Source organism: Malania oleifera, chromosome 3 (assembly GCF_029873635.1).
Source record: "Malania oleifera isolate guangnan ecotype guangnan chromosome 3, ASM2987363v1, whole genome shotgun sequence".
Lineage (NCBI taxonomy): Eukaryota > Viridiplantae > Streptophyta > Magnoliopsida > Santalales > Ximeniaceae > Malania > Malania oleifera.
The window spans coordinates 96,071,928-96,144,016 of NC_080419.1; the positions used below are offsets into that span (position 1 = coordinate 96,071,928).

At 34.8% G+C, this 72,089-nt stretch overlaps 2 protein-coding genes across 2 annotated transcripts; both read right to left on the reverse strand.

The window, feature by feature from the left end:
- Nucleotides 1-21,142: 21,142 nt before the first annotated feature.
- LOC131152352 (GTP-binding nuclear protein Ran-3-like) lies at nt 21,143-23,696 on the reverse strand. The gene is made up of 8 exons (XM_058104191.1): nt 23,475-23,696; nt 23,247-23,316; nt 22,931-22,987; nt 22,729-22,846; nt 22,204-22,293; nt 21,922-22,101; nt 21,762-21,839; nt 21,143-21,520 (listed from the first exon to the last, which is right to left on the reverse strand). Exons 1-8 carry the CDS (start codon nt 23,475-23,477, stop codon nt 21,451-21,453), a joined length of 666 nt encoding a protein of 221 aa, XP_057960174.1. The 5' UTR covers nt 23,478-23,696; the 3' UTR covers nt 21,143-21,450.
- Nucleotides 23,697-48,842: 25,146 nt separating this feature from the next.
- Nucleotides 48,843-53,578, reverse strand: LOC131152351 (GTP-binding nuclear protein Ran-3). The gene is made up of 8 exons (XM_058104190.1): nt 53,393-53,578; nt 52,929-52,998; nt 52,225-52,281; nt 51,961-52,078; nt 50,416-50,505; nt 50,136-50,315; nt 49,967-50,044; nt 48,843-49,214 (listed from the first exon to the last, which is right to left on the reverse strand). Exons 1-8 carry the CDS (start codon nt 53,393-53,395, stop codon nt 49,145-49,147), a joined length of 666 nt encoding a protein of 221 aa, XP_057960173.1. The 5' UTR covers nt 53,396-53,578; the 3' UTR covers nt 48,843-49,144.
- Nucleotides 53,579-72,089: the final 18,511 nt, after the last annotated feature.

The window sequence follows — 72,089 nt, forward strand, 5'->3', positions numbered from 1 at the left end:
AGACATGCTTGGGTTAAACACATATATAGTGGCACAAAAGTTACCCCTCTACCTCAAGAGTAAACCTGTGAAGTAAAAATTGAGAAGAATGAAGTTGAAGATGTTATTGAAGATCAAGGAAGAAGTTAGAAAACAATTTGAACCTAGATTCTAAAGGTATCCAAATACCTGGAGTGGGTGGCTAACATTGTACGAATACTGAAAAAGTATAGAAAGGTCATAATGTGTATTGATTATAGGGATTTAAACAAAGTGAGCCCAAAAGATAATTTCCCACTACCACATATCGATGTCTCGATTTATAAGATGGCAAGGCACTTTATATTCTCTTTCATGAATGGTTTTTCGGGGTATAACCAGATTAAGTTCGCATCAAGTATAAAGAAAGGACTACATTCATCACTTATGGGGAACCTTTTGTTATAAAGTCATGCCATTTGGTTTAAAGAATGCAGGAGCAACCTACCAAAGAGTCATGGTAACCTTACTTTATAACATAATGCATAAGGAGATTGAGGTGTATGTGGATGATATGATTGCCAAATCTCGAGGTAAAGAAGATTATACTATGAACCTAAGGAAGCTCTTTGATAGATTAAAGAAGTATCAACTCGAGCTTAACCCATCCAAAGGCATATTTGGTGCTTCCTCAGGAAGATTACTAGGATTTATAGTGAGTGAGAATGAATAAAAGCTGAAGGCTATTCAAGAAATGCCCGAACCTCAAACTATGAAGAAGGATAGGAATTTCTTGGGTAAGATAAATTGCATTGCTCATTCCATCTCATAGTTAACAGCTATATGCAAACCCATTTTCAAGATTCTAAGGAAGAATGATCTTGGGAAATGGAATAAGGAGATCCAGCAAGCCTCTGAGAAGATCAAATGATATCTCTTGAGTTTTCCTGCACTAGTTCCTTTAGTACTTGGGCATCCACTCATCTTGTGCTTTACGATTTCAGGCAACTCAATGGGTTATGTGTTGCAGCAACATAATGCTTCTAAATGAAAGGAATAGGCTATTTATTGTTTGAGTAAGAAGTTCACTAATTGCAAGACAAGGTATTCGAACTTGGAAAATACCTATTGTGCTTGGGCTGCTCACAGACTAAGACAATACACTCTGTAGTACACCATCTGGTTAATTTCTAAAATGGATCCAATAAAATACATCTTTAAGAAGCCAATGTTAACTGGGCAGGCGACTAGATGGCAGGTATTGCTTAAAGAGTATGACATTGTGTATGTGACAAGGAAGGCTATAAAAGGTTGTGTCATGGTTGAATATTGGGCGAATAAGGCTATTGGAGATTATAAGCCAATGAAGTTTGATTTTTTCCAATGAAGACATAGATGTTGTAAAAAACAAGCTAACGAAAATCAAGAGGATAAATGGGTCATGCTTTTTGACAGAGCATCAAATGCTTTAGGACATGGAATAGAAGCTATTTTGATATCAGCAGAGGAATATACTATCCAGTCAAAGCAAAGTTTCTATTCCCATGCACCAACAATGTAGTGGAATATAAGGCATGTATCTTGGGATTGAAAGCAACATTGAAGAGAGGGTTGAAAAAGTTAAAAGTCAAAGGAGATTCAGTTTTGATGATATACCAATTAAAAGGGGAATGGGAGACTTGAGATGCCAAGTTGATTCCTTATCAACAGTTTATCCTTAGAATGACAAAAGAGTTTGATGAGATTAAATTCCACCATTAGCTTAGGGAGAAAAACCAAATTCTCAATGCCTTGGTGACCTTAGTTGTGGTGTTCAAAGTAGAACCTAGAATGGAAATTGAGCCAATCCATATAAGGATACAAAGTGAACTAACACATTGTGCCACTACAGAAAAGAAGTTGATAGGAAGCCCTAGTTCTTTGACATAAAGTAATATATTTAGAGACAGGAATACCCTATAGAGGCATCATACAATAACTGAAGAGAAATTAGAAGGTTAGTTATGAGATTCTTTCTGGATGGAGATGTACTTTACAAAAGAAGTCATGGCATCATCTCTTACGTTGTGTTGAGGCAAAGGAGGCACAGAAAATCATGCAAAAAGTACATGAAGGGATTTGCGGTACTCATGCAAGCGAGCACTCAATAGCTTGTAAAATCCTAATATTTGGCTACTATTGGACAACTATAGGAAGAGATTGTATTAGTTATGCAAGAAAATGTCATGAGTGTCAAACCTACGGAGACCAGATTCAAGTCCCATTGTTCCAGCTTCAAGTATTGTTCACACCATGGCCCTTCTTGTAAAGACCCGTAGAATTATGGTAATTAAATAATAAAAGAAAGGAGGAAGTAAAGAAAAATTTTAAGAAGGTCAGTAGGGTCTCGTTGACGAATGTGGAGCATTCGTCGGTGAATGCGCTTATTGGGATCATCGACGTGGACACGTGTCTCATCGACAAGAAGATACCAATAGGATGTTTTTTAGGACCTGAATTTTGTCGACGAGGAGTAAGGGTTCGTCAATGAGGTGATGTGGCTCGTCGATGAGGCCATGTGTCAAGACATCTATAAATATGCAGGAAACGGGTTTTCAACGAGGGAAACTCTCTCTCTCTCTCTCTCTCTCTCTCTCTCTCATTTTCTCTCTCTAAAAATGGGATTCTCTCACTTCTCTCTAAGTTTCCGTCTTCGTTTCTCCTTAGTTCGACAATTAGAAGCTACCACGGTGACCGTGGGGAGATTCTCTACAATATAACTAGAGTGAAATGTCGATTTAAGAAGTTTGGGAATCATCCCAAAACCAGGGTGAGTGAATTATTTGAGCATTTTTAGTATTACCCAGTTCATTTGAGGTCAGATTTAGTATTATATGCGAATATATTGAAGTTTTGTGAAGAAAAATTTGAGTATTATATTTTTAGGAATAGGGAGTTTTGGGACCCTGCAGACATGGGTTGGGGACCCCAGTGAATATTTTCAGGAGTCCAGATAAATTATAATTCAGAAAATTTATGAGTATGTACCCTCGAGGAAATATAGTTGATTTATTGGAAATATGCATATGTGTATTATTTTAGGATTTTGGGGATAGTACGTCGTGAGCGTGAAGATTAAGTTGGAGGCGAGCCTCCTAGCCAGTTAGGTAAGGGAAATATGCTATGTTAGGAAATTCAGAAATATTATTAGAAAAATTATAGCATTTGTTTATTAAGGTATAGAGTATAAAATTATACAGTTTTACAAATTTCATAATATGAGTTGTATTAATTGTGTGGCCTGAGTAGATATTTGCCTGATACAGAATTTATGTAATTTTTCTAGATATATCATGATTTATAGTGTGTATATATATATATATAGACAGATATATTTACCAGAAAAATATTTACCAAACAGATATTATAGATATTTTACAGACCAATATTTTATAGTAATTATGGAATGTCGTGCTTTTCAAAACCATAACACTCAAACATTACAGATAATTCAGTCAGATATTACAGTCAGTTGTACAGTTATAACAGTCAGATACTACATTTATTTTATTAAGATATTATAGTATTTTTAAATCAGATTTATAGTGTTATGGTTATTTTGGAAACATGATGAAAACAGTAGGATAATTATAGAAATAGTATGTACAGTATCAGACCCTGATGAATCAAGTTATGTTCAGCTAGAAGAGCATGATAATGTTGTTATTTTCATATCAGAGTGCAACCATATATCTCAGATAGTATGTGGATTTCGTCAACTGTGCCTATGGAGAGATTGTAGTCTCCCCAGTACTCTAAGTTGAAGAGGCCGGTTTCACGAGGTAGTTACCAATTTCGTGCCTAGGAGAGAATGTAGTTTGGCCGAGCTAACGATTGGTAGAGTACAGTTAACTTACCTGGTAAGCCAACCAAGATTAAGTCCCACTTCCGGGCCGCACAACCCTATTATGTATATGTATACAGATTTACAAAATTTCAGTGATATAGTATGATACTAGAAGTATGAAGGAGTAGAAAACTCAGATATTACAGCTATACTTTAAACTATGATAAATGTGAGTTATACCGTATATTAATTTACCAGCTTATATAGTTTCAGATATTGTCATTATATTATTTATGCAACTTAGTAGCCACACATTAGTAATAGTATATTTCCTCTTACTGGGCGTTGTCTCATCCCAGTGGTTTAACATTTTTCAGGTGATCCAGTTAGGCGAGTAGATCAAGCTCGCAGATAGAGAGATCTTTTGTATTGCCCTGTTATAAGGTAAGTGTATTAAGGGGATTGCATTTTTGAGTAGCTGATACTAGGATGATGTGTAGTATGTATGTATGGTTGGAAATATTGAATTCTGGTATTGTAAATATGGATGTATGACTTTATGTTTTTCGCTGTGTAGGTGTGTCGGTTTATGTACAGGGATACCTCAATGCCATCTGGGCCCTGAGATGATTATAGTAGGTATTATAGGGGTATCAGAGTAAATTATATTTTATATAAAAAAAATGGTGTAAATTTTGGGTCATTACACTTCTCACCATGGTCACCGCTTCATTCTTTTTGTTATTAACTACTTCACAAAGTGGGTGGAGACTGCTTCATATGCAAATGTTTCTCAAGCTATGATTTACCCGTTTATTCGCAAGGAGATCATATGTAGATATGAGTTGCCAGAGAGGATATTTTCATATAATGCCAAAAATATTAACAATAAAACAATGGCGAAGTTATGCACTCAGTTCAAAATCGGGGCATCATAACTCAGCACCCTATCAACTAAAGATTAATGGGGCAATTGAAGCGGCTAACAAGAATATCAAGAAGATTTCGGGTAAAATGACAAATATTTACAAAGATTGGCATAAGAAGTTGCCTTTTTCTCTACTAGCATATTGAACCACAATTCACACCTCCACAGGGGCAACTCCTTACTCTCTAGTATTTAGGATGGAGGCAATCGTCCCGATTGAGGTCAAAATCCTATCTTTGCATGTCCTAAAAGAGGCATAATTAGAGGAGGTAGAATGGCTAAATGCAATATAGGATCAATTAAATTTCATTAAGGAGAAAATATTGGAAGCCCTTGTTCATGGACAATTTTATCAAAGAAGAATGATGAAAGCTTATAATAATAAGGGGCATCCTCAACAATTTAAGGAAGGAGAACTAGTTGTTGACCTTATAGGTCACACTCGGTTTTGATAATAACAAATACTTGTTATATTTGATGGCTTTCAAGTTTGTGTGCAGGTTTATATTAGGAAGTCAATTAATGGCACACGAAGTAAAGCCTAAAGACTTTGAAGATTATTTCTTGTTGTAATTTATATTATATGGGTATGTAATAGTAATTAGGATATCAGTCTATAATAATCTCTGTATGTCATGCATGTAGGTTTGTAAGCTCAGAAATGTCATAGACTGACCATAGAGACCGAATGACCTTAAGGTACCTTTCGGTCGACCGACACCAAGTTTTTGGCATACTCAGTAAGACCTTAGAAAAGACCCCTAGGTCCCAGCACTTGTACAAAATAAAGTCCCCAATATCACTTATAATATCGGGGAAATCAATTGAAGTGAAAATAAACCTAATAGGCATAAAATGAGAGAGGTCGGGCGACCAAACCCCAGGAGTTCAAAACTCCTCGGGTGCCTGAACCGTAGGGAAGTCAGCAGGTTGACTTGGTTTCGGGCGACTGAACCTTTTTGAACGTATCTTCCTCGGGCACCCGAACCAGTGTCAGAATGCTTTTCGCCAACTTGGGCGACCAAACTATACAATTCAAAATGAGCCCCTGGCAACCGAACACAAGAGTTCGGGCGACCAAACCTAGGATCGGGCACCCGAAGTCACGAACAAAGGCTACTGAATTTGTTTCGAGCTGCCAAAGCATGACACGGGCGACCGAACTTATTTAAATAACTTTTAAAGTTGTGTCTGTTCAGGCGATCGAAGCATGGTTCAGCCACTCGAATCTCGGCGGGTTAAAATTGTTTTAACTACTGTAAAATTGGATTAAGTTGGGTTAAATGTGTTTAAACATTTTGAATCTTTTCTAATAATTCCCAACAAGTCCCAAACGGTTATAATTTACCCCTGCCTATAAATATGAGTTCATTTGTGAGGATTAGTGTGAGATTAGCCCAAATAATTAGAAAAAATCCTCTTTGTCTCAAAATCTCATTTTGCCCAAAATACTCTCAAATACTTATTCCCTTGATACATTTTAGCATTGTGAGAGCTTATTGAGTGGGTTAGTGCTTATTAGAGGTTGCTTATACTTTCATTATTTTTCTTGATTGATTGTCATTATTTTTGGGAATTCAAGCAAGAGTATTCCCACATATTTTTATTTGATAAATCTAGTGTTGGAAAAATCTCATTAGCTTAAGGATCTTTGCATTGTCATTGCAAAGATTCCTATAGCTTTACTTTTGTTATGCAAATATTTTTACAAGTTATAATATTTTTCAAACTACTCTTGTACTCATTACATTGAAGGAAAATTTTTTGAGTTCGTTTGAATATTTGATTAGCATCTTTGAAACCCTGATTTGATATTAAGATTTGATACAACTTGTTTCAAAATATAGTTTGATTAAAACACTTTTGAACATTTTAGTGATCATATCTTGTTGAGTGTTGCATGCACAAATATTCACATCACTGAGCTTACATTACCTATATTGTTAATGTGTATGTGATTGCACTTATATTGGGTACATATCTGCTTTACATGAAAACATAATCACTGTACCGGTTACTTTGTGAAAATTACTATTGTATTTCCAGGCGTGGCCTAAGGAGGTTTGATCTAGCCCGGAAGGATCAAGTTGGGGTCAACACTGTGAATTTGGCCTAGGACCTTCTCCGCCCCGTAAGGAGAATTTGTAAAGGTTGACGTCAGTCATGTGCTAATTGACTTGGTTGTATTAGGTGCCGCTCCATCCGTTAAGTGAGCATTAGTGGAATCCCCGGGCTTACGAGCTAGAGGCGGGGACGTAGGCACAGTTGGCCGAACCTCGATAACATATTTGGTGTTGATTTTATTTTACGCAATTTACTTTCTGCACCTGTATGTTTACATTTATCATTTAAATATTTGATTGGGAATGTGAATACGTAGAAAGACCCTAGGTTTGTGAAATACTGTTTGCTAGATTAGTTGAACTTAAGGGATTAATTTTTAAATACCCAATTCACCCCCCTCTTGGGAATACACTAAAGCTAATACTAGTGCTAAAAAAATCTTACCAATTCATAATAAGCCTCATGGGAAATGGATTCCAAATTATAAAGGAACCTATGTTGGAAAGAAAGCATTTTCAAGAGCATTATTGTTAGTAGATATAAATGGAGATGGCCTGCCAAATCCTATCAATTTAGATGTTGTAAAAAAATATCATGCTTGATGTGATGTGTTCCTTTTAATAAGATCAATGAGTCAAGTCTCTTGCCTTCCAATCTCATAATTATGGTCAATGTATTATAGGTGTAAAGATAGTGTACTCATAAAATTATAGGTAGTTATCTTTAGTCAATTAGTGTACCCAAAAGGACCAAATAATGCATTGATTTACCACTTACTAAGCCTTAAATTTCAAACTAAATTTTCTCAAACTCATTTTAATAAAATTCCCCCCTAGGTTTGGGGCCCCTAGTGTTTGGCAATTCATTTAAGGCCCCTAGTATTTGGAAATTCATTTAAGGCAACACTTACTGCCAAAAGGATGGTAGGCTATCTTTTTGCTACCCAAAAAAGGAGATCAAATAAAAATCCCCTGCTAACCCTTTTGAGCCTCTAAAAATTTATTTCTTGAATACACCATCGAAGGATCACCCCCAACACTAGGATAATTTCAAGTAAATTGACATAAAAGCCATAGGAGAGTTCCGAAAAAGGAGAGCCCAAATGAAAAAAAAAAAATGACCAAGATCCCTTCAAAAGGAAAATCAAATTTGGAAAAATATAGAAAAATAAGAAGAAACAAAAAGAAAAATAAGGTGAAAGATCAAGGGCATACCTCATATGGGTGAACCTCTATAAAAGCAATCCTAACAAAATCAATGATCTTAAGCCTTATTGAATCTTTTTCTTCTTGAGCTCGTGTCCCTAGCCTACATTACAGTTCAAAATGAAAGTCCTAACCTGATTGACATATGTCAATTCCTTAAATGAATTTCCAAACACAATAACATCTTGAACTACAACATGACTTGATCTTGAGAAGTTACGTAGGTAGCTTGTTTAGAAAGAACAAGTTCGGTCAACTCTTTGCACCACTAGGGGAAAAGAGGCCATCTTTTGGGAGGGTTTTTGAGCCTTAGTTTTCCTATTCTTCTTAGAACCTATACCTTAGCTTATGTTTCATCCCATGTCTTAAAGTCTACCTTAAGGTTAGAATACTAAACAAAGTACCCGATAAGACACTAATTACACTTAAAGATGGAAAGGCCAAAATAAGCCCCGAGATAGAGGCCAAGGAGGTGCTACTAGAAGCAGGAAAAAAATATCCAATAGAAACCTAACTGTAAAAACCCGAAAGGGTAGTGCCTAAACAGTTCTAACCTTTGATTAAATAAAAAATGGTGTCAAAGGGCTCCTAAAAAAAAAAAAAAAAAAAGTTAAAGTCGCTATTAAAAGTGATCAAGCAAGAGGCTAGGTAAAAAGTGAAGATTCCTAGAACCAAGCTTCTTCCAAAGATGTCATTGATGATCATGAAAATAGTTGGGAAAAATTAGAGGAATCATGGGATAAAGGGAAGAATGTATCTGCAAATCCAACCAACACTTGGAACAATGAAGCTACTGGGAAGAACTAATGGAATTCTTAGGACAACTAGGAATCTAGTCAGAGGAAGAAAGGAGCGTCCAAATGTAGGTGAATTGCGCGACTGAATAATGAATGGAGTTTCGAATGAATGGGAATAGGAAGAGAACTAAGCTCGAGTGTGCAATCAGTGAGTTGGGGCAATTAGGAATCTAGTCAGAATAGTAAAGTAGGTGCAACAAACGGAGCAGCAAGTGAGGGAAGTGAAGGATGGTAGTTTTCGTATGCACTTGCCAGAAGGGTGTCAATGGTGCTAGACAAATTAACTTGGATCTTTAAAAGTAATAGTATAGGTAGTAGTACAATGCTGGTGATAAGCTTTAGAAGCATCCATCATGTGTAGGTTTCTTTTGTGACGATGTTTGATTTTGTTTTGATTCCACTACTAGACATGTTTTGCCATCTACATTAGATATTAACTTGTGGAGGTCTTAATTGATTTGCTTATTGTTTATGTCAATTAGATATTTATTCTTTGAGTTGAGATGGGCAGTGTTGATCCTGTTTTTTCCTACCAAAAAATAAAATAAAATAAAAAAGGAGATCATTTGTGATTTCGGAGTAGGGTAGAATTATAGGTGTCCACCTGTTGACTTGATTCTCTAAGTTGACATTAAGGTTGCGTACTGTCAAGTGCTTGTAAAGCCATCTCCCATTGAGCAAGCATGGAAACCATGCAAATAGGCAGGTTTAAGCATTTCACTCCTATCCCTAATGAGATTTTGTTATCTGATTGCATGTTTGTTCATTTAGCTTCAAAATAATTTAAACATCAAGGATATAGTGCCTAAAATTGGATAGATGTTCAAAAGGAAGCATGGGCTAATCAGTATTTCTAAGACTAGTGGTCAATTTGTAAACTTGAGTAGCTCAGTTCCAAGTGGCACGGAACAGATGTAATACTGAGTTTCAACACACTTGTTGTAACGACTTGCTCATCTTACTATATAATCAACCACATTAAACACCCTAATACCATTAACGTAAAGCATAACAAAGTTAACCTGAATTCGTGGGTAACGGGACACACCTGTCATACACAGCGGACACCTAAGCAGTAGTAAATATAAATTTCATTCACCATACCATAGATACATTTTACCAGATTTAACCAAATTCTACCATATACTATATATACACAATCTTCAAATTACCAAATGATAAATCTAGGATCTTACAACAAAACCCTACTGACCCTAGCTCAAAAACTCACCCTCCTAGCGGGGTAGTAAAAATTGTCTCAACAATGACCTCGGTCCACCTGTCTTTTTGGGTTCCCTAAAATGGTTTAAGTTGGGGTGAGACACCTCTCAGTAAGGGAAATAAACTAAATACAGTTATGTGGTAACATGAATATTTACGTGCTATAATAATTATACAGTATATGTGCTAGAAAACACTGATAATATCATAACGGAGTAAACATACAGTTTCATAATTTTACTAAATCATACTGTGTTTCACGGTTCATAAATTCATTTGATATAACTAGTAGTTCTGAAATTTACCCAGGATGAATAGCTACCTGATGTCATGTATAACCCCTCATGACGAGTCGTGCAGCCTGAAGGCGGGACTCAACAATGGCTGGCCGACCATTGCTGAGTCAAAATTGTCTGTAAGTACAATGGGCCCGCCGCACCTTGGTCCGAACTACCAAATGGATGTCTACAACTCTACACTAAAAGCCATATCGACTATCCATCTCCCAACCCTTCTACTAACAGGGGTAGTTAGCATAAGTCTAAACTGAACTGAACTGTATAGTTATGGTACCGTGCTCCTAAAACTGATATGAACTATCATCCGAGTTCTGATAACATGTAGTACATGATAATATATTATTTGAACATAAATAGATTGATAGCATTTTCTGTAATAACATAAATAATTACGGCCTTGCGCCGATTACATTCATAACTGCGACCTTGCGCCGAGTAACATGCATAACTGCAGCCTTGCGCTGAACATATCATACATCATTCTGAATAAATGTACCGTATATCATATATTCTGAAATCATGGTTTACTGTATTTTCATTTTATTCTTGAAAATAACTGCAAACATGCTTTTTTCTGTAAAATTGACTTAACATAATACAATATGTGTAAAACAATATTCATGCCTCACAAACTGAATAAAATCATAAATTCTATTTTGAAATCACATTTCCTGAGATTTCATACTAAATATATATATTCCTATGTAACAACAGTATTTTCTTAAATATACATTTTCACAAATATGCTCATATATAATACATGTTTCCTGAAAATAAATCTGCTATTAAATAATAAAAATTTTAATGAAAAATTACTGCTTTAGTTTACTCCCTTACCTAACTACTGAGAAGCCCTTAAAAGCACTAGTCCTACACCCGCAGGATTCCCCGTTCAACATTGTTGAAACAACATCTTCCTAAAAAAAACTTTAGTATTTCTTCGAGCACAACATTTTTTACAACTGTAGGAAAGCCAAATACTAAATAAAAAGTCTTACCATGAATTTGGGATGGAGTCCAAGTTAACCCCACCAACGATCCACTCTAGCAGACTTGAAGAGAAACTTCCCAAGAGTGTCGTGGTGGCCTCTGATGGTCGAACCAGCAAGAGACAGGCCCAAAATCTTAGAAAGAAGGGAGAGGGGATGAACAGGAGAGAGAGAGAGAGAGAGAGAGAGAGAGAGAGAGAGAGAGAGAGAGAAAGAGAGAGAGAGAGAGAGAGAGAGGGAGAGAGAGGGTTCTTCGCGTGATTTCTGCAGAGAAAATCGAGTTTAGGCTATTTATACACCTGCACTTGTCAACGAGCCACGTCACTTCGTCGATGAGGCCACGAAGGAAGCTCGTCGACAAATGTTTATTTCTCGTCAACGAAATTTAGAGCTGAAAATAGCCTCTCGGTAACTTCTCGTTGACGAGACACGTGTCCCCGTCGACGATCTCACCAAGCGTGTTCGTCGACGAACGTGCGGCATTCGTCAACGAGACCCCTGTTTGAATCCCAAATTCATTTCCTCCTTTTCTCCCCTCCTCCTATTATTAAATTACGATAATTATTCAGGTCTCTACATTCTCCTCTTCTTATAAAAATTTTGTCCTCAAAATTCACTATCCATATGCTCCACCATCCCTTAAAGATAAACAGTCTACTTATTTTATTACTTATCCTCACTTATGGTGGAGGAATATCATGGTTACATTCAGAGTTCTGAGAGATTACATATGTAAAATAAAATTCTCCCAAAACTAAAATACTACTTACTAACTAAACTATTACATACATTGACTAACTTGCAAAAGAAACATTTCATAACTACTTACACTTCTTGATTACAACTGAACTCCACTGAATAAATGCGGATATTTCTGCCTTATCTGTTCCTCGATTTCTCAAGAAGCTTCTTTTATTGTGTGATTCCTCCACAGAACTTTCACTAAAGGAATCTTCTTATTACGTAACTCATGTTCTTTCCTGTCCAGAATCTGTACCGGTACCTCCTCATAATCTAGTGAATTACTAAGCTCTAATTCACCATAAATGATTACGTAAGAAGGGTCTGGGACGTATTTCCTCAACATGGAGACATGGAATACGTCGTGTATCCTAGACAACACAGGTGGTAAAGATAACCTGTAGGCAACCGGCCTCACTTTCTCTTGAATCTTAAACGAACCAATGAACCTAGGGCTAAGTTTACATTTTCTTCCAAATCTCATAACCCCTTTTAACGGAACTATTTTCAAAAGCACATGATCACCAATATCAAATTCCAATTTCCTGTCGTAGTTATTGACGTAACTCTTTTGTCGTCTCTGAGCTGCACTGGTTCTATCTCTGATGAGCCAAACCTTATCATACGCTTGCTGCACTAATTCTGATCCCACAACTCGCTGTTCACCCATCTTATCCCAATATAGAGGAGAACGACATCTTCTACGATAAAGTTTCTCAAACGGTATCATGCCAATGCTAGTCAGATAACTATTATTATACGCAAATTCCACCAGCGGCATAAACTAGGTCCAATTACCTCCAAAATCCAGCACACATGCTTGAAGCATATCTTCTAATATCTAGGGTTGAGCATGTGCAACAATTAGAAACCAAAAGATTGTTTATGTCAACGATTCCTCGCTCGCTAGCAAGATCATTCAAATATTTGATGCTACTTCACTGACAAATGAGTTTCACCACATATATTCCACATTACTAAAAAAGTATCATGATTTTCACTCTCCAAAGGAGAGTTTCTTTCAGTAGAAGGCATCACAATTACTTGCACACAGAGCTAGTATAAGTGTTAAGTCTACGTACCAATTGTTAAAATGGATTTCACTTTTTTTTGGTTGTGTTGTTTATTTTATGATTTAGATATTTTTTGGGTTTATTTTAGGGCTTTGGTTTTCAGAGAGGACTACAAAGAGTGCTCATTATTATTCTTGGGACAATTTTGATTATTGTTAAGTCCTAATTTTTATTCGCTCCTCTTTTATTTTTCCACTCTCCTTCCATCTCTCTCTCTCTCTCTCTGTTCCTCACTATTATGATATATTAAAATCAAAACAAAGTAAAGATCCATTTTATAAACCTCTAGAAAGCTCTTTAGAAAGTTAATTAAAAAATGTTGCAACCAACAAGGCTCTTTTTTTTTTTTTTTTTAAAGTGGAGAGCGAGGGAAGTATTACAAGAAATTGTTGACTATGTTATAGTCATTGTTGCCAAAAGTTGAACATGATGGAGCAAAATCCTCGTGAGTAGATCAATGACAATAAGTAAAGGAAAATGAAAGAAAGTGGCATGGATAAAGAAGATGAGGATACCCACTTTGCAGAGGGAGGGGTAGAAAGAAGCTTTCACAAACTATTTCTCAATAGGGCCAAAGAGAAATAGTAGTAGAGGGCATGATGTTGCTGCCATTTTAGTGGTGAAAAGAGAAACAATAGAAAATGTTTAGGCATCTTGCCCCATCCATGTGCATCTGAAATGGTCTCTTGATGATTAAAGGACTATAATTTGCAACTATTTTGCCCATTGTGGGATAGTCTCATCCCAAAACACAAGAGGGAAGCCAAACCCACATAACATGGCCAACAATCTAGACAAAATGAAGTAGTAATAGGGAGAATCCTAGCAAACTTTGTTAGAAACTTCCTTAAAGTCATATGTGAAGAATATTTTTTACCTAACTTTTTAAATTTTCAAGATGCCCTTATAATTGCTCTTTTTTGTACTTAAAAATTAAAAAGAAAAAAATCAACAAAGATACAGTACTAAATATAAAAATATAACTTTTTTTCTTTTTTTTTTGGACTAATAAAATAGGGAGCTTGAGATGTGGAGCACACACTCTATATGTTTCCAAGGTGATATTTTGTGCTTTTTTTTTTTTTTGAACCCAAAAATCTAATAATGGATTTTCTAAGGAGATAGTTTTGCTCCATCAAGTTCTGGTTTTGTGACATGCTTTATGCAGTGGGAGATTTTTTTATTTTTTATTTTTATTTTTTGTCATTGAGCTTTGTAGTGGTTGAGTTGAAATAAATGCACTATGATATGTATGTTATGATTATCATGAACCAAAATTGTATGGACCAATATGTAACTCTGATTCCTCTTTGGTAAGCATGCTCTCATTTATAATCAAACTATTCTTTTAACAAAAATGACTTGAAGTTATTTTTGATTTATTAAACAAATCAAACCACCACATTAACAAATGAGATTGAAAACTTATATTGGTGTTATTGTTTTTTGAGTGGGATTTTGAATGTCTTGGATACTAGAGATTGTAAAATGCAAAATCAATTCAATTAATATAACGAAGCTACGTACCTTTTATACTTCGGCCGCGAGAGCCTAAAACTAAAACTAAGGAAATTCATTTTTGCTTCCTGTCTAGTTAAGATAATCATGGCTCCAAATCTCTAACTAGTCTAAAGTATTTAGAAGGCATTGATGGCATTGACACTCATGCTATTATATTCATAGAAAAATAATAAAAAGTGAGAACACAAAAACATTCAAAAAAAAAAAATGTATTGAGAGAATCCTTAGAACCCTCAAATTCAAAATAAATCATAAGTTGGAAAACATAAACCCTAAAAATAGCTGACACAATAATCACTGAGAAGAAAATTAATGCATTAGTACATCCCTACAAAAATGAAAATAAAATTGGGATGAATGGAAGAGGGGACGAACCTATTAAAGGGATACGTCCACATGTTTCATGAAGAGGGACGACTCTAGAATTGAATTGGGTCTTTGCTCTTCAATATGCATAGATCTTTGCTTTTCATTCTAGGACTAGTAGCTATGTAAGAGAGAGGATCCACAAGAATAAAAGTTCATGCACTAGTTCCCTACAAAATTCCTTAAACTAACCTTAAAAAGAAATAAGGATAAGCAGTCTTAAAAACTCACGCATCAATTAATTACTAAATAATTTGTGAAATCCCAAAAAATTAAAATGAAATTGGATAGAATGGAAGAGAAGTTGAGCTATTGGAGAGAGACATCCACACATTTTGTGAAAATGTATGAGGTTAAGAGGCTTACACTCGTGGGGGAGGGGATTTATGGGGGAAAAAATCATGAACTTAAGGGATTAACCATGCGACTGTCTTTTTTGACAAACTCCCAAACCCAAAGTGTTAACATAGGCTTTGTGAGTCACCTCGTCAATGTGTCTAATTAGTGAGCCCCATAAGCTAACTTGACACTCACTCATTTGGTGTGTTGTTTATGGTGTGAGTCTTATACTTTGGAGTTCGTAAACAAAGAAGGAAGAAAAACATGAAGAGGAAAAATAGCAGGGACTCATCGACGAGTGTCTTGTGCTTGTCAACAAGTAGATACCGAGAGTCAGAAAATCTTAGAGCAGAAGACTTGTCAATGAGAGGAACTAGTCGACGAGTGGGCTTCTTTGACTCATCGACGAATCCCCTATTCTCGTCGACGAGTGCGTCTGGGCTACGAGAAGAATTTGAACATTGAGGTGGTTGGGTAATTGGAGGGAAACCTCCGAAGGAAGTCTATTTATCCCTATCTAAGGGTATTGTGAGATATGAGAGAGATATTTGTGAAGTGTATTGTGTATTTTCAAATTTTTTTGTGAAATTTTTATGCCGATTGCTTCCATGGATGTAGATTTTTCCAAACCACGTACTTCTTGTTGTTGTGCTTGTTATTTTATCATTTTTTTTATTGCTTTTTTTTTTTTTTTTTTTTTGCTGTGCATTCTATATCCAATCCATTATTACAACAAATTGGTATCAGGGCAATTGTTGATATGGCTTCAGGATTATCTTCTGCAAGATTTGACTTTGTCAAATTTGATGGAACCAGGAACTTTGGTTTATGGCAGAGGAGAGTGAAGGATATACTTGTGCAACAAGGAATGACTAACTACTTGGTGTTCAATCAGTTGGAATGGATGAGGCAACATGGGGAAAATTGGAAGCAAATGTCATTTCTACAATACACTTATGTTTGGCCGATAAAGTTCTTTATCATGTGATGGAGGAGGATTCTCTAGTGGTTGTATGATGAAATTTAGAAAGTCGGTATATGTCTAAATCTTTGTCGAATAAACTTTTTCTTAAGCAAAGGTTGTATTGGCTTAAGATGGTTAAGGGTTCAGATTTGAACCAACATATCAATACTTTCAATCAAATTGTGAGTGATTGGGCACGTGTTGATGTGAGGTTCAAGGAGGAATACAAAGCATTGATGCAATTAAATTTCCTACCTACATCTCAAACTTATGAGAATTTGGTTACAACTCTTACATAGGGCAAGGATAACCTAAATTTGAAAGAGGTGACAAGTGTATTACTTGGTTTCCATACAATAAAAATGATTAGCGATGAAGCTTCACATGGTGAAGGACTTGTTGTGAAAAGTAATCAAGAATATGGGAGATGTAAATCCCAAAGAAAATCTTGGTTGCACTCCGGGAAGAAGAAGAATGACGTAAAATGTTTTAAGTGCCGTAAAATTGGGCACATAAGACCGGAATGTCCGGAGTTGAAGAAAGGAATTCTGAAAATTAGCAAGGTTCGTCAAAATCTACAAATGTAGTGGAAGAGGACTCAGAGTGCATTAATGGGGATATGCTATGTATTTCTTCAGGTTCGGAGTGCCTCACAGATGATTCTTGGATCCTAGATACCGAATGCTCTTATCACATGACAACAAATAGAAAATGGTTTGACACCTATAGGTAAGTCAATATTGGTTATGTTTTGATGGGAAATAATATTTCATGCAAAATACTTGGTATTGGAAATGTCAAAATCAAAATGCATGATGGTGTTGTAAGAACCATATGTGATGTAAGGCATGTTGAAGGTCTAGGAAAGAATCTTATTTCATTAGATATTTTAGACTATGGATTTTGTTACAAGTCTAAAAGGAGAAATGAAAGTGTGTGAAGGCAACTCGATAGTGATGAAAGGAGAAAAGATAGAGGGAAATTTCTATGTACTGCAGGGTATTATCGTTGTAGGTGGTGCTACAACTATTGAATCTGAATCAGATATTTTGTGGCATATACAGTTGAAGCATATGGATGACTACATGTATTCATATGTTTGGGGACCGATGATGATAGCATCAAAGGATAGACATGTGTTTTTGTGAATGTATCACATAATTTTTTGGTTTATCTCATGTGGCACAAGCCTGATGTTGAGGTATTGTGGTTGAGGTGGAATACCAGACCAAAAGAGAAATCCTCGTGTCAGCCATTGGGACTGAGTACACTAGTTTTGTTCAAGGAATTTTGTGAGCAGGGCAGATCATATGTACCGCTTTCAGGGTACTTCTTGGTGAAGTCAGTGAGTATGACACATTTCTCGTGTGACCGATTACTAAAGGTATCACTAGATGGGAAAGTTGCAAGTGAATTGTGAGCAAGTTTTGCGGTAGACTACTCAGTTGTGAGTGGATGTCTACTGGTGCACTATTCTAGTGATGGAGAATTTAGGCTTGGTGTTATGTTCGGAGAGTACATATTTCTGAGTTATAAGAAAGGTGGGTGCAAGTTGAGTGATCCTGTGGCAAACAAAGGGGTGATCAAGGACATGGCTTTTGGTGATAAAGCCATGGAATAGCGTACTCGGGTAAAGGAAGAGAAACTAATGCCATAAAATTGTGGTAGCAGCAATCATGTTATTCGGGTGGAGTTAGGGACTCAAGGCTGAAATATGGGGAGTTACATCTCGGGTCGACAGTATCACGGTATAAATGGGCATGTGATACAGGTGGAGCAACAGACTCAAGGTAGAAATGACATAGTTCATATTGCAGGGAGTTTTCAGCTCGAGAGACCAGTAGGATCACGGTGGGCTTATGTGTACTATTAGACCACTACTCAGGTGTGTGAGTTGGTGAGACTTCCAGTTGGGAAGAGGATGATAGTGATGTATGAAGTGATGTATCTATTGTATGTGAATGACATATTATTGGCTAGAAATGCTTTAACTAAGGCTAATCAGTTGGGAACTTTATTGAAAATTTTTGACATATATGTGTTGGGTATGGCCAAGATGGGTCTTGGTTTGCTGATTTGCATGGATAGAGCTGCAGGGAGATTGGTGTTATCTTAGGGTGGCTTTGTGGACAGAACCGCAGGAAGACTTTGTTTACCGTTTGAAGGAAGTTCAGTGGAGAATCGTTAAGAAATGTTTATCGTTTGGCACTCAAGGACGAGCTTTGATGTCCGGGATATTTCAAAGGTCCTCCATGATTGTGTAATGGAGTGTTTCAGCAGGAAACAAAGTGGTTGCAGCAACTTTTGTGATTACTGTTGTGGGAAGGTCTTATTGGAAGCCTAAGGCAAAGTTTTCGGGTGTTGAATCTACAATTGAATCAGGGTTTATGGTAGAAGCTGAAGCTGCCATCGGCAAGTTCAAGCGGTGTTGCTTGGACTTGGTGCATGTCTCCAAATGCTAGAAGGGAGACGGTCCCAACTGAGCATACGGAGTTCAAGGTAGAGCGGTCAGTTATGTTTTTCGGGTTCTCCTAAGGATTGTATAATCACCAAGGTGGAGATTGTTGTTTATAATGTGGCTCTTATACTTTGGAGTTCGTAAACAAAGAAGAAAGAAAAACATGAAGAGGCAAAACAGCAGGGACTCGTTGACGAGTGCCTTGTGCTCGTCGACAAGTAGATACATTGAGTCATAAAATCTCAGAGTAGAAGACTCGTCGACGAGAGGATAGACTAGTCAATGAGTGGGCTTCTTTTATTCGTCGATAAATCCTCTATTCTCGTCGACGAGTGTGTCTGGGCTGCGAGAAGAAATTTAAATTTTGAATTTGAACGTTGGGGTGGTTGGGTAATTGGGGGGAAACCTCCGAAGGAAGTCTATTTATCCCTATCTAAGGATATTGTGAGATATGAGAGAGATCTTTGTGAAGTGTATTGTGTATTCTCAAATTTCTTAGTGAAATTTTTGTGCCAATTGCTTCCATGGATTTAGGTTTTGCCGAACCACGTACATCTTGTTGTTGTACTTGTTATTTTATCACTTTTTTAGTTGAGTTGATCTACTTGTTGCATTTTTTTATTTCGCTGTGCATCCTATATCCGATCCATTATTACAACATGGTGCTTTTCAAATTCTACATGGCAAGTTGTCCCTTGCAGCCACAAGTATTTCATAAATTCTCTATTGCTTGAAAAAAAAAATTGAAACTTTATCTGGTTTATAATTAAAGAAGAAATTGTGTTGAAGAGAGCAGGTGGGGGTTTAAAAAATCCCAAAAACCCAAAGATATTCCACTAGTAACTCCAAACACACTCATTTGATTCCTTTGCTAGTTGAGGCGTTGAGTTCAAATTTTTGAAATATTGCTTGCAAGTCTAATTGAGTTCAATACAATTTTGAAATTTTATTTTTTTTATATTACAAAAGTTATAAAAAATAAATAAAAAAATAAAATAAAAGTGGCATCCGTGGACCACAAGACTCCCTGCTTTGAGTGGATAGGAGAGGGTCATCACAACATACGCAACTATACCAATTAGAGTGACTATTTCCTTGGACTCAAACTTATGACCGACCAAACACAAAGGAGTAATCCTCATATTATATAAGCTATATAATATAAATTTGTACATATATTGATATTATATTTATGTATTCAATATTATTTTATAGTCAAGTCAAGTTTAATTGAATTGAGTTTAAATTTTGAGAACTTGCAACTGAATCAAGAATTGAATTTTGAGTCAAGTTCTGAGCTCCAAATTTTTGTCAAATTGAATTTTAATATAACATTGTAACACGAAAGCACTAAAGGCCAACAAAAACACTACAAAATCCATTAAACCCTATATGCATATTAGTTAATCCCTACAAAATCCCTTAAACCCTAAAATTTGAAATGAGGATGGATAAGAAGCCCTACAAAATATTAAGAGTGTTAAATAATCCATGAAATTATAAAATCAAAATCAAAATCAAACTGGGGAAAATGAAAGAGAGGTTCAGCCTATAGGAGGAGATATTCACACATTTTGTAAAAGGGGTGATTATAAAATTGAATTGGATGTTCATGCAAATATCTATATAATTAAACACCACTTAAAACGTTAAATATTTTTTCAATTTAACATTTAATAAATTCAACACTTCTCTATAAATGGTTTCGAACAAATTCTTAATAATTATTCTCATAATATTTTCTGGCATATTTCTTAAAATTTTCTACACTTGATGTGGGTGTGCCTAAAAATTCTGGAGGACCATCGCTAGTAAAGAGAATAATTTTTTGGATGGAGGGGGCACAATTCTTTTTTTTCTTCTCTTTTTGAAAATTTTTCTCCACACTTCAATGAGACACCTTGGGAATGTTCCTTTTAAATTTTAAATGAATTATAACTGTTATATGGCCGAGGGACAGCTTTTTCTCTTAATGCTTTCCTTACAAATTATGAATGAATCGTTACATGAAATCTGACCGCCCCACGAAAAGAGGAAAAGGAAATCCACAACAGTTCACTTCAATAAAAAATATTTGTTCGAGAAAATAAAACAAAAGAAAAAAAAAACAATTAATTTTCATACTCTAGTAGGTATTTTATTTTAATGTCAAACAATTTTAAAAAGTTCAATACCAATAATTATTAAAATCAAACAATTAATCATTACCTTAATATTTTTCTTCTCTTTCCATACTTAAATAATAAACCCTTTTAGTAAGAACTGAATTGAAGTAGTTTATGACTTGAATTGATCGCCCTCTCCATCCATACTTTATTTCATTTCTTTGATATCCCACTTAAGAGCCTACAAACCAAACATATTGTAAGTGCACAAAATCACACACAAAGAAGTTGGCGAAATTGAGTTTAAAGGGAATCATAATGGAAAGTATCCAACAGAGCAGGCCTTCCTCAATGCCTCCAATTGGAGGCAACAGCACTTTTGGGGACCAAGAAGTTTGCAATTCAATTAAACACACCTATCTCGCTTAAGGATATAGACAACGGGAAGCAGGCAAAACATTCTCCCAGCATATCAAATGCCAAAAACTGGCGAACACAATTCAGCAATACATTGCGGACTCAAACTCCTCCCAAGCTACCAAAACCCTGCAACACTGGGCAATAAAGCACCGCTGTCGAACTTCAGGCAAACTCCACTACTCAAATGTGTCATCGTCATCATCAGGAAGGGGCTGATTTGCAGCATCTCTCAGTTCTGCTTCATGCCTAAAACACCAAAAACATAGATCGCATAATTATCAGAGCTAATAAAACTTCTTAGAAAAAGATAGTATCCCTTAACAAGAGAAACTACTACCACCAGTAGAAGCAATGATAGTAGATGATTCGTCGGAAATATGAATGGCAGTAGGTGTGCGGGATATATGTATGTTAAATCCATAACCCCAATTAGACCCATGTACTGCTGAATGGAAGGACATAACAAAGAAATGGCTAGGTAACTTACATTGCTTGTTGAGCCATGTCAATTTGAACTTCAGGAGGAGCGAGGGCTACTGACTCCACAAAGTGCAGGTTGGCATCTCTGGTGTCAATTGAAAAAAATCAGTTTCCCAGGGGAATAAAGAGCCCCAAAAAAATTCAAAAAGGACCCTTCTAGACATTACCCAGCAAGCTTTCTAGCAAGATAGAGGAAAGGCTTCTCAAAGTTATAGTTGCTCTTGGCAGATATTTCATAGTATTGGAGATTCTTCTTTCTGTGAAAAGTGACCTGTTTTGCCTTCACTTGCCTGTTCTTTACATCAACCTTGTTTCCACACAAAACAATAGGGATGTTCTCACATACCCTGGAAACAATAAGGCAGGCAGAATCATATAAGACAGTTAGAAATCCACCACAAAAGGGATAAGATAAAGGATAAAGGCAACAAGAAGCTTCACAAGCTCACCTGCAAAGATCTCTGTGCCATGTTGGAACATTCTTGTATGTCAACCGCGCAGTGACATCAAACATTATAATCGCACACTGCCCATGAATGCTGCAAACAAGATCAAAATTGTTATTGTCAAACACAGGAAAGCAAACAAATTGAACTGGGACATTTTTTACCAAAAATGATTGGTTTAGACCATTCAATACATCATACCATTTCGCAAATGGAATATGATTATGAGTCTCACAAGTTAATGCTACCTCCCAGATACATCATCTACCAACTTGGTACAAATTAGAGCTTTCACCTTCCCTCACCCTTAAAGGATTTAAAAAAAAGCACAAAAAAAGAGACAGGCTAATTGCCAACAATTAAGTTGTCGAGAACACTAAAGGGCTATCAATCATGATCGAACTAAAATTAGACAAGCACTGAAAATAAATACTGAGATTCATATCAACGAAGGAAAAAGAACCAGAGACAAATTCGAAAACAAAAACATCATCATAGTATTATTGAAAAAGACTAAAATACACATACTAGTAACCATCTCTCAGGCCGCCAAACTTCTCCTGCCCAGCTGTATCCCAACAATAGAATCTAATCTTTCCACAGTTTGTTGAGAAGTCCAACGGATGAACCTCAACACCGATGGTCGCTGCAAATCACAATTTCACACCCAAATATTAGCATCAATCCATTCACAGAAGGAATCACATGTCAACAGAAACAGGGCCCATACGCTCATATTTCTTCTCAAATTCTCCAGTAATGTGCCGCTTCACGAACGTAGTTTTTCCTGCACAAAACATAAAAAAAAAAAAAAAAAAAAAAAAAAAACGCTCAATCAACAATAACAAACACCAAGCGGAACCTTTAAGAGAAGGGGGGGGGGGGTGGTAGAAAAGGCAACAGCAAATGTGAGCAGGCCGAAAGCTTCGAAGTTTAGAAATCAGATCCACCAACAGATCAACAAATGTCCGATCTGCTAGTATAAATCAACATAGATCATGAAAAAACAGCCCCCCAAGAGAGAGAGAAAGAGGCATAGAGAGTACCTGTTCCACCATCGCCGACGATGACGAGCTTGAAACTGGGATAATCGACAGTCTGCTGATTCGGGAGCGCCTGTAGAGCGATCGCAGAAACATGATAAGAACAAACCCTGAACTGATCCCACCCAAATCCATACCCACACACACACATAAATGGAGAGAGAGAGAGAGAGAGAGAGAGAGAGAGAGAGAGAGAGAGAGAGAGAGAGAGAGAGAGAGAGAAAGAGTCACCATTTCTGTCGTCTAGGGTTTCGCTGCGGCAGACGCGTGGGAATGCCTAAAGAGAAATTGAAACCTATCAACCTCTCTAGGGTTTTGGTGGCGCAGAGGTGGAGCTTACAGAGAATTTGAAGGAAGCAGCGTGGAGAGTTGAGACAGCTTGACGAAGCTATGCTTTGCATTTGCATATAAAGGGCAAGCGAGGCGGAGGGCGTGTGCTAGGTTTGGCTTTTGTTTGACGCGATCATCTCCACCGTCCGATGTTATCCCGCTTAAAACTGGCGCTTGAATTATATCCTTACACGTGTCATTCACATTGGGCCGGACCGGCTTCAATTTTGGGCCTCCTACCCTTCGACACTAGGTCGTAAAGTTCTCCAATGGGCCTATGGCTCCGGCAACTATGGTTTTACATTTAGAAATACAATACAACGAAGTAAACAAATTGGAAAGAGAAATAAATATTGAAGTTGTTTACATTGTAGGATAAGGAATATTTGAGAGGCCTTTATAATTTATTTATCAGAATTTTTGAAAGAATTGTGAGAGGTTTATAAAATATTTTCTATTTTCACTAAAAGGAAAATTAAATTTGGCCAAATAATTGAATATATGAATAATTATGTATATTTAATTAATTGCCCCTTGGAATGTGTGCATGTGTAACTAAGATATGATATTCAAAATTAATTCTTTTAATTTTAATAATTGAGCTTTAAACAATATAACTGTCGTGAAATAATTGTTAGTTCAAAATTCAATTTAAAATTCAAATTCAAAAGTCTTGATTGTTTGAAGAGATATAATTAGTAAGTATTTCAAAGATATTATTATTATTATTATTATTAATTCTTCGTTGCTATAAATAAGATGCCTTACTGATAGGTTTAATCATCAAAAAATAAAAAATCATTCTTGCTCAAACTTATTTTCTACAAATTTTTTACCGAGAAATTTCCAAATTTACTACTTATAGATTCCTAGTGGTTCTGTTGTGAACAAATATCACCTTAAAGATAACTCAAACCTAAAAGCGGCATGAACTTTCTAAATTTGTTCTCCGAACATCCTATTGTCCTATCAAATTGAAAGTAATTTTGAGCCTATTTTTCAAAACTTTGAATCAAGATTTTATCAAACTGTACTAATTATCCATTGAAAAAGACAAGATGATGTTCCTACTAATTAACATTAAAGATTTTCCTACATCATTGGCATATTTTGAGAATTGCAATTTGATGATGTGAAAAAAGCATAGAGAAAATGAATTGCTTTGTAGAAGTCATATCCTAAAATTTTGTGTCTAATTGCTTTCATGATTTGCTCATGTCAAGCAAATCACCAAGAAAAATCTAGAACTCATATAAAATTTTAACTATAAAGTACTTTCAATTTGTTATAAGTACCTTTAATATGGATTGAGTTGTAAAATTACAAATTCTAGTGTCTAAACTCAAAGATAAAAATTAATATTTATGAGTCACTACAAGGGGTATAATTGTCAAACTCTCTCCCAAACTAAATAATTATAGGAATAGACTCTTGCACATTCCCAAAAGATTTTCACTTTATACTAAATTTACAAATTGAAATGGCAGCTTAAATTCATGACAAGAAACAAAATGCTTTCCCTGAATTCAAATTAAATTACATTATAAAAGTTATAACTTTTAGAAAGTTTTTGAGTGGAAATAAAAAGGAAAAACATGAACCCACAATTTTCAACAACAACAAAAAAATGAGAAAGGTACAAAATGCTAATGATTTTGATAAGAAAAGTCATTTCTAACAAGAGTACCAGAACTTGAACAAAACAAAGGAAGGAAACTACCGACAAAGCAAATTTGGTTGAATAAGAAATTAGTGACCTACTCGAAATGATTTTCAATTTGTAAAGTGGTGACTACAAATTTACATGTGGCATTAATAACTAAAGCATATGATTAATCATATGACTTTGATGCTACTATCTACATTTGTAATAACATGCCTCACTTTAAAAAAGATCAATGAGCAGTAGAGGGACAAGAAGTGTTGATGGGAAATCTCTTGTGATGTTGTCCACATTTGTAATAACATGTCCCACTTCAAAGAAAATCAAGATGCAGTAGAGGGTCAAGAAGTGTTGATGGGAAATCATAATTCTAAAAATTTCTTGGAAGAGGTAGTGTTAAACTTCAATTTACTTTTTCAAAGAAACTCACCCTATCAATTTTCTTCATATTCTAGAAATTAAAAAAACTTTTTCTCTTGAGGTAAAAAGGAACACTAACTATAAGGACATGCACATGATAAAGGGTTAGCATGCTCCTACAAAGGATGTATGCAACTCCAAGTGTCCTAACATGTTTTCTTTGTCTCCACACACTAGTCAAAAAGGCTATAATCATTAGAGAAAAGGATAGTGATCTAGTGCATAGTTGGACTCTAATAACACAAAATATGAAATCTCCCAAATTATCTTCAAAGAAAACAAATTGACTAACCACAATTTAAGCACGTGATCAAACTACGCAAATGCAATAAATATTCACAATAAATATGAAAAAAATATAAATGTGCTTAATTTAAAGAGACTCGGGAAGAGAGAATAAAACCTGTATTTTTACAAGGTTCGACAATCTTTGCATACGTCATTGCCTCAAGCAACTCACTTGAGGATTCTATTATGCACTCCTTCAATAAGCGAAGGAAACTCCATCTTTAAGTAGGTGGAGATGCCTTTTACAATCCTTCCTTCACTAGGCAGAGATGTCTCTCTTCTTTACGTATGTGAAGTTTCCTCTCTCCTTTACTTGGGCAGAGCACCCCACTCCTTCACTAGGCCGAGTCGCCTTTCTCCTTTCAGTAGGTGGAGTTACCTCTCTCCTTCAATCGGTAGAGACACCTTTACTAGTGAAATTAACGAAAATAGGTGTACAAATAATGCTCCTCAAATGAGCAAATAAGTACATTAAAAATAGCAAACTAGTACACTCTCAATATGATTATGAAATGAACCTCAAGAAGTGACTAGAAAGATAAATAAAGAAACTTGCAAAGTGTTTGAGAAAGATTTTCAACAAAAGATTAAAAACTTGAATTTGTATGATGGATGTATATCTCTCTTTTTCTCCTTGTTAAATTAAGTTAGAAGCCTTGTATTTATAGGCAAGATGGTTTACTAGCTGTTGGGCTTTTAAAAATAATTTATCATTTCAAAACTAACCATTTTATGGCCGTTGCAGCAATCTGCCGCGATTTTGATTGACCAAACTAAGAATTCGGTCGCTTGAATTTTTGGGTAATTTCACCAGCAAACACCCTTAAGTATTTAGGGTATAAATTTTGTTAAAGATCTCCAAATAGGGCGATCTTGGTATCAAGAGAAAGTTAAGAAACAATCCCACAACTTTTGTGTTGAATATTTTTGAAGATGAGAAGTTATGGATTGAGAAAATTGCTCATCAATGCAATGGCAAGAAAAAAGAAGGAGATTTGAGAATCTTGTTTTGGGGTTTTTCATTCCAAAAATGATTTAAACACTTTGAAATAATTTTTACACATTTATAAAATCAATGAAATATAGAATGCTTAGGGTCCAACTAAGGTCACCTATGAGCTTCTTCATATAATTAATGATAGTGTACTCACATAGGTCCTATTTGCAAAATATGTGAAATAAATTCTTTTAATCTTTTCAAGATTGGACTTCACGAGCTTTATAAACACAGTCATAGTATTCAAGCTTGGTCTTAATATGCTCCATGTTCATAGCTAAATAACACTGTCTTGTGTGCTTCATGACTTTCCAATTTGCATATGTTATTGTGCTTAATACCTTAATTCTTGTGAACACATTTAATAGCATAATTAGCTGTCTTGGTTTGTCATTATCAAAATAGAATGAAACCTAGAAAAGCAAACAGCTCTTTTTTTTTTATGATGACAAATGAGTAAAATGAGGTAACCTTGACAAGGCTCCCCTCACAACATGCATTGAATAAAAATAAGTAATGTAAAACATGTTAGGTATATTGAGATTAAGCCTTAGAAATTTTCAAGTTATAGTTGTTTAAGTTCAATTTTGATTACATTAGTTTTCAAAATGTATTTTGCTCATAATTCTCCCAAATTTAACCATACAAAATTTCCCCCTTTTGACTTAGAATTCAAAATTATTTTGCTTATGGTTCTCTCAAGTATAATCATTTTGCTCATAATTCTCCCCCTTTTTACATCAGCAACAGGCGTCATCTAAACATAATATCTTCAAAGATTTTAGTATGACTGTAGAAGAATTTTCAACTATTTCTTGTAAGCTTAAACTCTTGAACTTCATGACATAAATTTAAATTTCATAATATTTCTAATACCACATGTCATAAATGTTTTTAATTTACCATCTTGTAGCTAGAACTTTCCTTTTGATATAATCAATAGATAAGATTTATATTTTTGTTCTAAATTCTTTTCTTGCCATAAAATTTTCATTTTGTTCTATGCTCATCCAACTTTTGATTTCAAAGCATAAGATTTTCAATTTTGCTTTATACTCACTCAACTTTTGACTTCAAAGCATAAGATTTCCATTTTTCTTCAGTACTCACAAAGCATAAGATTTTCAATTTATCTTCTATGCTTACCCAACTTTTCAATTTTGCTTTTAAGATCTCCCCTTTTTTATCTAAGGTCAACTATTTTGCATTTTACTCTACATTCTATCCCTTTTTGATCCAAGATTATTTATTTTTTTAATTTCGTTCAAAATTATTCCTTTTTATCTAAGATTATTCATCCTGCATTTTGTTCTAAATTCTCCCCCTTTTTATCTCAAAATAAGATCTCCATTTTTCAGAACCCCATATAAGAACTCCATTTTTCAGTTTAAGTTCTCCCAGCTCGTTTGTTTATTTTGCCTAATTTCCTCAATTAAAAATTTGAAAGTTCGCGTGAGGAGTAAGAGATTTTAAAACCCGAGTAGCATCCATTTGATACAACTTGAAATCCTTATGAGATGCAAAGGGAATATCACACACAAATGGCTTTTCAATTTTAGCTACTGGTGCGTAGGTTTCTTTGAAATTGATACCTTCTTCTTGGTTGAAACCTTGTGCAACGAACCTAACTAGTTGCGGACAACAATGCATTTTTATATCCTTTTTAGTTCCTATAATTATGTGATCAATGGGTCTAGGAACTAAAGTCCAAAATTTTATTCACCCATTTCGTCTATAATTGCATCAAAAACATTGCTGGGTTCGAAGGGTGTAGAATAATTACTTATGTTTTAGAGTGAAGAGCAAGGAGTTACCTTATGTAAATATTTATCAAGTATTTGGTAGAGGGTTGGGAGCTGATTAAGGAGTATGGACTTTTTCAAAAATAAGCATAATATTTTCATGTTTGTGGATTAAGCATGATGATTACTATTTTGAGCATATACAGTATGAATTTTTTTTACGATCAATGCTTTTGTATAAACAATGACTAAGGTATTTTTCACATATTAAGCATATACCTTAGAAGATGCCTCTAATTTGATCATGGTAGGATGTCTTTTAATAAGTACAAGCAGATTAAGAATTGATCATGATAATCAGTGCTTATGACTAGTTTTGAGAGGCTTTGACTATTAGAGTTTGACATGCTGATTTATACGTGATGACTCATTTTTCATCTTTGAATGTCTTTGAATTTTGATTAAACATTAAACTTCCAATATGGGTTTAGGAATGGATGGTGCATAGTACTTACATTGTTATGATTTAATCCCCTAAAGCTCAATTTTGCGTGATGGACAAGATATGCTAAAGTTTAGATATTCATATTTAAACACACATAAAAAATTTAGAATTATCTAACAAGGAAGACACATTTGACCATCGGAAGTGGATTTTCTAGAGCATGCTTCTAAGATTTTATTCAAAAATAGATTATCTATATTATTCATCTCAGAAATATAAGGTTTAAAAAAAATTCTTATTGTAATCCTTAAATAGGCTAGATAAGCCCTTAACCTTTACTATGGACATTTTAAATGATATCTTTTGGATTTATGTGGAGACTAATGTCCCATTAGAGCAGATGCTTTTTCATTCCTTTCTAGTCCTAAGTTAGGATGTTATTACATTCCTTGAGTTATAGCTCAATACTTTCATATATTAACCAATCAATAATGATATATACAATTAAAAGATCACTTTGGTTTTATTATTTGAATTTCTTATATTGGCTTAATTCTCTAAAGTCCTCAATATAGTAAATGTGTATATTGGGGTTTAACATTTTGAGCACTATCCACTATCCAAGTACTCAGTCATCACTATCCCCTTTTCATTTAGGTATGGTTAAAATCTACTTAATTCTTAATAACTAATTCTAAGATCTAACAAAGAACTATTCTAAAAATTATGTCACTTGTTTTGGTACCCATTCTTCCTTGGGTCCTAAGGGATTTATTTTCTTGAGAACCTATACCATCTTCCTTTCTTTGCCTCTAGCCCCTCTAAATGGGTAAGTGTTACAAATGTGGCATTTTCTTTCACAATATCGGCTTGTTTTGTTTGATGGATTTGACTTGTTAATCCTATTTTTATAAAAATAATTATGACCATAGGATTTAGAAGGGAAACCTGAATCATTATTTCTTTTAACCCTGAAGGATTTATTTGAATTATTATTTTTACTTGTAAATTTACAAATTATTTCAGAATAATCTTCCAATTTACTTTCTAAGCTTGCGATTTTTAAAACATCTTCCTTTTTAATTCCAAGAGGTGTAATTTACACCACAAAACATTGGAGGTTTTGTAAAGGATTGACCCTCACAAAATGGGGATATACCAACATGAGTCATGTGATCTTTATCTAAAAACGGTTAAGCTTATTGTAATTGAACTCTGATACCAATTGTTAGAAATGGTGTAGTCCTAAGAAGTGGGGTGAATTGGGTGTTTATAAAATTAAAGCAAATCCTTAACAATTTAACCACAATTTAAGCATGTGATCAAATTATGCAAATGCAATAAATATTCACAATAAATATGAACAAATATAAATGTGCTTATTTTAAAGAGATTAGGGAAGAGAGAATAAAACCCATAGTTTTACAAGGATTCGGCGATCCTTACCTACGTCCTTGCCTAAAAAAACTCACTTGAGGATTTCACTATGCACTCCTTCAATAGGCTTAGAAACCTCTCTCTTTTAGTAGGCAGAGATGCCTCTCTTCTTTACGTAGGTGAAGTTTCCTCTCTCCTTTGCTTGGGCGGAGCACCCCACTCCTTCACTAGGCCGAGTTGCCTCTCTCCTTTTAGTAGGTGGACTTACCTCTCTCCTTCAATCGGCAGAGACGCCTTTACAAGTGGAATCAATGAAAGTAGGTGTACAAAGAATGCTCCTCAAATGAGCAAATAAGTACAATGAAAATAGCAAGCTAATACACTCTTAATATGATTATGAAATGAAGCTCAAAGAGTAACTAGATGGTGAGCACTTGAAAGATAAACAAAGAAATTTGCAAAGTGCTTGAGAAATATTTTCAATAAAAGATTAAAAACTTGGATTTGTATGATGGATGTATATCTCTCTTTTTCTCCTTACTAAAACAAGTTAGAAACCTTGTATTTATAGGCAAGAAGGTCTACTAGCCATATTATGGTTGTTTGGGCCTTTAAAAATAATTTATCTTTTGAAAACTAGCCATTTTATGGTTGTTGTGGCAATCTGTCGCGATTTTTGGTCAACTGAACTAAGAATTCGGTCATCCAAAATTTTGGGCAATTTCACCCGCAAACACTCTTCAGTATTTGGGGTATAACTTTTGCTAAAGAACTCCAAATAGGGCACTCTTGGCATCAAGAGAAAGCTAAGAAACAATCCCACAACTTTTGTGTTGAACATTTTTGAAGATGAGAAGTTATGGATCAATAATATTGCTCATCAATGCGGCAGCAGAAAAAAGAAGGAGATTTGAAGAATCTTGTTTTGGGGGTTTTCATTCCAAAAATGATTTTGACACTTTGAAATAATTTTTGCACATTTATAAAATAATTTTTAATGAAATATATAGTGCCTAGGGTCCAACTAAGGTCACCAATGAGTTTCTTCACATAATCAATGATAGTGTACTCACATAGAATCTATTTGCAAAATACATGAAATAAATTCTTTTAATCTCTTCAATATTGGACTTCACGAGCTTCATAAACATAGTCATAGTTTTCAAGCTTGGTCTTAATATGCTCCATGTTCATAGCCAAATAACATCGTCTTGTGTGCTTCATGACTTTCCAATTTGTATATGTTATTGTACTTAATATCTTAATTCCTTTGAACACACTTAGTACACAATTAGATGTCTTGGCTTATCATTATCAAAACAGGATGAAACCTAGAAAAGCCAACAATACATACTAAACACATACATATCCAAACATAATCATAAATAACACATACATATATAACATGAAGCATAGATAACTATCATTCAAACACCACAACAAATAACAAACAGACAAAAAAGCCAACTAGACACTTACTTTTTGTAGAGACCCGGAAATAATAATAAATAATTAATTATAGACGAATGCCTTGGTTTCGTTGACGAACTCCTTGTAGTATTCACAGACGAGTTTTAGTGTTCTTCAACAAATAGATACCGAGAGGGGCTAAATTAGACCCATTGGTTCGTCGATGAGCTTTTCACCTTCGTCAACGAACTCCCTTCTTTAGTTCGTCGACGAGTACATGTGGCTCATCGACAAAGCCACGTGGCAGCAGTCTATATATATATGTGCAAAAATCACGTTGCAATGAGAATTCTTTTCCCTTTTTCATTTTCTCTCACTAGATTTTGGTCCCTTTGCCTTCTCTCTAGCTTTTCGGCTCCGTCTCTCCCTGATTCGACGATCAGAAGCTACCACGATGATCCTAGGAAGATTTTCTACAACTTAACCGGAGCAGAATCTTGATTTGATAAGGCTAGGCACCATCCCAAAATCAGGCTAAGTACGTTATTTAAGGTTTATTTGGTTAGTAGGCTTATCTGAACCTAGATTTTGTATTAGATGTTGATATATTGGTGTTTGGGGTGATTAAACTAGGGTATTGTGAGTTCAGGGTTTGGTGCATTTACTGTAGGCAGACCAAGGAACCTAGTGGGTATTTCTAGGAACCTAAGTAAGATGATAAATAGTTTATAATTTAGGAAATGTGGGTACGAAAATTATTCTGAAAATTCAATTGATTAACAGGGAAATATATATATATATATATATATATATATATATATATGTGTGTGTGTGTGTGTGTGTGTGTGTGTATAATTTCAAAATTTTGGAATTATGAACGTCATGGGCGTGAGTTAGGAATTAGTAGACGAACTTAGTTTGCTAGGTAAGGGAAATATGCTATGCTAGTTAAATCAAAGATTCTTATCAGTCAATTATGGTATTTGATTATGAGATACATAGTATTAATTATACAGTTATATAAATTTCAGTACATGAGTTTTATGTCTAAAATGTGTAGTCTGAGTAAGTGTTTGTTCAGTACAGTATTTATACAATTTTTAGAATATCATGATCTACAATATTTATGCACATAAATATGTTTTATTAGATTTATAGAATTATGATTTACAGTATACACAGATAGATATTTTATAGTATTTATAGAATACCATGATTCCCTGAATTTCAAAACCATAACACTTCGATATTACAGTATATTCAATTCAGATATTACTGATTATTCAGATAAGATATTCCAGATATTTTAGCTCAAATAATATAGTTTATTCAGATTAGTTTTACAGTGTTATGGTTATTCAGAATCATGATGAACAACAGGATATATATAAATAGAATAGTATTATTCAGTATCAGATCCCTGATGAATCAAATCAGTTATCAGAGCATGCCGTAGCTATTTCAGATCAGAGTGCAACCACACATCTCAGATAGTGTGTGGATTTTCGTCAACCATGCGTTGGAGGGATTGCAGTCTCCCTAGAGGTCTTGGTTGAGGAGGCCGGTTTGACAAGGGAGATGTCAGTTACATTGCCTTTGGAGGGATTATAGAGTGGCCGGTCTAATGATGATAGAGTTTCAGTTGACTTATCCTAGTAGGCAAACTAGTGTTAAGTCCCGCCTATGGGCTGCACAACCTTGTCATGAGGGATTAAATTATGACATATAGTTTTCCAGGAAAGTATCACAATTATATATATATATATATATATATATATATATATATATATTTACAGAAATCATCTGACTTACCTGTTATCTCAGTTCAGTTATTTGTTAGTTTATAGTTCATGTATACTCAGATGTCACACACTGATAATAGCATATTTTTTCTTACTAAGAGTCGTCTCATCCCAGTAATTTAATAATTTTCAGGTGATCCAGTTAGGCGAGTAGATCGGGCTCAGAGATAGAGAGGTCATTTACACTGCCCTGTCTTTAGGGTAAGTGTTTTCAGGGGGGCACGTGTTTTTTAGTAGCATTTAGGGTTTTTATTTTGGTAGATGTTGCTGAGAAGATGTGTAGTTATGTATATATGTTTTGGGGATAATACTACATTTTGGTATTGTAATAATGGTAGTACAATTATATGTTTTTTGTTGCATAGGTGTTTTCTAGTAGTCATTATAGGGGTATCAGAGTAAAAGGATTATCGGTATATATATAGAAAAAAAAATGGTATGAATTTCAGTTTTCACAGTCCATTCACAAATATAACAGTTCAGTATGTTCCAGTTCATATCACATGTCACATTCGTTTCGTTAAAAACCACTTTAATCAGTGTATAATTCGAAAAATACCATTTGGACCGCAAACACAGGTATCAAGCAGTTCCTATCTTAGTTTTAAAGCAGTTAAAGTAGTTTTAGAAAATTTGGAGTTCATATACCAAAACCCCTATTTTTGCTAAAAACTGTAAAACCATAAAATTGTAAGAAACAACATTTATACCCGATAGAATTTTGCAAATAAGCAGTCAAAATGTGCAGTAATACATAATCTATCTTTCTAGCAGTTTAGTTTTCTAAAAGATACTAATGTAAACAAATCCCCTTACCTTAATCCTAAAAATCGAAATACGAATGGATCGATCCAAAATAACGACCCGGAATCCCCCTATCCTAGAAACCAAAGAACATAACTTCACTATAATCTCGACCACTACATAACTACCAAATTAGAATCGAAAACAGACCCTTACCTCGATTTTAGGGAAAAACTCAAAAATCCTCAGATCGAAAATCTGATCCGCTAAAACTGTAGAGATTCTCCTCCTAATCCACATAGTGATGTCGGATTGTTGATTCCAGCAATAGACAACACGGAATCCTAGAGAGAGAGAGGGTTGGTTTGAGTTTTAGAGAGAGAGAGAGAGAGAGAGAGAGAGAGAGAGAGAGAGAGAGAGAAAATGGAATAACTTAGCAAAGAAGAAAATGATATCCTATTTATAACTAGGTTGACCCAGCCAACCTCGTCGACAAGTCGAAGTTCTCGTCGACGATCTATAGAAGGTCGCTCATAGCCGAGAAGGTGATCTTGTTGACAAGCTTGAGATTTCAGAATCTTTGAAAATCCCTTGGTAACTCCTCGTCAACGAGCCCTAACATCTCGTCACCGAGCAACAGAAGAAACTTTGTCGATGTGAAATGGAGCCTCGTCAACAAGCTTTGCTATTTTATACTTTTTAATTTCCCTTCTCTTTTATTTATTTATTTTCTAGATTCATGTCCCTACAAATAGAGTATACTGAATTTTGACTTTTAAGTACAAAACACTATCTAAGCATTTAAATCATTATTCCCTCTTATAATAAATCCCAACAAAAATCTTATGACTATTAACGAAATTTTTCTTAAAGACTCCTCATAAGATAACATGCAATCATTAATATGATTCAAATGATTCATTAGTAAGTTTAAAACAAGATATACAATATACGAATCATAATACGAATCATCAATAAAGTAGAAGGAGGGAGATATGTACATTTTCAATTTACTCCTTCTTAATCTTTTAAGCTCAAAATACCTTGGAGTGGCGTCTTCCTCTCACTCGGTTTTTCCATACTGCTTATTGTTCTCAAAATTTCCTTAGCACTGGTATAGATCATAAGCTTTGTAAAAGCATTAGTAACTAAGGCACAATATAAAAATATGCATAACATTAAAAATATATCCATTAAAAACCATGACATGCTAAATCATTTTATTTTCAATTTTAGGAATTCATACATTTTAAAAACATCTTCATTGGGATATAATTTCTTCTAACTGATACTTTCCAAAACCTCCAATCAATTGATTTTACAAACATAGTCATTTTCAAACACTAAAATCTACACAGTAAAAGTAGTGAAGGATTTGTAAAGAAATGACCCACAAGAAAACAGGGATACACCAAATATGAGTCATTGTAATTTTTATACAATAAGCGATTAACCTATTTGCAACCGAACTCTGATACCAAATGACAGGAATGGTGTATTCCTAAGAGGGGGGTGAATTGGGTTTTAAAATATTTTAGCTAATTAAACTATGTCAATCACCACATCATATCCCATTTAAAAACAAAGGCGTGTATGCAAAATAATTATAACAATGAATACAAATATATACATGCGGAAATTAAAGTGCGGAAAATAAATGAGATAAAGATGGAGAAAGAGCAGACACAAAATTTGTTATCAAGGTTTGACCAAATTTGCCTATGTCCTTACCTTGGGCCAACCACCTAAGGATTCCACTACTTTGCTCACTTAACCAGGCAGAACAACGCCGTTTACAATATCTCCTTATAGAACGGAGTCTCCCTAACTCACTTACTGAGCTGAGTCAAACCGGTTCTCCTTACAGTGCAATGTCTCCCTAATTCAATTTACCATGCTGAGCCAAACTAGTTTCTCCTTACAGGGCGGAGTCTCCCTAACTCAATTTACCAGGTTGAGCCAAACTGATTTCTCCTTATAGGGCAGAGTCTCCCTAACTCAATTTACCAAGCTGAGCCAAACCAATTACATATAATAATTTTTTTACAATAAAAGTGCTTTTGAAAAAGCTGAATTGTACACAATGAAATCTAAATGCACTCTCATATGATTTATAAATGAAGCTTCGTAGAGTATGATTTTTCTCTCAAAAATATTTCCAATAAAACGTGAGAGTATGAAAAATCATTTTTCTTTCTAAAAATGACCTTTAAAAATAATCAACAAGCCTTCCGAGCAAATATGTATGTGATTAAATACATGCTCAAGGCTTTTCTCAAGAACATTTTCAAGCCATTATATATCAATTAAATATATGTTCAAAGTTCTTGAATAACCCAACAAGTTCTTCTTCCAAAATATTTTCAAATAAAAATAAAGTTTTCTTTCTAAATGATTGACCTTAAAAATAAGAAGGCTTTCGAGCAAAATACATATGAGATTACATATCAGCTTAAGCCTTAATTGAATAACAAAAAGAATTTTTCCAACAAGAATTTTCAAGATAAAGGTGTAGGAGAAATTTAAACTTAGATTTTCAAAACAAAAAGGAGGCTTTCAAGCGATATATTATGAGCATGAATATAAGCTCAAACCCTCCAATAAATCCTTAAAAAAAATTCCCAAAAAATTATATTTTTCAAATGAAAGAGTATGGGAAATATCATCTTTGAAAGCATAAGAATAAAAATCCTTCAAGGAACATACTTATGAATGAAATATAAGCTCAAACCTCTTTAAATAAAATCCCAAAATATTTTCTCTAAAATTTTTTTTCGAATAAAAGTGAGAAAAATAAAAATTACCTTTGAAAAACTTCAAGAATAGAAAGACTCACAAGCAAATATAAAAATGGATATGAGCTCAAGCCTTTTTAAGAAAACCAACAAAAAAAATTCTCCAAAAAGGATTTTCAAGAAAAGTAGGAGAAAATAAAAATTTAAACTCAAATGAGATATGAAAAATGGAGAGAATCCCAAAAATATTTAACTAAACTTGCAAGATGATTCTCTAACATTTTCAAGTCAAATAGGCTTGTATTTATAGGCCAAATGAAGATATAGCCCTTATATGACCGTTAAGACCTTAAAATATTATTTTATTTTGAAAACTAACTATTTTTCAATCGTTGGGATGCTTTCCCAAGAGGATTAGTTGGCTGGGGCTAAGCTCCGGTCAGTTGGGGTTTGAAATCTGCAAGCTTTGATCGGCTGGAGTGAAGATCCGGTCGACTGGCCTCAGGTTTTCTATACGGATACCTTTTAGTATTTTGACCATAACTTTTTATATATAACTCCAAATTGGACGTTCTTGGTATCAAAAAAAACTTAAGAGAAAATCCCACAACTTTTATGTTGAACACTTTTTAAGATAAGTCATATTTGATTAATAAAATTGCTTTTCATTGAGGTGGCAAAAACATGAATGAAAATTTCTACTACAGACACCTTTCAGTATTTTGGGCATTACTTTTTCTAAAAAGCTTCAAATGGGGTGTTCTTGGTATCAAAAGAAAGTTAAGGGAAAATTCCACAATTTTTACGTTGAACATATTTTAAGATGAGAACTAATTAATTGATAAAATTGCTCATCTCTACTATTTAATCGACTGCCCAGTCGGCCAACCCCTTTGTAAAAATTGGTTTTTGTCTTCTTTTAACTTCAAAACCATTTTAGACCTTCTGGTATAAGTTTAACTTTGAATAAAAAGGTTTTTCATGAAAATATTGTGATTCGTAAGGTCAATCTAAGGTCAGGTAGAGTTTCAATTTAAATTAGATGATATGCATGTACAATTGAAACCGGTTAATATTACAATTGAAAAATAAATAAATTCTTCATGCTTCTACTCCTTAATACGTCATGGAATACGCCGAGGAATGATCACATAAGTGCTTATACGACTTTCATTTTCCATCTGTCATTCGTGCTTACAAAGATATAAGCTTGTTCATATACTAAGCACATAGATAAAATATTGTGGTTTGTCATAATCCAAACAATGAATGGACTCGAAAAGTCAACATAAACCTAAATACACAAAACATGCAATGTTAGTGAAGCAAGACATGAAATTGTTGATAATCTTAAAGCACAAGTTGTAGATTTAACCTGGAGTGAAATTCCATATGAAAAAAGAGAAAAAAACTCATTTAACAAAAGGTACTATAAGAAAAGATGGAAGGAAGGATTATGGTGAAGAAATGAAAACTTCCAAAATGTGAACCCTCCAACAAACATGCACGAAATTCCCTAACTTTCTTAGCAATTTCCTCTCTTTTCTCCTTCTATAGCATGCCCAAAAATGGATCCCTCATGGTCTATTTATAGACCAATCAATAAGAAGGGAAATTGGTTTACATTTTAAATTTTAAAATTCAAAATTCAACTATGTTGTTTATGGTGTGGCTCTTATACTTTGTTGGGGCTTATAAACAAAAGGGAGGAAAAATATATTTTGGTGTAGAGTAGGAGAAGACTCATCGATGAGTGCCCTATTGTAACGACCTACTTAACTTATCATAAAATAAAACATATTTAAATAATAAAGTCAACCCGAACCTATGGGTAACGGGTACACCTGTCATACATAGCGGAATCTAGGCAGCAGTAAATATAAATCATCATTTAGATAACCAAAAAATACAAATACCAGAGTCAACTACATTCCCAAATATCTAGGTTTATATACAATCTCCAAAAATACAAAAACATATACATATCTAGGAACCCATAACACAAATCCACTGTTCCTATAACAAAACTTACCCTCCTAGTGGGGTAGTATCAAACTAACTTAACGGTGGCCTCTATCCACCAACCTTTCTGGGTTTCCTGAAAAATTATTTAAGTTCGAGGGTGAGACACTTCTCAGTAAGGGAAAATAAACTAAAGTTGTGTGACAACATGAATATTTAATGCTAATATGAATATACAGTACATTTTGCATACAAGAAAACATTAATCATATCATAACTGCATAAACATATATTTTCATATTTCTAATAAATCATACTATTCATGAATTGTCTAGTATAGCTAATAGTACTGAAAATTATACCCAAGATTAATAGCTAGCTGATGTCATGTATTACCCTCCATTACGGGTTGTGCAGCCCAAAAGCGGGATTCGACAATGGCTAACCGACCACTATCGAGTCAAAAATGTCTGTAAGTACGATGGGTCCCCCACACCCTGTTCCGGATTACCAGGTGGATGTCTACAACTTTACACTCAAAGCCACATCAGCTATCCATCTCCCACCCCCTTGTGGGGTGGTTAGCACAAATATGAACATAATATTTGATCTGTATAGCAACGGTACCGTGCCCCTGTAACTGAACTGAACTATCATCTAGGTTCTGATAATACATAATACATGATAATATACAGTTTAATATAAATAGATTGATAGCATGTTCTATAATGACGTAAAAACATATGGCCTTGCACCGTTTACTTTCATATTTGTGGCTTTGCACCAAAATCATACATACGGCCTTACGCCGAAATCATATATCATACATGGTCTTGTGCCGGCTATCAATCACGGTCTTGTGCCGAACATTTCATAAATATCATTCTGAATAAATAATTCATATATTTGAAACCATAATGTACTGCATTATCTCATAATCTGTAAAAACATGCTTTATTTGAAAATTTTCCATAACATAATACTTTTCAGGTAAAATAATATTCATGCCACACAATGCTGAATAAACCGTACATTTCATTCTAAAAATCATATTTCCTGGCATATCATACGAATATATATACATTTCAACATAATAGCAGTATTTTCCCAAATGTGCATTATTACCAATCTCTTCATTTATATTATACATACTTCCTGAAAATAAATTTGCTGATAAATAATAATAATATAGTTTACATGGAAAATAATTGCTTTAGTTTATTCCCTTACCTGACACTGAAAAGAAACCCCCTATGATACTGGTCCTGCACTCGTAGGATTCCCCGAGTAACACCTTGAAACCAACAATTCCCAAAACTAAACTTCGGTATTTTTCTGTGTATAACATTTCTTATAACTATGGAAAACCCAAATTCTGAATAAAATGTCTTACCTTAAACCAGGGATAAACTTCAACTCAAACCCACCAACGATTCGCTACGGCAAATATGTATAGAACTTCTCTAGGAGCTTCGTGGTGGCTTCAGATCATCAAACCAGCGTAAATCTGGCCCAAGATCATAGAGAGAAGGTAGGAGGGACGTAGAGAAAAGAGAGAAAAGAGAGAAAAAAAGAGAGAGAGAGAGAGAGAGAGAGAGAGAGAGAGAGAGAGAGAGGAATGTTTGCACAAGAATTCGACCAAAAATGAAGTTTTTACCCATTTATACACTGGCCTTCGTCAACGAGTGCTCCCCTTTGTCGATGAAATTCAGAGCTGTACAAAATGGCCTCTCAGTATTTTCTTGTCGACGAGATGCACCCTCGTCAACGAGCCCTATATACAAGCGTTCGTCGACGAAGCCTGTTGTCCCCCTTTTAGATTTTCCACTTTCCTCTCTTTTAATATTTAAATACCATTATTTTTTGGATCATTACACCTGTGCTCGTCGATAAGTAGATACTGCTAGCCAAAAAATCTTAGAGCAGAAGACTTATCGATGAGATGATAGACTAGTTAACGAGTGGGCTTCTTGGACTCGCCAACAAATCTCTTGTTCTCGTCGACGAGTGCGCTTGGGCTGTAAGAAGTTATTTGAATTTTAAATGTAAACGGTATGATGGTTGGGGATTTGGAGGGAAGCCTCCGAGGGCTTGTTATATATGTTCTTTTGGGCATATTTTGACAAGTAAGAGAGTAATAGAAGGGTAAGAGAAGGAGAGAAGATCATTAAGTGTGTATCTTTGATTTTCATAGTGAAATCTCTTACCGATTGCTCCCGTGAATGTAGGCCTTGTCGAATCACATAATTTCTAGTGTCATTGTTCTTATCTTTACTTTCTTTATATTGCTATGGTTGTGGAATAATTTTTTATTTCACCAATTTAGATTGTTGCATATGATATTGTTTGATCCTTTACAATGTTTATTCTGCTATGCATTGTTTCAAGAGGTGTTACTTTTACAAAAATTGGTATCAGAGCATGTGTTGTATGGCCTTTGAATTAAAGGATCTCATGGTGTAGCAAGGCATGGTGAAAGGTTTATACATAATTTCAATAGGATAGCATTAATGCAACAACTTGGTATGAATTGGGAGCAATCATTCGTTTTTGTTTGGCTAAGGACGTGTTGTATCATGTCATGGATGAGAATTATCTGGCATTAGTTTGGTGAAAATGGGAATGCCGATATATGTCTAAGGGTTCGACAAAATCTACAAGTGTAGTGGAGGAAGACTCAGAATATAGTGATAGAGATATGCTACGTGTTTTATCGGGTTCGAAGTGCCTCCTGGGTGATTCTTGGATCTTAGATACCAGATGCTTTTATCCTAAAAATTGGTTTGACTTCTACAGCTCAGTTTATACTGGTTGCATTTTGATGGAAGAATGATATTTCATGCAAAATGTTTGTTATTGGAAATGTCAAAATCAAAATGTATAATGGTGTTGTAAGAATCATATGTGATGTAAATCATGAATCGGGTCTAAGAAAGAATGATATTTCATTGGGAACTTTAGACCGTAATGGATATTGTTATGAGTCTAAATGTGGAGAAATGAAAGTGTGTGAAGGTAATGTGATAGTGATGAAAGGAGATATAGTAGTGGGAAATATCTATGCACTGCAGGGTGTTACGATTGTAGGTGGAGTTACAACTATTGAATCTAAGTCAGGTATCCTGTGCCATATGCAGTTAAAGCATATGAGTGACTACATGTATTTAGATATTTGGGAACCAATGATGATAGCATCAGGGGATAGACATATGTATTTCGTGTGTTTATCACGAAGGGTCTTGGTTTACTTCATGTAGTGGCTGAGATGGAGAACCAAATCGGAAAAGAGATTCTCAAGTCAAACATTGAGGCCGAGTACGCTGGTTTCATTCAAGAAGTTTGTGAGCAGAGCAGGTTATATGCAGGGCTTGCAAGGTACTTCTTAGAGAAGTTAGTGAGTATGGCCCATTTCTCGTGTGATTGATCGCCAAAAGTATCGCTAAATGGGAAAGTTGCAAGTGAATTATGTGCAGGTTTTGAGATAGATTACTCGGCCGTGAGTGGATGTCCATCGGTGCACTATTCTAGTGATGAAGGATTTAGTCTTGGTGTTATGTCCAGACAATACATCTTTCTGGATTATATGAAAGGTGGGTGCAAGCTAGGTGATCCTATGACAAACAAAAGGGTAATCGAGGACATGACTTTTGTTGTTAAAGTCATGGGGTAGCATAATCAGGTAAAGGAAGAGAAACAAATGTTAGAAAACTACGGCAGCAACAATCATGTTATTTAGGTGGAGTTAGGAACTCTGGGCAGAAATATAGAGAGTTCTATCTCGGGTTAATAATATCACGATATGAATGAGCATGTGATGCAGGTGGAGCAACAGACTTGGGATAGAGATGACATAGTTCATATTGCAGGGAGTTTCAGCTCGAGAGACCAGTAAAATTACGGTGGGCCCATGTGTATTATCATACCACTACTCAGGTGTGTGAGTTGGTGAGGCTTCCAGTTTGGAAGAGGGTGATAGGATGTCATGGAGTGATGTATCTATTGTGTGTGAATAACATGTTATTGGCTGGAAAGGCTTTGACTAAGGCTAATCAGTTAGATACTCTGTTGAAAGGTTTTGACATGAATTTGTTGGGTATGGCTAAGATGGGTCTTGGTTTGCTGATTAGCATGGAAAAAACTACAGGGAGATTGGTATTCTTTAAGGGTGGTTTTGTGGACAAGGCTACATGGAGATTGGTGCTATCTCAGGGCAGCTTTATGGATAGAACCGGAGGGAAACTTTGTTTGCTATCTTAAGGGGGTTCTATGGAGAATCAATATGAAATGTCTTTCGTACGGTACCCAAGGACAAGCTGTAATGTCTAGGATATGTCAAAGGTTCCCATGATTGTAATGGGGTGTTTTAGCAGGCAACAAAGTGGACCGTCAATTGTTAGTTTTGTTGAAGACTATGCCCCGGCTTTGGTGATATAAGACTTGCAACAATTTTTGTGTTTACTATTGTGCGAAGGTCTTATTGGAAGCCTATGGCAAAGTCTTTGGGTGTTGAATCTACAACTGTATCAGGGTTAATGGTAGAAGCTGAAGCTGCCATTGGCAAGTTCAAGCGGGCTAGAAAGGAGACGGTCCCAACCGAGCGTTCTAAGTTCAAGGTAAAGCAGTCGGATATGTTTTTTGGGGTTCTCTTAAGGGGCGTATAATCACCAAGGTGGATATTGTTGTTTATGGTGTGACTCTTATACTTCATGGGGGCTTATAAACAAAAGGGAGGAAAAACATATGTTGGTGCAGAGTAGCAGAAGACTCATCGACGAGTGCCATGTGCTCGTAGATGAGTAAATTTCGAGAGCCATAAAATCTTAGAGCAAAAGACTCGTTTACGAGATGATAGACTTGTCGACAAATGGGCTTCTTGGACTCATCGACAAATCTCTTGTTCTCATCGACGAGTGCGCTTGGGATGCGAGAAGTTATTTGAATTTTGAATGTAAACAATGTGATGGTTGGGGATTCAGAGGGAAGCCTCTAAAGGTTTGTTATATATGTTCTTCTGAGCATATTTTGACATGTAAGAGAGTAAGAGAAGGGTGAGAGAAGGAGAGAAGATCATTAAGTGTGTATCTTTTATTTTCAAAGTGAAATCTCTTGCCGATTGCTCCCATGGATGTAAACTTTGTCGAACCACGTAATTCCTGGTGTCATTGCTCTTATCTTTACTCTCTTTATATTGTTATGGTTGTGGAATAATTTTATATTTCACCATTTTAGAATGTTGCATATGATATTGTTTGATCATTTATAATATTTATTTTATTGTGCATTATTTGAAGAGACGTTATTTTCACAACAAACTAACAATTTTCACAACAGTTATTAGTGTCCTAGTCGTTGCAAGACACTTGCCAATGGTCAAGACATGAGGCATAATCAAAGGAACTAGTCAATCATTAGAAAAGAATTCAAATTTCAAAAAAAAACAATAACAAATCCAATTGATCGCCCATCAAGTTGGTGCCAACCTCTTAGCTTGTGCCCAAAGGAAAAGCGTGGGAAAAAAATAGATTGGTCGATAGGTCTGTGCAATTATATCCTTCTCTTAATTTTACCTTGAAATTTAACTTCTTCAATCGAGTTATTATTTTTTTGGTCAAAAAATTATTGTCAACAAATACCAGTACCTTCCTTTGCATTTAACTACACACTTAGACTTGCTAATTTCATAGTCCAAATCTATTAGTTATTTTATATAATTTTGACTAAAGGTTTTTAAAATGGAAATTAATTAGGTGATGTACCACACTTAGGTTAAAATGAAGGTTAATGGTAACTTTTTTGAAAATAAAAAGGATATATAACCCTAACCCCACACATATATTTTTTTCACCACCTATTAGGTATCAAATCTTCAAACTCGCACATTGATAACTTGAGGATTCTATTGGGGCTTTACAAAGTTGAACAAAATAAAGCATGGATGATCAATGGTTAATAAGTTGTTTGTATATGTTTAGTTTGATGCATCACACACTCACAAGCTTTCTTACTCGAGATTTCCCTTTGTATGACTAGTTTAGGGAAAAAGTAGTGTTTGCTTAAGACTCATGTGTCTTAATTTGTATGGGTCCATGAAATACCTTCACTTCGGTTGAACCCTCTCTTCTTGTAGCCTATAATAGATTAATAGGTAAGGATACAATTTGGGCAATTTAGGAATTTTTTAAAGTTAGTATTAGTGCTCAATTGCACTAGAAGTTTTGGTACCCCTATCTCATGACAAAGATTTTAGAAATCACCTTCTAGAATCCTACCTAAAAAGGGTGAATGACAAAGGCCTCTTCCTTTTTCATAGGAGGTTTAGTCCTCCTATATTCCAACATAAGAACTTTCTTCATTAAGGATATTGCATATCTCCATTAGAAATAGTCTCACATCATCTTACATTAGCAGAGTTGACATCAATATTAAAATTCTTATATGATCATAGAGAGAACCCCAAGAGTGTGCCCTATTGCATCACTAGTTCAATTTTAGCATAGTCCATGCTAAGAGGGTTTATGAGCTTCTTATTAAGTCTACACCGAGTTAGTCATCCATTAACCACTTTGGGGAAGTAAAAATTGGAACACTTCCAACATGTCATCATTTCCACCAAATTGTTTAGGGCTTATATCCTCACTCATTAAGGCTAATGTCATGGCTTGTAACATAATTGTACATATTAAGAGCCTCTCCCTTTCCTTTTTTCCTTTTTTTTTTTTTTTCCTCAATCAAGATTGATAGTGCAACTTTGTTTCTTTTTCAAGTGATTCTAACAATTCAAAGGGCTTTGGTACTATCAAAGACTCAAAATGGTTTTTATTTGCTTGTAATGATATTTCACTTCTCTCACAAACAACACACTCCTTATTGCATCCTGTCCCCAAATGTCTTTATGTTGACCGGTTATTTCCTTTATTCACTTTTTCAACACACAATTTTACAAATTTAGCATGCTTATGGTCTGTTATAGTATCTTATTCATTTAAATTTAGACTTAACAAAACAACACTAAATAATTCATTAGGGAATCTAAATTCAAAGATTTTTTCTTATTCCATAAGCTTGAACAAGAAAAAAAAAAAAGCACCATAATTCCAATAATCTTCTTCAAAGGAAATGATAATTTAGAAAATTCTAAATAGGGAAAAAGAAAAGAAAAAACAAATGATAAAGAAATCAACAACAAAATAATTTGGGAGAACATATCCCCACCCCAAAACAACAATAAATGAATGTAGAATTAGGATGCCTTACCCAATAATTGAGAAACTAGAAGAAAAATTTATAGCCCTAGGTTTAGGTTTAGTCTCTGAGTAAAAAATCCAAAATAGGGCTGTGGTAAGAAACACAATTCAACTTGTAAAATTTGGAGATGTAAGCTTCATTTGAGCCTTGCATACTCAATAGCTCTCACTAATAGAAAATTTACTCAGAGAAAATTTTACCAAAAGACTAAATTTTGTTATTTGAAAAGTTAAAAGCCAAACAAAATACAAAAACATAAAACTTGTGGCTATGCTTAGACCTAAATAAGCTATCTTATAAATTATAGAATACTATGCAAAATGGTTTAAGAGTTATATTTGGCAATGACACATGTCACATTAGTATGATCTGATTCACACAATTAACTAATAAACAACGCTTCATGAACTACAATTGAAGGATGAATGTGTGAAGAGTAGGAAGCTCTTTTTACTTTCTCTAGCTAACTTGAGAAAAATTATTCTTCTCCAACAATAAAACAATCTAAAACAAATTAACTGAGGGACCAGTTAATGTCTTGTAAAGACTAACTCTACATTTGAGAGCATGTATTTTGGATTTTGAATTTAGATTTTAGTTGAATTTGAACAAAATTTAAAAAAAGTTCTTTTCTATAGTAATTCTAGGTGATCTCTTTAGTCTATCAATGCTTCAAGATATCACTTTTTAATTTAGCGATCACCTTTTAACCTTACCAAAACGCACCTCTTGAGTTGGATCCTGCTGACTTACAGCAATTATCACTAATTCAAATTCATTTAAATCCTCCAATGGCTCTAGAGCCAACATGTACAGATGGGTTTCACCTAATTTTTGAATTGTTTCAAAACCCTTTATTTATTCAGTGAACTTTGAATTCAAGGATTTCATTTTTGAAAATCAGGTTTTGCCCTCTCGTAATCTTATAATAGGCTTGACAAAATGAATAAAAATCTGTTAGTTCGAACCAAATTTGATTCATTTAAATTGATTCATAACCAATTCACACATTAAATGAGTTGAATGTGGTTTAAACTTTTTTATTTATCCTCTAAATGAGTCGATCGGTGAATATAAGATTTTATCCGATAGATATTCGTGCATCCATTAACATTTAATTTTTAAATTCATTGACAATCCCATATACCCATACTTTTTAGGCATCAATTCAATTAATATAAGTTCTATTGGCCAATGCCCCCACTCCCACATTTAATTTTTAAATTCATTGACAATCCCATATACCCATGCTTTTTAGGCATCAATTCAATTAACATAACTTCTATTGGCCAATGCCCCCACTCCCACTCCCACTCCCAACTCTTGTGCTACTGTATTCGCCTCTAGATTTAGCTCATGCCCACATTTAAATTCAAGCTCAAATACTCAATTTTCAAGTGATCAAAACAAAAATCTCTAAATTCATATTCTAAAATATTTAAAAAAAATTATAATTTTATGGTTAATTATTAAATGTTTAATAATGGCTAAAATATAATTTTTAAGATAACTTTAATTATTATATTACACAATAAATTACTCATCAAGAATGGGAATAAGAGATTATCCGTCAGTCACCACGAATTATCTAATCCAAACTATAATAAATTCACAACTTAAATAAATTAAATATGAATTATAATATCCTCACCCAATCATTACCTAATCCACCAATTACCTAATCCACCAAAGATTATCTAGCTTGACCCGTGCCAAGCCCAGCCTAAAAATACCAATGCATAAGGTGATAAAACGTTGGCTTAAAGGGCGCTGAAGTATTGCAGAATCCCAAATTTCAGATAGAAGGGTATAATTTTACTTGCAGTTGAAGCATAGTCCAACACAGCTGCCCTGACCCCTTGAAGCAACTGTGGTTAGTCCAAGTATCTTAGTTGATTTTCTCAGAGAACCCTTAAAATAGATCAGAAGTACTTGAATCAATCTTGTCAGATCATAAGCACTTGAATCAATCTTGTCCGACAGACTGACATTAACAAGATCACAACATTATTGCATAATCAAAGAGTACCCAAATTCATGAACAAAAAGAGTTTTGTCATGTTGAAATTCTTTATTTATGGATTGGACGTACAAATACTTCTTTCTAGTGCTATGGAACAATAAATTTTCTTGCTGCCAAAGGATATCTGCAAACCCTTTTTAGCTAATGCTCCGGGTGCAACACAAGTGCTAACTAGGAGCCCAATAAGCCCATTTACATGAGAACTGGCCGATCCCTTTCTGGCTACCAGCCGTCACTTGAATCCAAAATATGAGATGGGCGGATAAATAAAACATTCCCATCTAATCCAATTCAATACAATCCAATCCTATCGTATGGAGTCCAGTAAACCTTAATAACGACCAAAACAAACCCTTGCTTGCGACCCAGTAAACTAATTCATCCACCAAGTCAGAAAACAATAATCCAACAGCACATACACAACATGGGGGCATCATAGTATAAAACCAGCAATACGCTGAAGCAGTTGCTCTACACTAGTAAATGGCGCAAGTCTGTAAATATAAGACATAAAATTACACTCTTCTATAGACCAACTATCACAGATTGAACAATTGTTCAAACCTTCATACTATAATTCAAGTCCTAAGCCAGTCCCCCCACTGCCATTTGCTAAAGCAAATTCATGTGGGGGATAAAATTTGAAATGCCAGGCGCACAACAAAGAAACACGATGCAAACACAACTAGGAGAGCACACAACAAAATGAACTCCCCATCTATTCGAATGCCTCATCATCATCATCAGGAAGGGGCTGGTTGGCAGCTTGAACGAGCTCAGCCTCATGCCTGCAATTCAAGGTTTAAATCAACAGCAAATAATCAATTGTACCACAATACAAAAATACTTTCATATATGCACACGCCCATGACCCACCACTCCCCACGCACCCACAGATCAGATGGAAACTCAAGTGCTACTGAGTACTTGGAAATGCATGATGGCATCTACAATGATTCAGGGGTTTAGCAGGGTCAACAGTAGGCAACTAAACGGTGCTTCTGATAAATACACTACACAATTATCTTCCTGCCAATGAGCTAGTTCAAAATGGAATCCACTGTCTGCCCAAAGGTCATGCAACTATTTTTACCATGCAATTTGCATGCACATTAGTGTTTAAAAGCCCATTGAATGAGCCAATTAGACCACTCATCCAAGGCTGCAAGAAAAGCAGTTCTCAGATTTCAGTACTTCAGCTTAAAATTTTGTCTGCTGCTTCTTGTCTTTAGTACGCCATACACCAAGCATGGGACAATTGACCTACAGTAGCTAATGGCTACTGTGAAGTCGGCATATGAAGTCTATGCTCATTGGAACAAATGCATTCTTCCCTGGAATTTCACTTTTGGGCATGACTTCCAAAATCAAGAGACCCAAATAGCACCTTCTCATAATGAAACACTTGATAGGTAGACAATTTTTTTTTTGGAGCACAGGGTGGGGGTTGAAGGGAACTTTTCGCTTGTAATTTATTTCCCAGAGAGCGAGCGAGATGGGCTGGACTGTTAAAAATAAATAAATAAATAAAAATGCTCACTGTTGCTGGGCAACCAAGTCAATTTGCACTTCAGGAGGAGCCAGGGCAGGTGTTTCCACAAAATGAAGATTAGCATCCCTACAACCACAAGCAAATTTTAGCAATAAATACCAACCAGAATGTCTTGTGTACTAATGTCCCTTCATTTGGAAAATTTTATGGTCTTTACCCAGCAAGTTTCCGGGCAAGGTACAGAAAAGGCTTCTCAAAATTATAATTGCTTTTCGCTGATATCTCATAGTATTGCAAATTCTTTTTCCTGTGGAAGGTAACCTGTTTTGCCTTCACCTGCCTGTTTTTGACATCGACCTTGTTCCCACATAGAACAATTGGGATGTTTTCACAGACCCTGCGGTTGTCAAAATAGTAATACCCATAAGCTTTTATCAACAGGAAAATCAGAAGTCACTTCCAAAATGTTAAAAAAAGAAAAAGTATTTCAGACATACCGGCAAAGATCCCGATGCCATGTTGGTACATTCTTGTAAGTCAATCGAGCAGTAACATCAAACATGATAATGGCGCATTGCCCATGGATGCTGCATGAAGTAGAAAATGTTCAGACATCAATAGAAACGGTGGGCCAGGAGTACAAACAAAGACATTTCAATCCCATTGATTTATTTTTTTAAAAAAAAAGAACAGAAAATTACCAAAAGATTACTTCCAAATACTGAGGGGATAAAAACATGCCATGTAATTTGGATGACATAAAAAAGACAAAGACCTTAAATGTCTGCCCATCATAAGGAAATCAAAAGGATTACAGTCAATGTATTGAAGAACGAACTCCTATGAGGCAAATACAATCCTTTTGGGAATTTTATTTTTTTAGATGAAAATATGTATATAAATTACACATCTATTTAAAGATTACGAAATTTACAAACCAAACTCTTAAGATAATCAAATATAATTTTTCAACTACTTGTTAGTCAACCTAAGTTTCAACTACTTGTTAGTCAACCTAAGTATGCTAACTTGAATTCATTAAGTCATGCCATGACATAGTTATAACATAGCAAAGTTCAAATTATTTTCTTATGATCTAAGATGCAATTCTCAACCATGGGGTTCAAGAGTTCTAGAGATCAACTCATACTAAGACATTCCTTTCACATAAACATGTCGTAATTTTCTAGACAAATCTAACTTAAAATTCACATACCCAATATGCATAAGCTTCAACCAAAAAAAATGGTAAGCCTTTTGTAACATGTACAAGCCTGTGTGTGTAATGCATTGGCTTTTTTTGGGATTGGTATTTTAGATTGTGCCTCGAGAGCAAGCCACAATTAAACATTTAAAACGTAACTTACAGTTATGCAGGTGAGCCTTGATTGAACCTTTAAAAAGTAGCTTATAATTAAGTAGGCAAGCATAAGTCTGTCTTCTGATGGCTAATATAACGACCACAAGGGTGGCCAGGGTTTAACATAGGTATGTTCCTTGTGCGTGTCTCTGTCCCTCTACACACACACCCCCACCCCCCCCCCCTCCTCCTTTCTAGCCAAAGTTTTCAATAAGTATACCAATTTTTTATACAACTTTTCTTGTTTTCTGAACCCTACAATACTATACCATTCACATTACCTTAACGAAATAATGAAAATAATTGTACCATCCAAATGCCCAAAAAAAAAAAGAAGAAGCTAAACACAGGAAAATACAAAATCATCTTAGGTCAACAAAAACATCCATGTTTTGGAGGGGAAGAAATGATACAATACAAATGTTCAACTCAATTGGAGGGTGTAATCATGACAAATAGAATCAAGTTTGGAACTCTAGATAAATTTGTTAGCAAACTACGTAGATTTTCCAAGAATACCAAAGATTCACCACAAGTTTTTAATTAAAAAAAAAACCTAACACCAGCAAAGTGTGACATTATTTAAAATTCTAACATCAGTGGATGCACTATAAAACAAATAAAACTTCACCAAATTTACAGTTGAAGAATACTTAATACAACAGGCACCAAAAATACTTACTAATATCCATCTCTAAGTCCACCAAATTTCTCCTGCCCAGCTGTGTCCCAACAATAAAATCGAATTTTTCCACAGTTTGTGAAGAAGTCCAAAGGATGAACTTCCACACCGATGGTTGCTATAGGGAATTATAAAGAAAAATAATTAGTTTTCAATCAAAATTCATAAAAAAATAAATTAGATAAAATATCAAATTTATAAACATGTAAATTAACGAAAGAATAAATACATATGTATAAGAGATCAAACACTCATCGCACTTACGTTCATATTTCTTCTCAAATTCACCAGTAACATGTCTTTTTACAAATGTTGTTTTCCCTGCGTCATGCCAAGAATTCTTGTTAGGAGAAAAATATACCTAAAGGCTAGAGCCAAGACCAAGACTACATTTACGTTTGCAAGTCATTTTAGAGGGCCGTCCTGACTGTCAAATTCCCACCCAAACTTAGGTTTTTTTTGGAGCATTCAATATATAATAACGAGGCTTACTCTGAAATCCAAGTGCCCATCCTAATATCATTTTTATTAATTTTAAAAAATTTAACAAAATTTTTAAAAAATAAAAAATAAAAAGAGGAGACAAAAACAAATTTTAGATGACAATCAATCCTAAATAAAATCCCAACGCCAAAAGAGCTGTGCAATATAATCATAGGTGACTTATGGTAGACAGCTAACCAACTAGGGCTACAGTGAAGACAAACAAGAGTACAAAACCCATTTGGAAAAATAAACCAGCAAAGCCTTCTGATTGGTAACTAAGAAACTAATGAAAGTAATGAAAATTAGATAACAAATCTTATCTTTTAACCTGACCGTTTCACCTCAATTAAGCCAAATAAGAAACAAAAATAAAAAAATAAAATCTAAGAACTAAAGAAAAAAAATTCTCTTTTCCAACATTTTCTCAACAACCAAACAAAGCATTAAGGAAAGTTGGATCTTTGTACAATAACATGCAATACCTGTTCCACCGTCACCAACAAGAACAAGCTTGAAACTGGGATAATCAACCGTCTGCTGATTTGGCAAAGCCTGCAACGCAGAAAATATAAAATAAAATAAATATTCAATCAAAAAAGAGAAAAGAAAAATTGAGGCTACTTTACCCCAAAACAATTAGGGAAAAAAAAAAAAAAAAGAAGAAGAAGAAAAAGCCTTTGACTTCGCTTTCCATCTAACAATGAAAACAAGGCGTAAAATCAATTTAACAAGAACCCATTTTATTTCTCGAGAAAAACTCGATTCCAAGATCCCATCAAAAGAGAAAGAAATTAAATTCAAAGATCCGAAAAAAAAAAAGGAAATGAAGATCACTGAGACGAAAAAGAAAAAAGTGAAAAGTTGGGGGGGCGGGAGCGACAGATGAGAATGAAATTGTGGGATAATGGGAGAGAAATGAAAGCAAAAGAGAAGCTAAGATTCATACCATCTACTCGTTTCCTGACGATGTCTGGAGTCTGCAGAGGAAGGAGGGGAGAGAACCAGAGTGGCCTTGAGCAGACGAACAGAGAGGAAGAGACAGAAGGAGAGAAATAAGCACATATTTTCGGAGATTATATAAGAGAAAGGGTTTTGAGAGACCAAATAATTTTGAAATTTTGAATTTCAAAAAATATAAAAATAAAGAAAATAAAAATCAGGTGGCTTTAAACTGACGCTACTCTCTGAGCCATCCGATTCCGATCTGGTCATCTCATGGGTCAACGTGGCTCAGGTGATATTGGGCCGGCCTGGTAGGGATTTGATTGCTTCGGTTCGGGCCGGCCCAGCCCGTACTTTTTTTTTTTTTTTTTGGTTCCTTAATCACTCTTAAAAACAGTTCCTTAATCATGAAAAATAATTTTTATTTTTTAAAAATTTTCAAACAATTTCAAAAAATCATTTTTTTTAAAAAAAATTTCAATATATAATGATGTTTTTTTTGTACCTTGTGCAAATTTATATCTTGAATTTAAGACCAGTATGATCAAAATATTTTATCAAAATAATTAAATTTATTTATAATTTAAATTTAGCTTACAAATTTTTTTTTTTAAAAAAAACTAAATTCATGGATGTTGACTTTACATTTTTATTATGCATAATCTGTAAAATTAAAGAACCATGAATAATTATTTTCCTATCCTTTCAATCATTTTTTTTTTATTTCACATCAATTTTTTAAAAATAGTTGAAGAGCTTTTTTTTTTTTTTTTTTTTTTTGTGAGTATCGCCAGGTGTCCACAACCGTCAACGCACGTCCGTTTTACTGTCCGCACGCACCGGTCGTGACTAATCCCACGCCCTGTAGCGGTGCTTTGATAATGAGTGTTGGAGGTAGAGAAAACACCTAAAAGAGGAAGGAATTTTGGTGTGAAACTTTTTTATGTAAATGAAATTCAAACATATTTTTCTTAAAAAGAAATATTATTTAAATTTGTTCTAAATTTTTTTACTTGTTAGTTTTCCACTCTCAAAAAAAATACGCATATTTAAATGCTTCATTTCTTTCTCTACTTTCTCTGTTTTCTTTTATAATTATTTAGAGTAAGAGGTATTTATCTTTCTTAACATTTGACTACAACACACTCTTTCTCCTAAGATTTTAAAAATATCACAGTTCTATCCTCAAATTTGTTAAAAGGGCATAAACCTCATATATTTTGCAAAAGCGCAAAAAAAAATATTAACTTCCCTTAAAATTTCAAAATTTCACATATCTCTCCTAAAATTTCAAAAATTCCACATACCTCCCTTGAGATTCTTGAATTCCAAGGCATTTGATTTTTGGGACACTTATACTCCTAAAATATTTGTCTTTTTCAACTATAAAAGAGGTTTGTATCTTATAAACAAATCTCTGAATGGCCTACGAAATTTTTAAAAATTCAAGAGGAATCCCTGAAATTTTTAAAACCTCAATAGAGGTCTTTGTTTTTTTTTGTCAAATCTTAGGGGATATCGGCTTCTTTTATCCTTTGCAAAAAGATAAACCTTTTGAGAGATGTAAATATCATAAAAATCAAATGTCAAAAAAGAATTATAAAATTCTTAAAATCTCATAAAATGTTAACATCTTTTGTCCTATTATTTATTTCTTTTTGATTATTTGATAGTTATGTGCTAAAGTGGGCCACTTTGCAGTGCAAGCCCAAGTTAGACATATTTGGTTTCAAGGCCTTATTGCCGCATTTTATTATTGGTGTTGGTATGAAGGCAAAAATATGATTTAAATTTTTTGAATTGGTTTGGAATATAATTTGTTTTGATGCAAAATTTAGTTTATGATTCCGCAACTAAAAATTAATTGCATGATTTATAATAAAATATATAATAAACCATTATAATCGTTAATCATAAGAGAGAGAGAGAGAGAGAGAGAGAGAGAGAGAGAGAGAGAGAGAGAGAGAGAGAGAGATAGATCAATTAGGAACCATTTAGTATCATTATCAAAAATTATGAAAACGGAAGTTAGAAATAAAATTTAAAATTAGAAACAGAAACCAAAAACAAAAAACAAACAACTTGCTTAGTTAATATTTGTAGAATTGAAACAAATTAAAAGTTTAAGTAAAAAAATAATCATTTTTGTCTTTAAATGAAGTAATATTTAGAAAATATGATTAAAATAACAAAAGTGCAAACTAATATAAATTAAAAACTAGTATGATAAAAATAAAAATTACAATAATTATTTTACTTAATTGTTAAATTTCAAATTCTCTTTGTAAGAACCATTAGCCTTGATGGCTACATGATCTTTATTGTCATGTTTTGATGGTAACAATCCATTAGTGGTTCTAAGTGAACTTATCTTTGCATATCAAGTTATTATAAGTACAATCTCAAATGCAAAGATTAAGTAAAACCTTAATAAGTTAGATATCATCAAAAAGGGGAAGATTGTTAGTCTTAGTGGTTTCATAATCATATTTAATGTATTTTGATGATATTAACATATTTTTGGTTTCTAGTATATCTTATCTTTGCAGATTATGTTTAGTACAGGTAGAAAAGACAAATACATGAAATACTAGATCAAAGGCAAAGATCGAACCGAACAAACGTCAAGTAGGAAAGATCAAAAGAACACTCACTCGGAAAAACTCAAGCACATCCAACGAAACTTAATGTAGAATTATATGTAATGGGGAGTATTTGAGATAGTAATCATTGTAACTCTTGCAGTTTTGTTTCATGCATGATTTTGTAGCAAAAGTTGAACAAAATGCACATGCATATTAGGACACATGAGTTTATAAGATTTTACTAAGTCATAAATCCAACTCTCATGGTTTTCAAAGATAAAACAAAGAGGTTGACAAAAATATCCTATACTCAAATATGTTTTCATAAGGGATAAGTTTTTAACATTGTTGACTTTTTGAGTGTAACGACCTGAAAAATAATGATATTTAAATATTAAGAGAGAGGGAAATGGAAATAGAAACAGAAGGAGGCAGCAGGCTTCGACATTACATTTTGAAAAGAATAACCCGAAATATTTTCCACAGGGCCTCGTCGACGAACACAGGAAGTTCGTCGACGAGTGCATAAGGGAGCTCGTCAACGAAGTTATGCCTCATCGATGAGAAGGTACCGAGAAGGGTTTTTGGGACATACTGAAATTCGTCGACGAGGGAGGAAGTTTGTCGACGAAATTACTGAAGAACTCATCGACGAGGTGACGTGTCTCGTCAACGAATCCAGCCCTATAAATAGATGAAACTCGATTTTTTATCAAAATTTCAACACAGAACTCTTCTCTCTTCGATCTTGGCCCCATTTCTCATCGGATTGAAGATCCAAAGCTGTCACAACACTCCTGGAAAAATTCTCTGTAAGTCTGCTGGAGCTGATCGTGGGGAAAGTTGATTCGAAATTCATCCCAAATCCAGGGTAAGGTCTTTTATTTGGAATTTGAGTTTCCAGCAGTTGTAAGAAATGTAATAAACACAAAAATAGTAATGTTTTGTTATGAGATTTATGGTTTTTAGGGTGTTGAGTAGGGAACCCTGCAGGTATAGGACCCGTTACAGTAGGAGGGTTTTAGCAGAAATCAGGTAAGGGAAATATGCTATGCTAGGAGATTTGCTTATGTTATCAGAAATTTTATATATGTATACATGTATTCTAGATATTATATATGATATGAATTTTTAAAGCATGTATGGCCTGAGTATATGATATTGATAAGGAGTTATGTAGTTTTCAGTATTTCAAGTTAAACAGATATAGTTAGATAATTACAGATTTTATATAAACATAATTTGCATACATATACAGTTTATTTTAGATGATTAGTTTTATATATATATATATATATATATATCAGTATATAGATATTTATTCAGAACAGTATATACAACGTATATAGAAAGTTATGTTTTCCTAAATGTCATAACACTTAGATTATACAGAAAGAAAGTACAGACAGATTACACAGTTTTAGCATCAAGATACTACAAATATTATAGTATTTACAGTGCAGCAATATAGTGTTATGGTTATTTTGGAAATATATTGAAAACAGTATAAAGAGTATAGTATGTATGTATATAGTATCAGATCTCTGTGGAAAGATTACAAACAGATACAGTACAGATATAGAATACAGAGCACGGTAACGTTGCTAATACAGATAGAGTGCAACCACATATCTCAGATAGTGTGTGGGTACCGTCGACCGTACTCGGAGAGTATGCAGCTCCCCAGTTCGCTGGGTGGAGGGGGGCGGTTTGACGAGGTAGCAGCCAGTCCCGAGTTTAGGAGTGTATGCAGTTTGGCCGGGCTGGAGTAGTGTAGAGTATAGTGACTTGCCTGTAGGGCCGACTAGGTTAAGTCCCGCCTATGGGCTGCACAACCCTGTCTTGAGAGGTCAAATTATGACATACAGAGTCCTAGGGACAGAACAACAGTTATGTATATGTATACTCAGATGATACAAATGTTTTAAGCTTTTATACATGTGTTCTATAGATTTGCCAGATCATGCAGTTTTAGATACTATTATTATAATTTTATGACTCGGTCGCCACACACTAGTAATAACATATTTCCACTTACTGAACGTTGACTCACCCCATTACTTTAGCATTTTTTAGGTGAGACAGCTGGGTGAGCAGATCAGGCTCGCGGATAGAGAGTATATTGATTACCCTAGTTTAGAGGGTAAGTTTTGATGTGTAGGGTTTTGTATTTTTGGGTAGTTGACACTAGAAAGAGAGATGTATTATTTAGCTATGGTTAAAAATACGGAATTCTGGTATTGTATATACATGTTTATGTGGAGATGTGATTTATGTTTTTCCGTTGCATAGGGATGCCCATTACATACAGGAATTGGAGTAATTTATTATAAAAAAAATGTTGAAAATTTTGAGGATGTGACAATTTGGTATCAGAGCCTAGTTGCTAGGTTCTGTAGACTCTAAAGTGTAGCGGAAAGTAATACTAGAATATATGGAAAAGATTTGAGGTTTTGTTTTTTGATCTGGATGCGGGATTTCGTGATTGTTTCTGTGTTTTTCTTAGGATGACAATTCCAGGAAAACCATAGTAAACTGTCGACGAGTCATGTGTTTAGGTTGCAGGATTGGATTGTGGGATAGGATTAAGGAGAGAAGTTGATAAATAGGATTCTAAAAATGAAGTTCTATATGTTTGCAGGATGGACCTAGGAGGCAGTAGTGCTCACACAAGTGGGGATGATGGTGCTGGTCCTTTTGGCGTAGCAGGCGGGGATTCAGATGTTGTGCTACGCAGTGTGGCTCAGCAAGTTATGGTTGAGATTGTACAAACCTCTAGAGAGCATGGAGGTCCATCTCCAGTTTAGGGATGTACTATAGAAAAATTCATGAAGATGAATCTGCTAGCTTTTTCTGGAGCGACCAATCTTGCAGTTGCTGAGAATTGGATGTAGGAGATAGAAAAGATTCTGACAGTACTTCACTGCACCGATGAGCAGAGGATCTTATATGCTACATATTGGCTGGCAGGGGAGGCCGAGAGATGGTGGTCAGCCACCAGAATATTGGAGGAGTAGAGGGCGATACCAGTGCAGATGACCTGGGCCCGATTCAGGGACATGTTCTTTGATAGATATTATCCTGCTTCAGTCAGAGATGCTCGAGTACGGGAGTTTCGGAGTCTGTCCCGGGGGTCGTTGACTGTATAGCAGTATGCTGTGAGATTTATTGAGCTATCGCGTCTCTACCCCTATATTGTCCCAAATGAAGTAAAGAAGGCTAGAATGTTTGAGAGAAACTTGAGGCGTGATATTTACAAGAAGGTGGCAGTACTGAGGATCCATGACTTCTTAGAGTTGGTTGTTAGGGCTATTATAGCAAGGAAAAGTTTGCCCAGGGAGATTGAGATGCAGAGTCAGAGAAAGAGGACTGCGCCCTCGAATTTTCAGGCAGGTTCTAGCTGAGGCCCTTGGAGAGGGGGTAGATTTTGCAGAGGCCGGGGACAGATGGTAAAGCATGGTGGATTTTAAAGCGGATAGCTTCCTGCCATTTGTCCTAGATGAGGACGGAGACATCCTGGTGAGTGCCGACTAAGGGAAAATGTTTGTTATCGATGCAGGAGGCCCTGTCACATAGCTCGATCGTGTTAGATGCTGTCGAATTATGCACAAGCTCCCAGACCATTTTGAGGTGGATATTAGGCACCTCGTGGTGGTTAGCAAAGGAACACTGCATTGGCGAGGGTCTACGTTGAAATTAGGAATAGCTTCCGAAGAGGGGGGGTGAATTGGATTCTAAAAGTTTCTTTTAATTCCTTTTAAAATACCTTAAACTTCTTTTATTTATTTTAACCAATTCTTGACTTATTTTTTAATTCCTTAATCAATCAAGAACTTAGTTCTCTTATCCAATCAATTAAACACAATCTTCAAAGCAAACAATCAATTTATTTGCCAAGTACAAGTTAAACAACAAACAACCAAACCAAGATATAAAGTATTCAGCAATTTGGTAATATAAGATCTTGAGATAGTTTATTTGTTTATATAAGCCCTGTGATTATGAATTATAATTTATGCTTACTGAAGTAAAGCCCTGTATAAATAAATCCAATCACTCTTTCCAAATATTTAGAATTCAAATAAACTCTTGGTAAATTTATCTTTGGGGTGTTAACCAAGTAACGTACTCCCGTATGGTTTCCGCAAGATATGGTGTAACCAACGTACTCCCTTTCGGTTTCCGCAACCCAAATCAAAATTGGATTTTAAGTTTACTTGATTTCCAAATATGCATAGTATGTATAATTTAGATATTTAAATCTTCCACGCAGTTGTATATGAACTGAAATTAAAGAATAGGGAAAGAGAGAGTGAGACGGAGATTTTTACGAGGTTCGGCTTATACCCAGCCTACATCCTCGCCTTTGGCAAACCACCAAAGGATTCACTAAACCTGTTCCGTTGACGGGTGGAACAAAACCGATTACAACATTCCTTGGTTAAGGCTAGAGCCTGCCTTCTCCAAACGATATTCCCTCGTTCGGTCACTCCTTACATAGGCTAGAGTCCGCCTCTCTAAGCAATATCCCTTTGCTTAGTCAACGATCCAAACACCTTGGAACGTCAATGAACTACAAGAAACATAAGATAAAATCTGCGTACAAGTATACTCTCTCAAATAGCAAGCTAGTACAATTTCAGCACTATATACTTAAATGTAAAATATCAATAGTAAATAGAATGAAGCTCAAGTGTAGAATTCACCAATATCCTTCTTAGAAGAGGATTAGCAGTAGGAATTCAAAGGAAGAAGGATCAACACTTCAGAGTTCTCAGCAAAAGAATTTTTCAATGAGTGAGCAAGAGAACTTAGGAAGAACAAGAATACTTTCAACTTCTCAAAACAGATTTTTCAATTCTTGGTTTTTTTATTTGTTTTGCAAAACCATGTATTTATAGGCTTTCAAACTTGCAAAAGTTTCCTTAAAGAATTTCCCTATTTATTAGAATATTTAAGGTTCAAACGGCTATAATTTAAAACATTCGAATTTTAAAAATTTGCCCGTTGAACAATTTTTAAATGTCTGACAGCAGTGACCTTGTTTCAGTGTTTTGGCCATAAATTTTTCTATATAACTCCAAATTAGGTAATCTTGGTGTCAAAAGAAAGCTAAGAAAAAATACTACAACTTTTGTGTTTATCACTATTTAAAATAATGAGTTATTGATAGAGAAAAATTCACTTCAATGCGGCTATATAAAAACTGACAGCATTTGGGAAAAAAAACTCTTTTTGGTGCTCTTTATTCCAAAAATGATTTTAACCTTTTTAAAATAATTCTTGACCTTATAAAAATATTATTTAGGTAATTTAAAAAGTATCTAGGTCTAAGAAGTTAACCTAAGAGCTTCAAAATATTTCAAATGATATTTTAAACATTAAAGCACTTACATGAGACTTCTAAAATATTAACATTCCAAGTTCTTGAGTCTTCATGCTTTGTCCTTTGATTGAATCCATCTTTTCTTCAAACTTCCATATTCTTTAAACTTTCTTACTTTGCCTTTCTTTGGATCTTTTGACTTTGATATACCTTGGCTTTCAACAACTTATTCATGTCCTCATGTTCTTCAACAAGTAATTCATGTCTTGGCTCATTTAAACTTCATTTGATCCTTGTGAGCACTTTAACCTTGCTTCCATCATATTTGATCCTTGTGGGCACTTTGACCTTACTTTCACATATATGAATCCTGAAATATCATTACTCACACAATTATATTAAATTTCACTTGTTTGTTAGCATCAAAACAAGATAACAAGATTTTAAGCCTTGTAAGGCCAACAATCTCCCCCTTTTTGATGATGACAAACAATGAGCAAAAATTTGAGTAAGTCTTAAAAAAAAAAAGGCTCCCCCTTTCAATAAGCTTCATCTTAATAAAATCAATATTAATTTCATCGATCGTGCTCATTACTTTCTTTTTGTTTTACAAGCTTTTTCAATCAATATTAAATACTTAAATACTTCTTTTGAATAGATATAATGTTCATGCTCAATTTTGCCCAATTTTTGCTTCACAACTTCTCCCCCTTTTGACATCAATCAAAAAGAAAAGAAATGATTTAAATTCAAATACAAATCATTTTGAGTATATCAATAACCATGTATTCCAAATATATGTACACACTCAAGTTATTGTTTTTCAATATAGCATGTGTAGTGTGTAGCTCACCGCATTTATTCAAGATACCAACTAATATTAATTTGATGGTTTTTATGATACCAATTTAAAGTTTTAAAAAAAAATAATAATTCATGATATCAATTGATTAATGATTCATGACACTCCCTCCGAATTCAATACATTCAGTTTTGTTATTAATTTTGCTTTTATCATCTCATGTAAAATATTGAATCATATCACATATCAAATATCAATATCATGCTAAGATCATCAATGTCACATCATGCTTATAGACATAATCATGCTCATGAATAATTTGACTTTGTGATACCAAGTAAGCTTTTAGGTTTGATATCTATTGAAATTTTTAACATGTGAAACCAAAAATACTTTATAGATACCAACGCTTAATATCACATAATATATAGTTCATAGATACCAATATAACTACTATTATCTTTCATGGCTCATAGATAAAGAGTAGTATGTTTATCCATGTGATTCATTTAAAATCATGCATGTTCAAGAATTATCCTTATATCAAAAAAAATTTATGCTTAAGCTCAATAATCTCATTCTCAATTTTCAACGTAGTGAGCCATACTTTTCAATATAAATCAAATCAAGTTAATTATTACACATGTAGCATATAGCATATCAACACATCACATGTAGGCAAGCAAGCATGTAGCATGTAACAGCAAGACGCTTATATAATAAGCTCAAATTTGATATTTTCTCTATATTTTCTTAAGTTAAGCCTTGTAAAAAGTCATCCTATGATTTTGGCCAACAATGCCATTTTCAAATTTATATATGTGTGAAGTCATTATTTCATTTTTGGTATCCATATTTTCTTGGGTCCGGAGGATTTTTCAAGGGAGGTTTCTTTTATTTTCCATACTTGTTTGGTTTTAACACTTTTCCTCTTAAACGGACATTCAAACTTTATATGCCCCTTTTTCTTGCATTGATAGCATATGATGTTTGTGTAAGCATTAGAAGATGTGCAAGTATAGTCTTTGGATTCTTTCAAGAAATATCCCATGTAAGAATTCTTTTTCTTTTTATTTTCAATTCCATTGAAACCAATGCTTTCTTTATTTAAAGACATTCTTGGTAAGCCAATCATCTTATCAAGATTTTCTTTTCCTTTAGTGAAGTTATGAATGATCTTATCTTTATCTTCAATCTGACTCTTGAGATTTTCTATCTCTTTCTTGTTATCAACTTTCTTTTGTGATTTCTCTAACTCTAGAGATAATTTTCTTATTCTATCCTCTAATTCAGAAATATACAAATCTTGCTCATATACGGTAGAGGATAGAGATCGAAGGTCTTCTATCATTTGTTCATTCTTGATTTCTAGTTTCTCAATTTTCAAGTTGTTTTCTTTTTCAGCAAGATTTTTGGATTCTATTTCTTTCTTTACTGATTCATACTTATGTTCTAATTGTTTGAGTTTTGAGTCTTTATCTCTTTCAGCATTCTTCAAGAATTCTATCTCTTTCATTAAACTTTCATTCTCATTCTTCAATGAGATGTTTTGTTTATTTGCTTTCATCAGCATCTTATGTACTTTGAATAGATCATTTTGAAGTTCATCATAAGAAGGCATATCCTCATCACTTGATTCATCACTACAATAATTATTTGAAGATTTAGTTGAGGAGCTTTCTTTGTTATCCCATGCCATAAAGCACGTGTAAGCAACCTCTTGGTCACTTATTTCATTCTCCGAACTACTTGTACTATCCCAAGTAGTGGCTTTCATGGCCTTCTTCTTTTTCTTCTTAGATTCTTTCTTTAGTAGTGGACATTTTGGTTTGATATGTCCAGCTTTGTTGCAATTGTAACACGTAAGAGTTTTATTCTTTGATTTCTTACTAACTTCTTCTTCTTCTTCATCTGATTCAGATTTTTGAATTCTTCTCTTGAATTTGTTTTTCCTTCTTAGTATCCTTGCTAGCTTTTTAGATATAAAGACTGCTTCATCTTCATCCATCTCTTCACTACTAGAGTTTTCTTGTGAAGTTTTAAAGGCTATTTTTTCTTGGGTTTTGGTTTTCCCACTCTTTTCATTCATTACCATTTCGTATGTGAGGAGAGAACCTATAAGCTCATCTAAGGATGTATTTTTCAGATTTCTACCTTCCGTAATAGCAGTAGCTTTTGGTTCCCACATGGAGGGAAGGCCTCGTAGAATTTTTCTTATCATCTCATAAGTAGTGTAAGTTTTTCCTAAGGCATTTAGGGAATTTATTATATGAGTGAACCTAGTAAACATATTTGTAATTGATTCATCCGGGTTCATCTTAAAGGCTTCATACTCGCTTGTGAGCATATCAACCCTATTATCCTTAACATCCGTTGTTCCTTCATAAGTAACTTCTAGCTTATCCCATATTTCTTTAGCTGATTTACAAGCCATTACTCGATTAAATTCATTAATATCTAAAGCACAATATAACGCATTCATAGCACTAGCATTAACTTGTAGTATCTTATAGTCTAGGTCGGTCATATCATTTTTCTCTTTGGGAACTTGTTTTCCATCAACTATCTTAGTGGGTATTTGGTCACCTTCCATGACAACTTCCCATGCTTTCCAATTCATAGTTTGAAGATATATTTGCATTCTCTTTTTCCAAAAAGTGTAGTTCAAACCACAAAAGATTGGTGGCCTAAGTGAAGATTGTCCCTCTCCAAAGGGAGCTATGCCTAAGTTAGCCATTTAGATCTTTTTATAGCTACTATTTAAGATTTGCTATAACCCCGCTCTGATACCAAATGAAATTAGGAATAGCTTCCTAAGAGGGGGGGTGAATTGGATTCTAAAAGTTTCTTTTAATTCCTTTTAAAATACCTTAAACTTCTTTTATTTATTTTAACCAATTCTTGACTTATTTTTTAATTCCTTAATCAATCAAGAACTTAGTTCTCTTATCCAATCAATTAAACACAATCTTCAAAGCAAACAATCAATTTATTTGCCAAGTACAAGTTAAACAACAAACAACCAAACCAAGATATAAAGTATTCAGCAATTTGGTAATATAAGATCTTGAGATAGTTTATTTGTTTATATAAGCCCTGTGATTATGAATTATAATTTATGCTTACTGAAGTAAAGCCCTGTATAAATAAATCCAATCACTCTTTCCAAATATTTAGAATTCAAATAAACTCTTGGTAAATTTATCTTTGGGGTGTTAACCAAGTAACGTACTCCCGTATGGTTTCCGCAAGATATGGTGTAACCAACGTACTCCCTTTCGGTTTCCGCAACCCAAATCAAAATTGGATTTTAAGTTTACTTGATTTCCAAATATGCATAGTATGTATAATTTAGATATTTAAATCTTCCACGCAGTTGTATATGAACTGAAATTAAAGAATAGGGAAAGAGAGAGTGAGACGGAGATTTTTACGAGGTTCGGCTTATACCCAGCCTACATCCTCGCCTTTGGCAAACCACCAAAGGATTCACTAAACCTGTTCCGTTGACGGGTGGAACAAAACCGATTACAACATTCCTTGGTTAAGGCTAGAGCCTGCCTTCTCCAAACGATATTCCCTCGTTCGGTCACTCCTTACATAGGCTAGAGTCCGCCTCTCTAAGCAATATCCCTTTGCTTAGTCAACGATCCAAACACCTTGGAACGTCAATGAACTACAAGAAACATAAGATAAAATCTGCGTACAAGTATACTCTCTCAAATAGCAAGCTAGTACAATTTCAGCACTATATACTTAAATGTAAAATATCAATAGTAAATAGAATGAAGCTCAAGTGTAGAATTCACCAATATCCTTCTTAGAAGAGGATTAGCAGTAGGAATTCAAAGGAAGAAGGATCAACACTTCAGAGTTCTCAGCAAAAGAATTTTTCAATGAGTGAGCAAGAGAACTTAGGAAGAACAAGAATACTTTCAACTTCTCAAAACAGATTTTTCAATTCTTGGTTTTTTTATTTGTTTTGCAAAACCATGTATTTATAGGCTTTCAAACTTGCAAAAGTTTCCTTAAAGAATTTCCCTATTTATTAGAATATTTAAGGTTCAAACGGCTATAATTTAAAACATTCGAATTTTAAAAATTTGCCCGTTGAACAATTTTTAAATGTCTGACAGCAGTGACCTTGTTTCAGTGTTTTGGCCATAAATTTTTCTATATAACTCCAAATTAGGTAATCTTGGTGTCAAAAGAAAGCTAAGAAAAAATACTACAACTTTTGTGTTTATCACTATTTAAAATAATGAGTTATTGATAGAGAAAAATTCACTTCAATGCGGCTATATAAAAACTGACAGCATTTGGGAAAAAAAACTCTTTTTGGTGCTCTTTATTCCAAAAATGATTTTAACCTTTTTAAAATAATTCTTGACCTTATAAAAATATTATTTAGGTAATTTAAAAAGTATCTAGGTCTAAGAAGTTAACCTAAGAGCTTCAAAATATTTCAAATGATATTTTAAACATTAAAGCACTTACATGAGACTTCTAAAATATTAACATTCCAAGTTCTTGAGTCTTCATGCTTTGTCCTTTGATTGAATCCATCTTTTCTTCAAACTTCCATATTCTTTAAACTTTCTTACTTTGCCTTTCTTTGGATCTTTTGACTTTGATATACCTTGGCTTTCAACAACTTATTCATGTCCTCATGTTCTTCAACAAGTAATTCATGTCTTGGCTCATTTAAGCTTCATTTGATCCTTGTGAGCACTTTAACCTTGCTTCCATCATATTTGATCCTTGTGGGCACTTTGACCTTACTTTCACATATATGAATCCTGAAATATCATTACTCACACAATTATATTAAATTTCACTTGTTTGTTAGCATCAAAACAAGATAACAAGATTTTAAGCCTTGTAAGGCCAACATACGTGTTGACACCGGAAGACGCTGAGACGACTAGAGACGTGGTCACAGGTACTTTTACTATTTTACCATATAAAATTATTGTTTTGTTTGATACAAGTGCCACCCACTCTTTTATATCGGCGGGATATGTGAAAATAGCTGGAATAGAGACACAACCATTAGATATAGAATTGTCTGTGGGTACGCTGATGGGATCTGTGGTTAAATGAATGAGAATACTTTGGAATTTTCTAGTGAGTATTCAGGAGAGAGTGCTTTTAGCCGATCTTGTGGTCCTGGATATGCAAGGATTTGATGTGATACCGAGTATCGATTGGTTAGCTATCTATCACGCTAGTATTGATTTCCATCAGAAAGAAGTGATTTTCACACCCCTGGGTGAGCTATAATTTAGATTTATTAGTTCACGCGTGTGTGCCTCGCCACAGCTAGTGTAGGCTATTTAGGTGAGGAAACTGCTACAGGATGGTTGTTAGGGGTATGTCGCATACATAAGAGAATTTCCAAAAGAAGCATTGAAACAAGCTGATATACCAATAGTGAGAGAGTTTCCAGATGTATTTCTAGAGGAATTGCCTGTTTTGCCACCAGATCATGAGATTGAGTTCACTATAGACTTATTGCCAGGATATGCACCAATATCAAAAGCACCATACCGTATGGCCCTGGTAGAGTTAAAAGAACTGAAAAAACAGTTACAGGAATTGTTGGATAAAGGTTTCATCAGGCCTAGTGTGTCGCCTTGGGGAGCGCTAGTTCTGTTCGTGAAAAAGAAAGATGGAACCATGAGATTGTGCATCGATTATAGGGAGATAAATAAACTGACAATCAATAATAGATATCCTCTCCCTAGGATCGATGATTTATTTGACCAGCTCTAGGGGACCCAGGTTTACTCTAAAATTGACTTACGGTCGGGTTACCATCAGGTGAAAGTTAGAGCATAAGATATTTTGAAGACCGTATTTCATACTAGGTATGGGCATTACGAGTTTTTAGTGATATCGTTTGGATTGACTAATGCATCGGCAGCATTCATGGATTTGATGAATTGGGTGTTCCACTAGTATTTGGACCAGTTTATGGTTGTGTTTATCGATGATATACTGGTCTATTCAAGAAGTTTTGAGGAGCATGAGCATCATTTGAAATTGGTGTTGCAAGTATTAAGGGAAAGGAAATTATATGCAAAATTCAAGAAATGTGAGTTCTAGTTAAGGCAGGTTACTTTTCTCGGCCATGTGATCTCAGAAGCAGGAGTATCAGTTGATCTGAGTAAGATTGAGGCAGTGGTAAGTTGGGAAAGGCCGGGAAATGTTCAGGAAGTCAGGAGTTTTCTGGGATTAGCAGGTTATTACCGGTGTTTTGTGGATGGTTTCTCCAGGCTATCAGGTCCATTAATACGACTTATGGGGAAAAATGTAAAATTTGATTGGACTAATGACCATGAGCAGAGTTTTCAAGAGTTAAAGCAGCGGTTAGTTTCAGCTCCAGTACTGGCTATTCCTTCAGGAGAGGATGGGTTCGTAATATACAGTGATGCCTCTTTGAAGGGTCTTGGATGCGTGTTGATGCAGTACAGTAGGGTCATTGCATATGCGTCTAGACTATTTAAAGAATATGAGAAGAATTATCCTGTCCATGATTTAGAGCTTGCTGCAGTGGTGTATGCTCTCAAGATTTGGAGGCATTATTTATATGGTGGAAAGTGCGAGATTTTCACGAATCATAAGAGTTTGAAATATTTATTTACCCAGAAAGAGTTGAATATGAGGCAAAGAAGGTGGCTAGAGCTTATTAAAGACTATGATTGCACGATTAGTTGCCACCTAGGAAAAGCAAATGTAGTGGCAGATGCTCTGTGTAGGAAATCAGGGGGACCCGTACTGGCAGCTATGGAGATTCAGCACTCAATTTTGATGGATTTGGAGAGGCTTAGTATAGAATTGATAGAGAAGAGTCCTCAGGCAGTTATTGCCAGTCTAGTGGTTCAGCCTACACTATACGAGAGAATTAAAGCAGCTTAGGGCAATGATGCAGAGTTGGCAAATGTGATGGCTAGAGTACGGGATGGTCGGGGAGAGGAGTTCAGCATATCAAATGAAAGAGCTCTACGATTCCGTACTAGGATATGTGTTACTGCAGATACTGAGATCAGGAGAACTATACTGGAGGAGGCTCACATATCCCTATACACGGTCCATCCCGGCAGTACAAAAATGTACAAGGACCTGCGAGAGTATTTTTGGTGGAGTGGAATGAAGAGGGAGATAGCCGAGTTTGTTCAGCAATGCTTGACGTGTCAGCAGGTTAAAGTTGAGCACCAGAGGCCAATAGGGCAGTTGCAGCCATTGTTTATTCCAAAGTGGAAGTGGGACCACATTTCTATGGATTTTGTTACAGGGTTACCACCAGTGCGACAGGGGTTGAATGCGATTTGGGTGGTTGTGGATCGTTTGACGAAGACCACCCATTTCATCCTTATTAAAATCGGCTATTCCATGGACAGGTTGGCAGAGATATATGTTCAGGAGATAGGTTGCGTTCATGGTGTGCCGGTATCCATAGTCTCTGACTAAGATCCTCGGTTCACTTCACGATTTTAGAAGAGTTTTCAGGAAGCTATGGTTACATAGTTAGCATTTAGCACTACATTCCATCCCCAAACAGATGGCCAAATTGAGAGGACGATCCAGACATTAGAAGATATGCTCTGTGCGTGTGTGCTAGATTTTGGGGGTAGCTGGACTCAATTTCTACTGTTAGTTGAATTTGCTTATAATAACAGCTACCAAACTAGTATTGGCATGACCTTATACGAGGCATTGTATGGTAAGAGATGTCATTCTCCTCTCTTTTGGGACTAGGTAGGTGAAAGGCGAGTTTTGGGTCCAGAGATAGTACAACAGACTTGTGACAAAGTCTGATTAATTAGAAAGAATCAGTACAACACAGAGTCGACAGAAAAGCTATGCAGACACTCACCACTGAGAGTTGGAATTTGATGTGGGAGATAGAGTATTTTTGAAGATAGCTCCTCTGAAAGGAGTTATGAGGTTTGGAAAGAAGGGCAAGTTGAGCCCTAGGTATATTGGCCATTTTAAGATAGTTGAGAGAATAAGCTCAGTTGCCTATAAGCTAGCGTTGCCACCATCTTTGGCTAGAATTCATGACGTGTTTCATGTTTCTATGTTAAGGAAATACGTTCCAGACCCATTATACATAATCAGTTTTGAAGAGATAGAGCTGAAGGATTCTTTAGTTTAGGAAGAAGCACCTGTACAAATTTTAGATAGAAAGACACAAGTACTGTGCACCAAATAAATTCAATTAGTATGGAAGAATCACGCTATAGAGGAAGCTTCTTAGGAACTCAAGGAGCAGATCAGATAGAGATACCCGTAGTTGTTCCAAGAGGTATAGAGGTACTCTGGTAGATAAGTTTCTTTTGCAGGTACATGTATTGATTTTAGTTAGTAAATAGATTTTAGTTTTATATGTATAATTTCCCAAAACATAGTATGTAACCACGGTATTCCTCCGCCATAAGTGAGGGCAAGTAATAAAATAAGTAGACCCTTTTTCCTTTACGAAATGATGGAGTGTATAGATGGAGATACATATAGTAAATTTCGAGGACAAAATTTTATAAGGAGGGGAGAATGTAACGACCTGAAAAATAATGATATTTAAATATTAAGAGAGAGGGAAATGGAAATAGAAACATAAGGAGGCAACAGGCTTCATTGATGAACGTTGGAAAGAATAACCCAAAAGATTTTCCATAGGGCCTCATCAACGAACACAGGGAGTTCGTCGATGAGTGCATAAGGGACCTTGTCGATAAAGATATGCCTCGTCAATGAGAAGATACCGAGAAGGGTTTTTGGGATAGACTGAAATTCATCGACGAGGGAGGAAGTTCGTCGACAAAATTGCTGAAAGACTTGTCAACAAGGTGACGTGTCTCGTCAACGAATCCAGTCCTATAAATAGTTGAAACTTGGATTTTTATCAAAATTTCAGCGCAGAACTCTTCTCTCTCTCTCTCTCTCTCTCTCTCTCTCTCTCTCTCTCTCTCTCTCTCTCTCCTATGACTCCCTCCCCTTCTCTCTTCGATCTTGGCCCCATTTCTTGCCGGATTGAAGATCCAAAGCAGTCACAACGCTCCTAGCAAAGTTCTCTGCAAGTCTGCCGGAGCTGATCGTGGGAAAAGTTGATTCGAAATTCATCCCAAATCCAGGGTAAGGTCTTATATTCGAAATTTGAGTTTCTAGCAGTTGTAAGAAATGTAATAAACGTAAAAATAGTAATGTTTTGTTATGAGATTTATGGTTTTCAGGGTGTTGAGTTGGAAACCCTGTGGGTGTAGGACCTATTACAGTAGGAGTGTTTTAGTAGAAATCAAGTAAGGGAAATATGCTATGTTAGGAGATTTACTTATGTTGTTAGAAATTTTATATATGTATGCATGTATACTAGATATTATACAGGATATGAATTTTTAAAGCATGTGTGGCCTGAGTATATGATATTGATAAGGAGTTATGTAGTTTTCAGTATTTTAAGTTAAACAGATATAGTTAGATAATTACAGATTTTATACAGACATAATTTGCATACATATACAGTTTATTTCAGATGATTATATAGACAATTATATATATATATATATATATATATCAGTATATAGATATTTATTCAGAACAGTATATACAGTGTATATAGAAAGTTATGTTTTCCTAAATGCCATAACACTTAGATTATACAGAAAGAAAGTATAGACAGATTACACAGTTACAGCATCAAGATACTACAAATATTACAGTATTTACAGTGCAGCAATATAGTGTTATGGTTATTTTGGAAATATATTGAAAACAGTATAAAGAGTATAGTATGTATGTATATAGTATCAGATCCCTGTGGAAAGATTACAGACAAATACAATACAGATATAGAATACAGAGCACGGTACCGTTGCTAATACAGATAGAGTGCAACCACATATCTCAGATAGTGTGTGGGTACCGTCGACCGTGCTCGGAGAGTATGCAGCTCCCCAGTTCGCTGGGTGGAGGGGGGCCGGTTTGA

Bases quoted from the DNA above. Each gene is read 5' to 3' on its own strand.
- LOC131152351 (XM_058104190.1), bottom strand. The intron at 52,282-52,928 runs GTATTGCATGTT...GGCATGACGCAG, and splicing joins TGTTGGTGACGGTGGAACAG to GGAAAACAACATTTGTAAAA. The intron at 50,045-50,135 runs GTAAAGACCATA...TTGTGGTTGTAG, and splicing joins CTTGCCCGGAAACTTGCTGG to GGATGCTAATCTTCATTTTG.
- LOC131152352 (XM_058104191.1), bottom strand. The intron at 22,294-22,728 runs GTATGTGTATTT...TCTTGTTTGCAG, and splicing joins GGCCTGAGAGATGGTTACTA to CATTCATGGGCAGTGTGCGA. The intron at 21,840-21,921 runs GTAATGTCTAGA...AATTGACACCAG, and splicing joins CTTGCTAGAAAGCTTGCTGG to AGATGCCAACCTGCACTTTG.